Source organism: Cupressus sempervirens, chromosome 1, assembly GCF_028749045.1.
Source record: "Cupressus sempervirens isolate cs-2001-9-10 chromosome 1, ASM2874904v1, whole genome shotgun sequence".
NCBI classification, from domain to species: Eukaryota; Viridiplantae; Streptophyta; class Pinopsida; order Cupressales; family Cupressaceae; genus Cupressus; species Cupressus sempervirens.
The window spans coordinates 75,082,953-75,155,041 of NC_143118.1; the positions used below are offsets into that span (position 1 = coordinate 75,082,953).

Sequence of the window (72,089 nt, forward strand, 5' to 3'; positions counted from 1 at the left end):
CAAGATTTCATCTTTGGACCACAAACTAGACATGGAAATTTTCCCTTTGTTTGAAGGGCTACAAGATAATGATATAATTGGATTATTAAATATGTTGATTTTTATAATTAGAATTATCGTGCGCAACTTGAATTCACTATAACATACCACAAAAATGTGTTAGCCCTGGGGCATCATGTATTGTCCATGCAAGTATTGCATAGAATTGAAATTATCTTTGTCCTATTGGTCTAGACATGTCATACATAGTGACACCATTCCATAACTCCACCAACTCGTCAATAAGAGACTCAATATATACATTCATATCCTTAACTTGATATTTACCTACTTGAATGAATAGTAACATTACATAATTATTGTGACCGTTTTACTACAAGATTTGTAAGTACATGTAAATTAATAACTATCAAATGATAAGATACCTAGAACAATCATTTCCAACATAATGTGCTCCCTCTTTATTGACATCCACAGAGGAATGTTATTGTTGATAACAAAAATAGGCCACATTGAGTAAATAGATCTCATCTCTCCAAATGGATTGACACTGTCTGCTGCCAATGAACGCTTGAGATTACAAGGTTCTTCTTTGAAGTGTTGCCACTTTTCCTCTATGTGCATAAATGTTGAACCATCCATAGGGATTTGAATACTATCATCTCGACTTCTATTGCATGCATGATAATCCATAAATTGAGCCAAGATATTACACCTGAATAATTGTCGCATCCATGGAATAATGGGGATGTAACGAAGAACCTTTTGAGGTACCTTTTTTGTTATTCGATCTATTTGATATCTACTCGTATGAAATATAGGGAATTGTGTTTCAAATTCATGTTCTTTATAATAGATAATATGATCATTGGGACAAGCATGTATTGCTTCATACTCCATTCCAATATCTTTCATAACAACATATAATTCTCGATATGAGCAAGGTAGAATATTTGATGGTGGTAACAGAAACTTGCCTATCAATCTATAGCAAAATATATAAGTTGTTAATATAAACAATATTAGTGGTACATTATTCACCCTTTGTTAACTATAAAGACATATATGACATACCTTAACATACGTGACATTGTTATGTTGGATAAACCATTCATAACCTTCAAGTTCAACAACAACAATACAGTAGAGAGAAGAGTTGTTTGGGAGTCTTTGTATAGGGGCTCGTATGCCTTCTCAAGTATAGGTACATCGAGGCTATCATCATCACCATGATCAAATACGCTTGGACTAAATGTGTCATGGATCAATGTATTTATATCATCATCTTCAATTGTGTTTTCTGGCGCATGCTTTTCATCTTCCATGGGATCATTATCTTCACCTTGGATATTCACACCTCCATGTTCCTCCACTTTGAAATCCATATTCTTTAGATTGTTGTGGTTCATATCATGTACTTCCCTGGGGAGATCAACCTATATAAAATTGATTAACATTAATAAACCATGATCATCAACTAATCATCAAGTGATTTCATATGTATATAAATTGTTAGAATGATATAATGAACAACTTACCAGTGAATGATAGTCATGCCCCCCTTCAATGTGACCATTCTCCCTACAATGTCTCTTTACTGTTTTGATTAGCAGTCTTCTATGGTTTAAGCCCTTACAAATTTTGCAAGGACAATAACATTTTCCATCACCTTTTCTTTTCAAGTTAGACCAAAATCTATCGATTGTCTCCCTATTTGTTTCTTTAGTTATATTATCTAACATGATCATTCTTCGTAGGAAGCAAAAATCGGGCTATGAAAACTTTGGTCTACAACTTTCACAAACTAAGAAAATTTGTTGAAAGTACACAAATATTCTTAGACCTAGCTAAATACTTTAATATTTTAAAAATAATTTCTTTGACTTTATTCCTAAGACATTTAACCCAATCACCTTTTATAACATTCAGTCAATTGCTCTAGGCAAATTTGTGGATAAGATTATTTATAAAACTTTGACCAACCACCTGAAGGTCTTATTTCAAGAGACCTTACAACATTAAGCCACTAAAAGAAATTTCAAAATATATAAGCTAAAAGTCTAGTTAAAATATACATTAGATTTAAAAATATACAATTTTCATACCCGAGCGCATGGCTATAACTCGTGCAACGGCCTTCTTGCTTAGTTTTAGAAGCTCTCCAGCAATCAAATTATAAAAGCTACAAGGCCTAACAACAATTTCAAAACATATAAACTATAAGGCAAGACATATTACATGACATGGCAAAAGGAACAAAATTTACAAGCTTTAGCAAGACATATTAAATGACATCATAGTGCTAGAGAGATCACAATTATATGAGTCAAACATAGTCATGAAAAAATACATAAATTAGTTATTATATGCAATTAAAAGATATATAGTTAGATAGGGACATCTATAGGGCATATTGAAGAAATGAAATGGTCATCCATAGGGCATATTGAAGAAATGAAATAGTTAGATAGGGACAGCTAGAATTTGTCTTGCCATTTGAAGAAATGATAGAAAATTTAAATCAAACGTCCAGAAACTTGGATCAAAATTATTAGCAAGCATCTATAGTTCATATTTAAGATGCACCAATGCCAGAACAAAGTTCTCAGCAGGCTCGAGGAGTTAACATCACCGATGCTCAACTAGATAATGATTCACAATAGACATTAACAACTACTGCTTGAGATGTAATTGTTGAAGATAAAAACAAGGCTGATGTAGGAAGCACATCTACTGAAGTGGTTTGTCATCGATGTACTCTAGTTGATGAAAAACAAAGTTGCAATTTATCCCAAAGATGGATTTGGTCAATGAGTTTTGGGTATAGCTAGTTAAGTTATGTGCACTTAGATTAGTATTCATGGATGTGTTCAAGTGCTACATTTGTGTTCACTCAAGTTAGTATGAATATTCAAATGAGTTGTAGTTGATTCAGTGAAGATTGGTTGCAGGCCAACTACCAGGAAACAACTTACTAGTATTTTAGTTGTATCTATTAAGTGAGATTGAATGATGTTAAGCAGGCCTAGATCGTGGTTGAAGACATGCTCATGATGCTATGTTCGTGATAGCAGATGTTGGAGATCATTCCATGGTAGTCGTTGAAATGTAAAGTGTGATATGTTCACTAGCAACCGATTTTGTAATTGAGATTTATTTTAGAAGTTGTAGAGTGTATTGTAATGTGTGAAACCATGTTGTAATATCATATTGAGGTCCTATATTACTCAATGTATATTGGAAAGTCCCAAGGTTGACTCAATTGGGTTTTATGACAAGGTATAAGGGAAAGGTTCTTTCCTTGGTTGTAATAGTATTATGTGTAATTGTGTTGTGATTGTGTAAATTGATGATAAGAATGTGAATTTGATTAGAGAAGATAAGTAGATGATGTTGAGATTATGTTTAACTTCATAAGAATTGTAATGGCAATAAAGTTGTATTGATCAATTCACTATTGGGGTATCTTATTGTAGAGATATGTTTTGTAAAACAGTTATGAAGTAGCTTGGATAGTGAATTCAATTGTCTTCCTCTTAGTGCCTAATAGGGTTGAAACAAATCCTAACAAGTTTGAAATCTTCTAACAAGGATTCAAAGTCTCTTATTAGGGACTCATTTGTATTGATTGTATGTAACTTGCTCCTAACAGGTCATATCCTCTTACAAAGAACTTTTATATTAGAACATCATCTTGTGGGTGCCATCCCCACCAAGGTTTTCCCTCTGATCAAGGGTTTCCCTAGTTAATAAATCTTTATCATTGTTATGTGTTTATCATCTTAAAATTGCTTCAATTATTGGTATTGGAATTGGACTTAATAAGATTTGATAAGAAATCCTAGCTAGTAGAAAAGTCTTCCATAGTGCCAGATTTTGTGCACAAATGGGATTTTTAGTTTTTTATTATTGCATAAAAATTTCTTAGTCCATGAATGTAGTTGTGGATAGTATTTCACAATGTTTAATAATAGACATTAGAAATTACTTTCTAACATTTAACAAAATGTCGAGAGTTTGAACACTAAAGGTAGAGCTTAAAATTCAAATGAAATGATACAAGTAGGACTCTGAAATTTGTATGGCTATGATGACAATGAAGAGAAGGTAAAATTATGTTCTTACAGAACTTATGCACCAAATCAGAGGATTTTGAAACTTTCTCAATGTTATTACCAATCTAAGCAAGGAATGTTTCCCTAAAATGTGTCTCATACTTTCAGTGGTAAAAGCATTGCTCATCTGCAATGTTACCTTTCCTTCAATTTTTACTATATTAAAAGTATTCTACTACTTTTATTTTACATGTGATTGGGAAGAAAGATCTCTACAATTATTCACTATTACATGCAAACAAGAAAAACTGTCGTGTAGTAAAAACTTTCTACATGTTTTCTAATCTCTGCGAACAAATGGCTGACAAAAATATACAACATTTTATCCCTTCACTTTGTGCTGAAAGGAAAATAAAAATTTGATAAAAATTGAATCATATGAGGAAGTCACGCATAAACATTGATGGAGTCGTTTCAAGTTGCTTGCCAATGTTGTATGGTCCAGTAAGATACTTTCTAAAACAACTGGAAAATTTAGAACATACAAACTACTTGCATGTCCCTATATGATGCAGCTTATTTTTCTAAATCAAAACCATTACATCTTCATAGCAAGTGGAACATTGCTTTATCCTGGGTAAGAGAAGCAAAAGGTATGTATCTACTAGGTCAGAAAGGATGCTAAACCCGATCTAATTTCTTCTTTTGCCTACTTGTCAAGTGGATCTTCTCCAATATAGAGGTCAAACAAAGACTGACATAATAGCTTGCTCTGAATGCTACCAATCTCTTTATCATCAACTATATGGGACTAATCAAAGAAAATTAGGTTCTGCAATTCCAAATATTGTGTATAATCTATACAAAATGTACATGAAAATAATTACATATAAAAATTGAAGAGATCAAATGCTATCCGTCTAGAATTGATATGTCTGAGAATATTCCATGTAGTATTTGTCTTCCAAAATTTTATATTTTCGTATTCATAATTTACTAAGATCAAACATATTATTTCCAAGATATTAGAGGAAAAGGCCAATTCAAAATTCTCTTAAAGAAAATGCAAAACAGTATGAGTAGTTGCAATAAAATAAAAAAATATAACATGTCATGAATAGTCAAATGAAAATAACTTTTGCTTGGATAGATTTAGAATCTTAATGAGCTGAGAACTAAATTCCATTCAAGGACTCAAATGAATCATATTTTGAAAACAAGGGTAAATCGAAAAGTGATGCTGCTTATATAATTATAGAACCTTCCTTCCGCATTTTAAGATATAACCTTGTCGATAGAAGCTTAAATGTAAAATAAGTACATAAAAAGATGGACAACTTTATCTTTATTTCCTATCCTGTAAGTTGTTTCCACAGCATGCATCACTATGTTCTTGCTCAATGTTAATTTTCTTGCTAAGAAAGATAACCACAATAATGCGTTGAAGAAGTACATCTATCACTTACCCTTTTGCCATAGGATATGACCAGGGAGCCTAGATATATCTATTTTTGTGCCATGGGGTAGCTTGTAATCATCTTTAAATTGAGAAGTGAATTTGCACTCAAATTATGTATTATATTAGGATATAAAACTCAATCGAATCTACAAAACAGGAAACTAAATCATGAAAGATCAAAGAACACAAGCTCTAAAACCTAGTAGATCGAGCTCAAACATCAATAGGGGTTAAGAAAGCTGAAATAATATATGACTTCTCATAAGACTTGTCTATGATTCTTATGAAATAAGAAATAAAATGAGATATATCTGGTGTGGATGCTTCATCCAAATTAAACAAGCAATGAATGTGTGAATCTTTGAAGAAAACATATTACAATCTCTACATGTCAAAAACCTACTTTTGTTTTGGACCCATTCACCTGCACCCTCAAATCAACACTCATATAGACATTAATCCATAGAAAAAATTGATACATTGCCCTTTAGGTGTGGAGTGACTGGACTATTTATACATAAGCTGAGAAAGTTTACTTTTACCTATAGTAATGTTGGGTTATTTTTCAGGAAGGAATAGGCAACATGGCATAAAACTTTTCTCACTTAATATGTGCACCAATAAGCTGCATGGTATGAAATTCTTCATACATTTCTATACTCGAATAAGTTATGTGGCTTTAAACTCTTCTCACATTGATTCCTTGCATGGCACAAAAATTTGCCAGATTCCATCTGATTCGCAAAAGCCCTTAAAACTGCCAATGTCTAGAGATTTCAAGCATGGATTTCATTGATCATGAAATAATAATAATTATTGAAGAAAAAATGATTCCAAGAGTAATGGTTTTTTTTTTTTTTCACCTTGCCATCATCCTCATCCGAATGTTGCCTTGGCCCTTTCACCACAGAGATCCTTGTGTCAATTTCAAATGAGCAATGTTTTTGGTTTTTTTTTTCTCTTATATCCCGTTAGCATGATAATTGTGATATTTTTGAGTTATAATTGAAAAAAAAGGCCAGAAACACATAACATTTGCTGCCATCGCAAATTTTTGTCGCAATTCCACTCCAAATGTATTGGTGTTAGTGTCACAATTGTGACGTCATCGGGCTAAAATTGAAAAAAAAAAAAAAAAAGCCAAAAGCACATTACATTTTTTTTCTGTCACAAATTGACCCCTAATGTATTAGTGGATGCACCTATGAACTAAGACACACTGCGAATTTTGGCATCAAGCAAGATTGTTATGTTGAATAAAAACAAAATGTGATCTCTCAAAAATGAGATAGATTATTTTAAGCCTCAACATTACTGTCATGTAGCATTCAACATTTCATCAATAGCCCCCACAAGCTCTGAGTTATGACCCTTGGAAGATCAACCTTGACATGTACTTAGAGCACCTTGGAGACTCTTCTGTACAAGGTGGCTGTGAATGATGGAGGCTCTCCATGGCTGGAACAAGGGTGTCAATAGGTTTCACCTACCCATCTAGAGCTAATGGCATGGACAATTTGTTGCCAAGATCAATAGTTTCAAAGTTACGCTATGATGCACCGATGAACTGAGGCACACTACGAGTTTTGGCATCAAGTGAGATTGTTCTGCTAAATCCAAACAGAATGTGATCTCTCAAAAATGAGATAGGCTATTTTAAGCCTCGACATGAGTTTCCTATAGCATTTTAAATTTCATTAATAACCCCCATGAGCTTTGATTTACGACCCTCAAAAGATCGACCTCGACAAGCACTTAGAGCACCTTGGAGACTTTTGGTATGGGGTGGCTATGAATGATGGAGGCTCTTTGTGGTCAGAAAAAGGGTGTCAATAGGGTTTAGCTGCCCATCTAAAGCTAATGGTGTTGATGATTCGATGCCACGATCAGCAATTTCCAAGTTATGTTGTGATGCACCTATGAACTGAGGCACACTGCAAGTTTTGGCATCGAGGCAAATCGTTGTGCCAAATCCAAATGGAATTTGATCTCTCAAAAATGAGATAGATTATTTTAGGCCTCGGCATGACCATCCTATAACATTTTATGTTTCATCGATGGCCCCCAGGAGCTTCGAGTTACAACCCTCGAAAGATCGACCTTGACACACACCTAGTCCACCTTGGAGACTCTTTAGTACGGGGTGGTCACGGACTATGGATGCTCTTCATGGCTAGAATAAGGGTGTCACTAGGGTTCACCCACCCATTCAGAGGTAATGGCACTAATGATTTGATGCCAAGGTCAGCAATTTAAAAGTTATGATGTGATGCACCTATGAACTAAGGCACACTGCAAGTTTTGGCATTGAGCGAGATCATTGTGCTAAATCCAAATGGAATGTGATCTCTTGAAAATGAGATAGGTTATTTTAGGCCTCAACATGTCCATCTTGTTGCATTTGATGTTTCATTGATAGCCCCCATGAGCTCTGAGTTACAACCCTCAGAATATTGACCTCGACACGCACTTAGAGCACACTGGAGACTCTTTGATACAGGATGGCCGTGAATGATGGAGGCTCTTTGTGGCCAAAAAAAGGGTATCACTAAAATTCACCTGCCCATCCAAAGCTAATGGCACTGATGATTCGATGCCAAGATCATTGATTTCAATGTTACGGTGTGATGCACCTATGAACTGATGCACACTGCGAGTTTTGGCATCGAGTGAGATTGTTGTGTCGAATCCAAATAGAATGTGATCTCTCAAAAATGAGATAGGTTATTTTAGGCATTGGCATGAATTTTTTGTATCATTCAAAGTTTCATTGATAGCCCCCATGAGTTCTAAGTTAAGACCCTCGAAAGATCAACCTCGACATTCACTTAGAGCACCTTGGAGATTCTTTGGTATGGTGTGGTTACAGATGATAGAGGCTCTTCATGGCTAGAAAAATGGTTTTACTAGGGTTAGTATTAAGTAAAAATATATATTTTTACCTCTCTCAATTTTTTGGCATTGGGCATAGTGAAAGTTTGGTGTTAGTATGTATCAAAATCATCATTTTTTAAGTCCCTCCACATAAATTGCATTAAGTAAAATCATCTTTGTTTCTTACATTAAATCAACAAGTTTACATTTATAATATCTCAAGTGTTTCATCATTATTACATCAATACACAACTACCAAAAATTGTAGTGTCAAAAATAGTAGTGTTAATAAAAGTAGTGTCAAAAATTGTACTATCAAAAATAGGATAGATTTTTCTTCATTTTGGTCCTTATTTATTTTTGTTATCTTCATAAAATGGCTACTCTTCATGATGTAACTATATTCCAATATCATTAAAAATATTAGTAACTTATTGTATTAAACAAGATAATCATCGATTTGCCAAATCATTATGAACAAAATAACATAAGAAGTAAATATACCTAGTCGAGTGTTCCAATAGGGTCCTCTCTTTGTTTTAGGGCCTCCAATATGGATTTATGATCAGCATTAGTAATAGTAAAAATTTCTTTTACTTTTGGTCTTCCTTGATGCTTCAACAACTTTACTTTTTTTCCTAAATAAGATGCGAATATTTGAGAATTTTTTTGTGCTTTTGATAGTCTTTAGTGGGAATTCCATTCCTTCTAAGCATGTCTATCTGCAACCATGTTCCAATGACAACCACTAAACTAGTAGGAAATGTGAATCCATCATCATCTATGATCGATTTTCCAAGCTTTTGTTTACCTCTTACATAATGTGCTAACCAATTATCTAATTTCTCATCATTCCCTTGTCTTGCAACCAATGCAAAGACATGTCCTGGCTGAAGAAGATCTCATAGATGGTTATGCTCAAGTGAACTTTATATGTACTCATTTATGATAGAGGGTATGATAGGAAATGGAGTAAGATAATGTGGAGCCCATGTGTCAACCCACTCACTCGATTCACAATGATCCCAATCACACTAAAAAATACTAGGACAAAAACAAGCTAGTTGTCGTGTCCAAATGGTCCATGTACTAGAATCAAAGCTCTAGATGAATGCATTTTGTATGAATCACTCACTATAGTACAATCAAATATATCATCTATGGACCCTTCTTCAACCAACCAAAAGAACATGTGTACTACTAAATCAAGAGTCCTTGTGATAATGTTGAACTACACCAATCAATAATGCTACGAGCATCAAGAAGCTCTACTCTTGAAATCTTTAGTTTCTCTTTAACTAGAGCTCTCTTCACACATGCCCCTGCTCCATCATGTTCCTCTTTCCCATGGCCGGACTCAAAAAAACTCCAAATATGACACACCCCCCTCTCTACGTACATCTTACACAACCAATAAAACATGTGAGCATTCTTGAATTGACTTTTACAATTATTTGACCAAATGATATATCTATCCATAGCAATTGCATGCTCCTATAAGGAATAAAAATAATTCTCAAAACAATGTTGCACAAAATCATGAGAGTGAGATCTATCATCACTCATATAAAAATGGTACTCTCTAATAATCTTCTAATTATCTTCCACACTATCAGGGGCATGTCTATATGTTATGTCGACAAAATTTGCAATCTAAATGGAGTTGTAATACTGAGATTGTGTCTCATTTTGAGGTTGCAATGTGTAGTTCTTAGCAAAGTCAACAACTAATATAATAGTGCCAATGGGAAAAATCTCCTTATACATTCTAAATTGTCGATCCAACCACTAAGACCTATGACTATGTCTTGCATACTTGTAGAAAAGATTTGTCTTGAAATCTGAAATAAAACTAGCCACACTTATTTCTTTTGCAACCAATTCACATCTAGAGCCCTTACCCCCACTCTTCAATGTCTATTTCACTGTTTCATATACCAATTTTTTTTACTATTGTCTTCCGAAGATATTGTTCGCACCCCTCATGGAAACATGTGTCAAACTTGGATAAGCCACCACATTCTGCACACTTCTCATTAAAGAAAGCATTTCTATAAAGAAACAACCATCAACTCTACGACATAAAAAATAATCTAGCAAGTCTCTTGATGATTTTGGAAGACCACTAGCACCATAATTCTCCAACATTTCTTTACTATGCAAAGTAGAGAGGATGGAGCATAATAGTTCATGGTGCATAGAAAAATCAACATGATATTTGCAACATGTATTTTGAATTTTAAGTGGCACACACAATAAAATGGCATAAAAGATTCAAAAGCTCTTTGTGATATATGAAATATTGGATGACTCTCTCTAAATTGTTTGAACAACATAGTTTACCTTATCTCCAAATAATCTTTAGGATGTGGCATGCAGTCTCTGATGCCAATTCTCAACTTTAACACGTCTTTAGCATTGGGTGATACTCTTGAGCTAGAGTGCCAAAATTGTATAATTTCTTCCTTCACATCATCGGATAGCTTCTTATCAAAATGTGGAAGTCTTCCACCAAAATCCCATGTTTCATTTTGAAGAGGATCGTCAATTCTCTTTTGTCTACTAAGTGCTCTTCTCAAAGTAGTATAATTTAGGTTCAAGTCAATACAAGTTTGTCTCGTACTTCTACCCTTTCTCAAATGATGACTTACTAAAGAGGTTGTAATAACCCTTCAAGTAGCTCTCTTATCCTTCTCCCTGCTATTTTTTCAAATGCTATTGAGAGCACAGAAAAGATTCTTCACAATAATGGAATTTCTTTCCAATTTTTTATTGACACAAATCTTTAATAAGTGTATAAAAAGTTGACATTGCTCCCTCACTGTCTTGTTGTCAAAAAACATCTTATATAGTCTTGAAGCCCATAACCAAATGGTTCTTTCTAATATTTTTCCTTCCAAATTGTTAATAATCATTTCATCAATTTCAATTATCCATTTTGGTGTTCTAGTACCTTCATGTCAATTATAATTAGGAGATATGCAATGTTCATGTGCATTGTCATTCTTGACATGGTCAATCATGCAATTTACATTATGACTTGGTAGCATTTCATTCTCCAAATTTTCATTCTCTAAATTTTCAATCTTGACATTATCATTATCAATTGGTACATTTTCATTCCCCAACTACACATATTCATTATCTGACTCTATGATTTTACTTTCGATCAATACATCATCAACTTGACTCACATTTAACATACCTTGTCTCTTCCTTCAGTGATTTAGCTTGTCCCTTTCCCTATATGTTGCAATGTCTTCATTCAATACCTTCCTTTTGCATTTAGCCTTTTGACAACTATTGCTCCCAATTCAAAAAATAATATTAGACACCTAATCATATATTATAGAATCTTTTTCAATTGTATAGGCCCCAAAAAATTAGTTTTCTCCAAATTTGTGAAAATGGCCTACAAAAAACGTGATTGTCATATTTCGGGTGACAAGGAATATATTGGGAAAAACATGCTAGTATTTAGGTACCCGATCTCATATTAGGTATCCGAACCCAAATTAGATACCCGATATGAGATTGGATACCTGAAATGGATGCCCAAATTTTGTAGGGAAGTGGCCAAATTTTTTGGGCAATTTGAACAAATTTGATTATTATATATGATTATTATATTATATTACTATGATTTTTCCTATTACTATTAAATATAATATAGTAATATATATTATTATTGTTATTATTATTATGATTATTATGACCTATAAATATAATATGTATATTAATAGATATATGATTATTATATTATATTATTATGATTTTTACTATTATTATTAAATATAATATAGTAATTTCATGACAATATATGTCCCTAGGGGCCCTATTGATGTAGGAGCATCCTAGGTTGCCTTGTTATCCTACAGTTGATGCTGAGTTACTTCCTTCATGTGCCAAGTGTTTCTTCATGTGCCGAGCATTCCTTCATGTGCTGAGTTTTTCTTCATGTGCCGATTTTTTCTTCATGTGCCAAGTGTTCTTCATGTGTCAAGCATTCCTTCATGTGCCGAGTGATGCTGAGTGCTAGTTGATGCCAAGTGCCAGTTTCCTAGTGGGTGCCAAGTTATCCAGTGGGTGTTGAGTTGTCTATGTTTGGTTCTTAGTGGGAGTCGACTTGCATATTCAATTTTGATCGCAAATTTAATGATAGGATCTTGTGTCGACCTTTCTATTATGTAATGCTCTAGAATGTTCTGTAAGCCATTTTGGCAAGTATAAATAGAGTGTTTAGGCTTAGAGTTAAAGAGATGGGGGAAGAAGATTAGAGAGGGAAAAACTAAAAGTGCAAATTTGCAGTTGGATCTTTGAATGTGAATGTATTTTTTAATTGACCATAACCCACAAGGCCTTACAGGTGGGTGTATATGGTGAATATTTGATGATTTAATAAAAGATATCATGTTTTGTCTCCTTGGTGTTGTGTTTGTGTTGTGTTAACTCTTACAAGGTAGTTTGGATAGCTAGGTGTGCCTTTGGCCCTAGTTATTCACCCTTTTTGCCTATGTCAGTTGGTATCAGAGCTTGAGGTTCATCTTGAGGAGATTGGATCATGTGGAACCTTGATTTGGATTTGGTTGGAGGGTGGCAGATATGTGGATTTGACCTATAAGTTGCAGAGGGTTACGATCTTATAGGAACTTGATTTGTAAAGATGTTTCATGGTAGAGGAAATAATGTTGATAATGCTATATTGGATCAGTTGAGACAAATTGCAGCCCTATTAGATGTTGTGGAGACAGCCTAGAGGAGAGGATGGTAACACTCTTGATAATAGAAAGGTGAAGATTGCAGTCACTAGGTTGAAAGGTCATGCATCACTATGGTGGGAGCACTTGCAAACTGATAGACAAAGGAGACGAAAGGAGAAGATCAGAACTTGGCCAAAGATGGTGAACAAGGTAAAGAAAAAATTCCTTCCTACTGATTACCAAGTTAGCTTGTTGAGAAAGATGCAAAATTTGAAACAAAAGGACATGACTGTAAAAGAATATACTGAGGAATTCTATAGATTAGACATCAGATCTAGACATGTGGATGATGATGTTGAGAAAATTGTAAGGCACATTAATGGATTGAGATCTAGAATACAAGATGAAATAAGTTTTGTGAAGCTAGAAAGTGTACAAGAAGCATATCAATATGCCTTGAAAGCTGAGGAGATCTTGACAAAGAAGCATGAACAAAGACAGAGAGGTAGAGGTGGTAGATTCCACAGAGGCAGAGGTAGATCTTATGGAGAAAGTGGTAGATCTGATAGTTCTATGCAGTATAAAGGCAAATATGAATGGAAGAATGATGACAAAGACAAGACTAAATGGAAAAGTGGTAATTCTTACTGAGGAGGCACTAATTCTTACCGAGGAAGAGGTAATTCTTATTCTAGAGGTGGATTTCATGGTAATTGTTTTAGATGTGGTAAAGAGGGACATAGATCATTTGAATGTAGATCCTCTGAAAGTAGACAAGGTAACAAAAATGCTATGATTCAAGAAGATGATGAAGGTTCACCAAGTGGACCTGAGGTTGGAGAAAATTTGATGGTGAGAAGAACCTTATGTAATAAGGGAAGTGATGAGGAACCTATTTTAAGGAGAAGTCTTTTCAAGACAAGATGTAAGATGGCTGGAAAATGTTGCAATGTGATCATTGATCGTGGAAGTTCTACAAATCTAGCATCAGAAGAGTTGGTTACCAAGCTGCAGTCAGAGAGGCTGAAACATCCCAAACCTTATCATTTTTCATGGATAAAAAATGAGCATAAGATATTGGTAAGTGAGCAATGCCTTGTGAAATTCAAGATTGAACATTATGTTGATGAAGTTTTGTTTGATATTATGCCCATGGATTGTTGTCATATTTTTGTTGGGTAGACCTTGGCAATATGATAGATATGTTGTACATGATGGAAGATTGAATCAATATAATCTTTGGGTAAATGGAAAGAAACAAACATTGTTTCCTTTGATCGAAAGTCCAGATGAGGTTAATTGTACTACAATAAAAATTTGCATAGTTACTGGGAAACAATTTGAAAAGGAAGTGAAGAAGAATTAGGTTTTTTTTGCTATAATTCCAAGAAAACTAAGTTTTTTCAATAGAGATCGAGTGCAAGAAAATAATGTTAACCAAGTACTAGTCAATGGTGACTAAGTGACAGCAGAAACCAATGGAAGCCGAGTACCAGGAGAAATTGAAAAGTTGCTAAATTAGTATAAAGGCATTATTGCTGAAGATATTCCTGATGGTTTACCTCCAGTAAGAAGTATAAGTCATTGTATGGATCTAATTCCTAGAGCTATTTTGCCAAACAAAGCACAATATAGATTGACACCTATAGAGAATGAAGAACTTAACAGACAAGTGCATGAATTGTTACAAAAAGGTTTGATCAAAGAAAGCTTGAGTCCATGTGTTGTACCTATTGTATTAGCACCTAAAAAGAATGGAGAATGGAGAATGTGTACTGATTCTAGAGCCATTAACAAGATAACAGTGAAATATAGGTTTCTTATGCTGAGGATGGATGACATAATGGATTGTTTGAGTGGAGCAAAGTATTTTACCAAGATTGATTTGAAGAGTGGCCATCATCAGATCAGAATCAGAGAAGGTGATGAATGGAAGACTGCTTTCAAGAAAAAAGATGGTTCGTATGAATAGTTGGTTATGCCTTTTGGTTTGACTAATGCACCTATACTTTGATGAGGTTGATGAATGAAGTTCTAAAAAGATTCTTGGGTAAATTTGTGATTGTTTATTTGGATGATATTCTGATATTCAGCAAAACTAAGGAAGAACATCTTGAGCATATTAGACAAGTATTGCAGAGGTTGAAAGAGGAAAAGTTGTTGATTAATCTGAAAAAGTGTTCTTTTATGCAAGAGGAGATTGTGTATTTGGGATTTGTGATTTTAGCTGATGGATTGAGGATAGATCTTGAGAAGGTTAAAGCAATTTTAGAATGGCCTACACCTGAGAATGCGAGCAAGGTAAGATCATTTCATGGTTTGGCTAGTTTTGACAAAAAGTTTATAAAGAATTTTAGTGTTTTTTGTAATGCTATGACTGAAACAATGAGGGGAGATAAAAAGGAATTCAAGTGGATACATGGAGCTGATAAGAGCTTGGAGACTTTGAAACAAAAGGTTGTTGAATTACCTGTATCGGCTTTACCTGATTTCAGCAAAGTATTTCAAGTTGAATGTGATGCAAGTTGTAATGCAATAGGAGTTGTATTAAGTCAAGAAGGTAAGCCTGTTGCTTTCTCTAGTGAAAATTTGAATGATGCTAAAAGGAAGTATTCTGTGTATGATCAAGAGTTTTATGCCATTGTTCAAGCATTGAAGAAATGGAGACATTATTTGATGCCTAAGGAGTTTGTGTTGTATACTGATCATAAAGCTTTACAATACTTGGGAAGTCAACATAAATTGAATCAAAGACATATGAAGTGGGTTGAGTATTTGCAAAGTTTTACATTTGTGATCAAGCACAAGAGTGGAGTTACTAAAAAAGTTGTTGATGCATTGAGTAAAAGACGTTCTTTGTTGAGTGAAATGAAGGTTGAAGTTCTTGGTTTTGATGAGATGAAAGAGTTATATGATGCTAATGCTAATTTTTTTGAGGCATGGAGAGAGTGCAAAGCACCAAATCTAATAGATCACATAAGTAAGTATGATGAGTATTTCATTCAAGAAGGTATGTTGTTCAAAGGCATTAAGTTGTGTATTCCTATAAGTTCTATGAGGTTGAATCTAATTAAGGAAAAGCATACTGGTGGATTAGCTAGACATTTTGGAATTGATAAGACATTGAGTTTGCTAAAAGAGAAATATTATTGGCCGCAAATGTATAAGGATGTTCAAAAATTTGTAAAGAGTTGTGGAGATTTTCAAGTTGCAAAAGGAGTGAGTTAAAATACTGGTTTGTATACACCTATTACTATTCCTGAGAAACCTTGGACTAACATTAGTATGGATTTTGTTCTTGGATTGCCTAAAACAGTTAAGGGGTATGACTCTATATTTGTTGTAGTGGATAGATTTTCTAAGATGGCTCATTTTATACCATGTAAGAAGACATTAGATGCTAAGCATGTTGCTGAAGTTTTCTTTAAAGAGATTGTGAGATTTCATGGACTACCAAGAAGCATTATTTCAGACAGAGATAGTAAGTTTATTGTTTATTTTTGGAAGACTTCGTGGAAGATGGGTAATGAATTGAAGTTCAATTATACATTCCATCCACAAATAGATGGACAAATAGAGGTTGTGAATAGAAGCTTGGGTAATTTATTGAGATGTTTAGTTGGGAATAAGTTGAGTAATTGGAAGATGGTATTGGCACCAGCTAAATTTGCATATAACAATTTTGTGAATAGGAGTACAGGGAAGACACCTTTTGAGATTGTTACCGGAATGCATCTTAGAGGTATATCAGATTTGAGAGATGTTGCTGGTGAAGAAAAAAAAGGTGCTACAGGAGAAGAATTTGTTGATTTTATGGAGTCCTTGCATAAGGAAGTGAAGTTGAGGTTGGAACAAAGCAATCAGAAGTATAAGGAGAATGTTGATCAGTCTAGAAGACACAATGATTTTCAAGTTGGTGATGAGGTGATGGTTCATTTGAAGAAAGGAAGATTTCCAGTTGGAACATATAGCAAGCTGAAGATGAATAAACTTGAACCTTGTAAGATCCTAAAGAAGTTTGATGGTGCTAATGCTTATGAAGTTGAGTTACCTAATGACATGGATATATCTCCTATATTCAATATTGCTAATTTGTATAAGTATCATGAGTCAGATGATGAAGTTGTTGTACCTGATGATTATCCTAAGAAATAGATTGAGGAAGTTGAACAGATATTGGATCAAAGAGTTGGCAAGAGTACAAGAGGAAAACATTACATAAATATTTGGTGAAGTGGAAGAAGAGACCTATTGAAGATGCTTCATGGATTTCTCAGTTTGAGTTGGATTCAACTCAAGTTGGGACATCTCAATGATTCGGGAGATTCATTTATTTCATTCTCATTTTTTTGATGCAAGAGCATCGTGGGTTGCCTTGTTATCCTGCTCATTTTATTCATCCTACAGTTGGTGCCAAGTTACTTCCTTCATGTGCCGAGTGTTTCTTCATGTGCCGAGTGTTTCTTCATGTGCCGAGCATTCCTTCATGTACCGAGTCTTTCGTCATGTGTCGAGTGTTCTTCATGTGCCGAGAATTCCTTCATGTTCCAAGTTGCCAGTTTCTAGTGGATGCCAAGTGATGTCGAGTGCCAGTTTCCAGTTGATGCCGAGTGCCAGTTTCCTAGTGGGTGTCGAGTTGTCTATTTTTGGTTCTTAGTGGGAGCCAACCTACATATTCAATTTTGATCATGAATTTAATGATAGGATCTTGTGTCGACCTTTCTATTATGTAATGTTCTAGAATGTTCTATAAGCCATTTTGACAAGTATAAATAGAGTGTTTAGGCTTAGAGTTAAAGAAATGAGGGAAGAAAATTAGAGAGGGCAGAACTAAAAGTGCAAATTTACAGTTGGATCTTTGAATGTGAATGTATTTTGTAATTGGCCATAACCTAGAAGGCCTTATAGCTGCGCATGTATGGTGAATATTTGATGATTTAATAAAAAATATCTTGTTCTCTCTCGTTGGTGTTGTGTTTGTGTTGTGTTTTTCACTGTGTTAACTCTTGCAGGGTGGTTTAGATAGTTGGGTGTGCCTTTGGCCCTAGTTATTCGCCCTTTTTGCCTGCATCACCTATGACCCCTAAGGATTGATTTGGTTGGTTCAAATGTATACCTATGACCCCTTTCGACACATTTCTTGACAAAGTATGTCCGTAGGGGCCCATTTGGTTGGTTCAAATGCATTGAAAGGGGTCATAGGTTTCGATGCATCTCATAACAACATATGTTGCTAGGGGCCCTAGAGCCCCTAGGGACCGATTTGGTTGGTTTGAAAGTGTCACCCCTTTTGACCCATTTCATGACAACATATGTCCCTAGGGTCCCTAGGACTCCTACAGACTAATTTGGTTGGTTTGAATGCATCAAAATTCGATGCATTTCATGACAACATATGTCCCTAGGAGCCCTAGGACCCTTAGGGAACCATTTGGTTGTTTTCAATGTGTTGAAAGGGGTCATAGGTTAGGGGTCATACATTAACCTATGACCCCTTTCAATGCATTTCATGACAATATTATATTTAATAATAATAACATAATACTATATATTTTAATATAATAATAATAATAATCATATAATATTACTATATTATATTTAGTTATAAGAATAATTATATATATTACTATATATAATAATAATATAATATTACTATGTATAATAATCATAATCATAATCATATATAATAATAGTAGTTAATAATAATAATAATTATAATCATACGTAATAATAATAATGCCCACACTTTCCAAATTATATATATTACTATATATAATAATAATATAATATTACTATATATAATAATAATATAATATTACTATGTATAATAATCATAATCATAATCATAATCATAATCATATATAATAATAGTAGTTAATAATAATAATAATCATAATCATATGTAATAATAATAATGCCCACACTTCTCAAATTTTCATTTCCCTCTAATGTTGGTTGTTTCCCTCCAAAATTTCCAATATGGGTGGTTTCCCTCTAAAATTTCAAAATTCAAAAATTTGGAGTCTTAGGTACCTGATTAGGCTTGGTATTTACCAAACCTATTTGGTCAACTCAAAAAATGTGATTGAGAAAGGTTTCACTGACATTCAGAGTTTGAGTAGCCATTTGACAATATTATTTTCATCAAAATTCAATGAAACAAAAAGGGTTTTTTTATAACACTCTCAAGATTCTATTGATATAATCGCAATCAAATTCTGAGTTTGATAAGTATTTATTAGTTAATTTTTAGTGAAGATGATTGTAAAGTGTTGATTGACATACTGATTGAAAAATAGCTACAACTTTCAAATGGTATAACATTTTTGAAATCCAAAAGTTGGGTCACATTCTATGCTTCACCTAGTATAAGGGAGAGAAAAAAAATTGATAAAGTTTTCAATTAGTTTAGGTGGTCAAACACAGGAGTTTTTTTATTCTGGAAAAGTTATAGTAGAAAAATCATATTTATTTATTTATTTGGAATAAAAACACCCAAAAATATGCATCACATTTGGGCATGAGTCTACTTTTTATGTCTATAATTATATTAAAAAATATCATCATTTGATTTTGATTAAGGTGGTCAGACATACACCTACTTTTTATTTTTGCCCTAAAATTTTCATATTCCTACATTAAAATCCAAACTTTTGACCGATCAAATATTTTTTTCTCTAGAGAAGGCATAGTAGTTTAGACACTACATTCAATTTCCTATAGATTATTTTGTTACAAATTTTTGATATAAAGTGTAGAACCACTTTAAAATTATGTGTCAAGTTGACATAACCTTGATTTTTTGGTTTTTCATTGCCACTTAAGGCCATAGTTTGGTTGACCATGATCCTGCACATACCCTTTAAGTTTGTGTTTATTTATTATATTCGTAATATAAAATTCACTTATCTCCCCAATGATATAGCTATCAATTTTTTATAGTCATGTAGATTTTAAATTTATAAATTAAAAAGTTATATATATAATTCTAATTTGTGCTCTATATGTAAATTTCCTAAAATTGGCATGCATATTCTTTTTTACTACTCTATTGCCAAGGAATGTAATGTTCTTGTCCAAGTGGGAGGTTGGTGTACCAAATTTTTTGGCATGTTTGTGAATGGTGGATGGAAAGAGGAGTACGGAGGAAGGTAGTATGATAGATGGAGGGAGGAGTGTGGAGGGAGGTAGTAAAAAAAATGGAGGGAGGAGTATGATGGATGGAGGTAAGAGTATAGAGGGAGGTAGTACAGAAAATGGAGGGAGGAGTACAATGGATGGAGGTAAGAGTACAGAGGGAGGTAGTACTATTGGAAATATAAGAGGAATAACTGAGAGGGGAGGGGTGTATTAATTACCACTAAAAAAGTCCAAGATCCCTCGAGATGTCAATATGACACTTGGTTAACACTAAGAATTACCATTGGTGAATTTGGACCTATTTTTTGATGCTTTTCCATTAAAATTGCGACTCAAAAATGCTGAAACCTACTGTCGCTAAACTAGAGTCAAAATTTTGATGGCCAAGATAAATGTTGATATATCGATAACAAAAACTATCAAAAATTATTGCCATCATTGTCCCATGGTTGCCCTAGACAACTAGCTTGGAATGTCAAACTATCGATGCCAATGAGAGATGGTTCAACAGTTAGTCCACATCATCAATGGTAGGAGGCGTCAAACTATCGATGACCTGGAGATATGTTTCGATGGATTTGTCATACTCTCAATGATAGGATTCATAAAACTATAAATAACCTATAGAGATATTTTGATAGGTTGCTTATATTATCGATGGTAGTAATTGTTGAAATAGTGATAGTAGTTAGAGTTTTAATACAAAAAATGAAGTAACAAGTAGAATTCTATAAAATAATTGATATTCAAATAATTATTGTAAAATAGTATATTTTGGACATCATTGATTAAGCATGGATTATATCTACAGAATATTAGAAAGCTAGTACATAGCGAGATATATAATAAATGCCTCCAATAATAGAATAGGGTGGTGCTACACCACTAAAATTGCAAGTATAGAATAGGGAGGATCTTCCACCTTTAAAACTATGCACAAACTACCTTCAACCTCTAACCTCTAAAATTAAAGTGAAATCAAATTCAATCCATGATAATGAAAATGACATCCATCTCCTTATAAAGGTCTCCCAGAAGCATCTATAAATTTGCAAGTACATTTCAACAATATCAATTAATTGAATTGTCATCAGCTCCAGGATCTCAAACCAATTATGCGCAGATTGAGTGAAATGGAATTCAACCTTTGTTCTGTCACACTATTGATAAAAATCTATTGTGCCACTCTGATATAAACATTTTCCTATCTGTAATCTTCAGGATCCCAAACATGCCAGACTTAAAATTCATTGATGTAATCATTCCTAGTTGTCATCTACGAAGGATAGACTTCGTACTCAAGTGATGATAATGATTATTCCATCAATTTATTTTTAGTAATGCCTACACTTCTAGGTTTGTGATACCTTTTATTTGACTCCAAAATATTACCAATACACTCCAGAACATTTGTAGTTGTGTCCTTCAACACAATCACATAATTATGAAAATCCACTTCAAGATTGGCTTAGTTGTCATCCTATTTCAAATCTTTGATTTAGTCTTGTTCCCTAACCTCAAATATTTATCTTTCATCAACTTTGTTTGAATCATCAATCATTTCTCCATCTTCAATCCTTTGATGTTTGTATGACTTCATCTTGTAGCCACTTATCAATCTCCCACCTTGGACTATTATTGAAGAGTATATTGTGCTAAGATGATAGATACTACATTTTAAACTCTATATAATTCTTCAAAGATATTTCTTTCTCCCATTCACCAATCAACCAATCTTTCTTGAAGTGCTTCAACACTCAACCAAGGTGGGTGTTTGCAGTTCTCGATGCTTGACCATGGGAGTGAAAGTTGTTGTCAACTGCCTCGTGCCCACCAAGAGGCTGGGTGTTTCCTTCTCTTATTCATAGAGCCTTTCTTGACTTCTTCTTATCTCTCTCAATGAACTAACCAAATCATCACTAGATGCCATGATCCAAACTCAACACCCAATAGGTTGGCAAGATCACTAGCTCTGATACCACTATAATATTCCCATCCAAGTGGGAGGTTGGCATATTGATGTATGATGGATGGAGGGAAGAGTATGAAAGATGGAGGGAGGAGTATAGAGGGAGGTAGTATGATGGATGGAGGGAGGAGTACAGAGAGAGGCAGTACGACAAATGGAGTGAAGAGTATGAAGGGAGGTCGTACAACAAATGGAGGGAGGAGTATGGATGGAATAAGTACAAAAGATGGAGGAAGGAGTACAGAGGGAGTAGTACAAAAAATGGATGGAGGAGTATGGAGGGAGGTAGTATGGTGGATGGAGGGAGGAGCATGAAGGGGGGTAGTATGACAGATGGAGGGAGGAGTACAGTGGGAGGTAGTACAAAAAATGGAGGAAGGAGTACAAAGGGAGGTAGTACAGTGGATGGAGTATGGAGGGAGGTAGTACAGTGGATGGAGGTAGGAGTATGGAGGGGGTGTGTTGCTAGGTTTACAAAGAGAGAACAATAATATTATGCATATAACATATAGATATGAAATGCCTAATAAATAAATGGAATTCCAAATGCAAGTAGCATTTGCAAATCACAACACTTATGGTTGCATAGGCATTTAGACAAGATTGACCAAATATAGAGTAATTGCCACTTATAAACAATTAGCAAATCTAGCACATAGTGAGATATCTGAGAAATACCTCTAATGGTAGAATGAAGCGACATCAAACCACCAAAACTACAAGTGAAGAATAGGGAGGTTCTTCCACCTCTTAAACTGTGCACAAATTACCTTCAACCTCTAGTCTTTGGAAATACAAAACAAAATCAAATCTAAGCCATGATCATGACAATGCCATCCATCTCCTTATAAAGGTCTCCAAGAAGAATGTAGAATTTTGCAAGTACATGCCAACAATATCAAATATTTCATTAATTGTTTTCATTTTGGTCCCATATTTATTAATTAATTAGAGGTCTTTATTATTTAATTTAACTTTAGGGACCAATTAATTAATTGATTATTACATTAAAATTTGGGACATCACAGAGATTCGGTTAATGTTTGGTTTCTCTATTCATGGTCAAGTGAAAATTATGGAAATAATCTCTAGTTAAATTCAAGGGCTTAAGTAGGATGCTCATATCTTTTGGTTTATTCTTTTTTCTAACTTTCTTTGGTATATATGGAAGATTAGGAATGAAGATAGGTTTGAAGACCTAGTAAGGGCCCTTACTAAGTCTTTTCAACAACTCACCTTTTTTAACATAATTGTGCAGGGTTTCATTAATATGAGCTTGGTTATAAACAAGCTCCTAAGGTTTCTAAGAGATGGACATGATACTAAGTTCATCTATGAGATGAAAGAGGGCAATGAGTGGAGACAAAACATAACATGTCTTCCTTTGATGAGGCCCTCAATATGCTGATCATTGAGATCAAAGATAATAGTGAATCTTTCTTTGACCAGGTAGAGATGCTTGCTCATTTTCAGAATCATAAGAATATTGGTTGGACGGAAGGCCTGTGTGGGTGGATGACATGGGTTGAAGCACAGATGATATCTTGCATTGATGTGTTCTCTTTTGGCACCTTTTGACTTTTATGGTTTATTTTAGATGTTGTGATGGACATATTGTATTGTGTAGTTGTACATATTCAATTACTCTTGCTTTATTTTTTATGTTGTTCTAAGTCGGTGACAACTTCTTTGTTATGAGGCATGGTCTCCTTGTGCTCTTTCTTTACTCTCGATTTCTAATATATATAAAAAATTTAATTATTTTGAACATCTAGTTATTCTATTCATTATATATATATAATCTAATTAAATTATAAAGACAATAACAAATGTGATGTATTATAAAATAAGATTTTAAAAATCTATAAATAACAAAAACTTAGAATTTTGAAATTTTTTTAATAAAATTGCAAAGTTTCAAAACAATATAATTAATTAAGATACATAACTAAAATAAATAATCTTAAATAATAATTAATAAAATGATTAAAATTTAGTAATAATAAAATAGTAAAAAGAAAAATAGTTTTAAAATATAAAGTTTATTTTCTTCAACAACTTATATAAATTGATTTACATTTGAAATTTTATTTAGTTAAAAATATTTAATAAATTTTAATTGAATTGATATAAAATAATTTTTTTATTGTTTAATTTTAAATCAATTAATTAGATTTTTGAACATTTAAATTTTAATATTATAATAGATATATTCACACAGTGAGAGTGGCAAATTAAATGGTGTTTTAAAAGTTGTCCAAATACTAGAAATTTTTAACTAAATGGTGAAAACAAAATTGAAAAAAGAGGTTAAGAATAATTGGAATAGGTTAAGAGAAAGGAAGCCATTCATGTATATATAACTACAGTTAACTTCTGTTAAATTGTATTACTTCTTGACCTTTGCAACTTAGCTCTCCTTAAGTCTCCATGCACAAATCCCCATAGCTTTTTTTTTGCATTTTTTATGGTTACTATTGTGAAGGAGTGGAATGCTCTGAAATGGGGATTTCTACATTGTTTTTGTAATTTTTATCTTTTTTATAAGACTATGAAAATCAACAAAAACTAGATAAATGTGAAACAATTCTCAACATGAAAGCATCCACCAAAACATTCAAGTTCCTGTTGCAATATTGGATTGATAAGATCCTTTCCTATAGTAGTTTCCTTTCTTGTAGTTTTATGCGTATAGCACACAACTATATGTGTACTTGTATAGTTTTATATGAATATAAGAATGGAAAATATTCTTCTTGATTTATGATTTTCAAGTTGGTATTAGATCTTTGAAGCTTGAATAATTTGTATCCCTTCATTGTACCATGGCCAATTTAGATTTGGAAGTATTTGAGAGAAAATTTGCTCCCATTATTATTCAATCTAAAGGTTCATTGTTCAAGACAGGGATTACACTCAATGAAACAAACCATGATTTGTGGTCTCAAATCATGAAGATGCATATTGTTGAGAAGGAGAAACTCTCTTCCCATTCATGGTAACTGACAGCCACCTACCAAGAAGGACGATGCATATGAGAAGTGGTATGCAGATAATCAAAAGGTCAAAAGATGGCTATTGATATCTATGTCCCCAGAAATTATGAAGCGATACATTTGCTTACTGTTAGATTGTGGTGACTGATCAGGAAAGTACTGTACATACTTCATAAATAGTGGGGTTCGGGGCATCGCCCTGAAAATTTTTTTTTTTTTGGGAAGTAGCCGACATGGTAGCCGACATATTATGGCCGACATATGGCCGACATGTTATAACCCTAAAGCGGTTTAATACTTGTATAAAAAGGGCTTAGGGTTGGGTATTTTTCATGTGTGGTGATACGAAATTGGTTCTTGCGGCGGTATTGAGCTGTAAGGGATTATAGATTGTAATCAGGTTGTAATCACTGGATTGTAATAAGATCAGACTTGCATTATAGAAAAATAATACTTAGGAACTTGTTTACCGTCCACCAAGAAAGAAACTAGTTGGATGTTGGTGGGTTTATACTGTTAAGTACAAAGTAGATGGTACAATTGAATGCTTTAAGGTGATATTGGTAGCAAAAGCATACACCCAAACTTATGGGATCGATTATATAAAGAAATTTGCAACTGTAGCTAAAATCAATACAATACGAGTCTTGTTGTCTCTAGCTGTGAACTTGGGTTGGCTATTACAATAGTTTGATGAGAAGAATGCCTTTCTACATGGAGAGTTGTTTGAGACACGGAACTCCCACCCAGCTACATGATACCAAAAATACGTAGTTTGAAAGCATGCATATTAAAGAAGTCACTATATGGGTTGAAACAATCTCTGAGGGCATGGTTCAAAAGATTCACAAAGTTAGTGAAAGTCTCTAGTTACTGTCAGAGCAATTCAAACCATACTTTATTCATAAAGAATCAGGAAGGCAAGATCACTGCACTCATTGTGTATGTGGATGACATGATAGTTATAGGAAATGATCCCGAAGAAAGGAGGGCTCTATAGTATTACTTGTTTAGAGAATTTGAAATGAAAGACCTTAGTCCCTTGAAATATTTCCTTGGGATCGAAGTGTCTTGATCTGATAAAGGGATCTTTCTATCTCAAAGAAAGTATGCCTTAGACTTGTTATGGGAAACCAGTATGTTAGCATGTCAACCTATTGATACACCAGTGGAAGAAAGATTGAAGTTATGTATTGAGTCTAATCAGGTACCAATTGATAAAGGAAGATACTAGAGACTCATGGAAGATTGATGTACTTAGCACACACAAGGCCAAACCTTGCCTATGCATTAAGTATTGTTAGTCAATTTATGCATAATCCTGGAGAGCAACATATGAATGCAGTTATACACATTTTGAGGTATCTAAAGTCTACTCCTGGAAAAGCAATTTTATTCACTAAAAATGAGGATTATCAAAGTGTGGATGCATATACTAATGCTAACTGGGCTAGAGCAGTAGATGATAGGTGTTCTACTTTAGGTTATTTCACCTTTGTAAGAGGTAATCTCATTACATGGAGAAGCAAAAAACATAATGTTGTTGCACGATCAAGTGTAGAACAGAATTTAGAGGTATGGCACTTGGAGTATATGAACTGTTGTGGCTAAGACTTCTGCTAGGAGATTTGGGTTATCTGCTTAGGCGGCCAATTGAATTATATTGTTACAATAAAGAAACATGTGATATTGCTCATAATCTAGTTTAATATGATCATACAAAGCATGTAGAGGTATACAAATTCTTTATTAAGGAGAAGTTGGATGACAAGATTGTGGAGTTGCCTAAGATTCGATTAGAAGATCAGCTGGGCGATATTCTTACCAAAGCAATTTCAAGTTGAGTGTTCTCAAAGTTTTTGGGCAAGTTGGGCATGTGGGATATCTATGCACCAACTTGAGGGGGAGTGTTGCAATATTGGATTGTTTCTAATATTGGATTGATTCTTTCCTAAATTGGTTCTTTCCTTACTTGTAGGTTTATGCATATAGCACACAACTATATATGTACCTGTACAGTTTTATATGAATACAAGAATGGAAAATATTCTTCTTGATTTCTGATTTTCAAATTAGTCAGCAAAAACCAAGGCTAGGAAACCTGATCAGAGAAATTTGTTTTAAAAAAAACAAGGTGAACCAAATCAACTATGTCAAATCTTCTAAAAATCAATGAAAAGATAAGATTTTTATAGCTAATGCAAAACCACAACACAACAATCAATTTGGGGAACTCAATCAGATAACAATCAATTTGGAAAAATACCCAATCAAACAATCAGAGTGGCCATAGATTGGATCCTATGATGGTACAAGTGTGGAGGCCCTTCAACAGAGACCCATCTCTCTCTGTTCTCCCTTTTTCTATTAATGGAGGTTGGTACATGTAAAATATTGCATTGTTGGTGCCCGATTGAAGCCTGCTCAAGAAAATCCCATCATCCCCAAATACGGCTGCATCAACTCTTTCAAGAGGCTCAGGAAGATCATCAACAATCTTTCACAACTTCTGTGTAGACTTGAATTCTTCCACAACATCCCACCGAAAGCAATGTAAATGCTCGAATGCAACAACAATGGGCTTAGCACAATCTTTAACAAAGTAGACGTTGGGAAAAGTGTGAAGGCAAAGAGAAAGACAAATACACATAAATAACACTGATTTTATTGCCTTACTGCCTTGCCCAAATGCATTACATAAGGCCTCTATTTATAGAGGGTATGAGAACTCTCTACACACAACATATTTTACACATGTTAAACTACATTAAATATAATATTACATATATTAAAAAACGTGGGTGGCTGGAACGGCAGAGTGTCAGCTATGTAATTTAATGACTGGACGGTGCTGGACGACAGAGTTGTGTCTGCTGGAACGGTAGAGTGGCTGGTTGGACGACTGCTTTTAATGACAAAAGTTACTACTGCCAACACTCCCCCTTAATTTTTTTCATTAACAAATTTTGCATCAATAATACCCAACTTCTCTCGTAAATATTCAAAGTTATTCTTTGGTAATGGCTCAGTGAATATATCTTCCAATTGATCTTCAGATTTGCAGAACTCAAGGTAGATTTCTCCATTGTTGACCAATTCTCTGATGAAGTGGTACCTTGTATCAATATGTTTTCTCCTCTTATGAAATACATGATTTTTAGATAATGCTATTGCTGATTTATTATCACAAAGAATTGGTGTTGGTTCCTCTTGATGATGGTGAAGATCGAACAAAATTCGACGCATCCATATTGCTTGACATATTGTGGAAGTGGCAGCTACATATTCTGCTTCAGCTGATGAGATTGTCACTGTAGGTTGCTTCTTTGATGCCCATGATATAGCTCCTGATACAAGGTGAAAGATATATCCAGAAGTGCTCTTCCTGTCATCAATGCTACCTACAAAATCATTGTCAGTATAACCAATCAAACCAAAATTGTTAGTTTTGGAATATAGAATTCCATATCCCATTGTTCCTGCAATATATCTCAATATCCTTTTTCCAACTTGCCAATGAGAATTTTGTGGTGATTCCATGAACCTTGAGATTAAACTGACACTATACATGATGTCTGGCCTTGTAGCTGTCATATACATTAAACTTCCAACAAGTCTTTTAAACATAGTTGGATCCACATTTGAGCCCTTTTCTTCCTTGCTAAGTTTTGTTCCTGTTGCAACTGGAGTTGACACTGGATTGCAATTCATCATTTTAAATCTCTTTAAAACATCCTTTATATACTTGGATTGACAAATGAAGATACCTTTGTCACATTGAATAACTTCAATACCTAAGAAATATCTCATCAACCCCAAATCTATCATTTCAAATTCTTTCATCATTTCTGACTTGAACATGTCTACTGATAGATTTCTAGTGAATATTAAGTCATCAACATACAAGCATACAATAAAAATCTGACTTTCCTTATTAGTCTTAACATATAATGTGGGCTCATTGTTACTTCTATTGAATTGATTACTTATCATGTATGAATCAATCCTCTTATACACAGCCCTAGGAGCTTGTTTCAAACCATAAAGTGCCTTGTTTAGTTTATATACCTTGTTTTCATGCCCACTAACCTCATAACTATGTGGTTGTTTAATATATACCTCTTCATCAAGAAAAACATTCAAAAAAGCTGATTTTACATCCATTTGATACACTTTCCAATCATTTTGTGTTGATATTGCTAAAATAGTTAGAACTGTGTCAAGTCTACCAACTGGAGCAAATGTTTCATTATAATCAACTCCATATTTTGTGAAAAACCTTTAGCAACTAGTCTTGCCTTGTGCTTAACAATTTCACCTTTTTCATCAAATTTAGTTTTGTAAACCCATTTGACTCCTATACATTCTTTTCCTTTAGGTAAATCCATTAATTTCCATGTGTTATTTCTTTCAATAGAGTCAATTTCTTCATCCATTGCCTTGATCCATTTATCTTTTTTAATTGCTTCATCAAAATACAATGGATCACAAGAAAATAAAGAAAAATTTGAGTAAATATCTACATTCTCTTCTTCTTGATCATATATTTCTTTTAAGCTTCTTGTCTTCTTACCTTTGTAACCTAGTGTTGAGGATGTTGAATCAGATTTATCACTTACATTTGAACTTGGAGGTGAGGCACCTTGCACAAAGTTCCTTGGTGGAGTATTGGGTGTTGATTGAGTCCCTTGTTCCTTTAATTCATCATCACTTTGTAATATTGGTGCTTCTCTTGTGACTTGTTTGTTATCATTTTCATGCCATGAATCTTCTTCTTCAAATTTAACATCCCTGCTAATGATCAATTTCTTTGAAACGGGATTATACAATCTATAAGCCTTTGATTCTTCACTATAGCCAATAAAGATGCATTTTTCACTTTTATCATCCAATTTCTTTCTCAATTCAGATGGAACTAATGAATAAGCAACACAGCCAAAAACTCTAAAATGAGATATTGTATGTTTCTTACCATTCCATGCTTCTTGTGGAATTGTGTTCTTAACACTCTTTGTAGGACTCCTATTCAAAATGTATACAACACATGCTACTGCTTCTTCCCAAAACTCATTGGATAGATTTTTGGCCTTCAACATACTCCTTGCCATTTCCATTATGGTTCTATTCTTCCTTTCTGCTACACCATTTTTTTGTGGTGTGTACCTTGTGGTAAACTGCTTCTTAATTCCATGAAATCTGCAAAATTCTAGAAAATCATTAGAATTGAATTCACCACCTCTATCAGATCGCAATACCTTGATGTAGTGACCACTTTTTTTTTCAACCAAATTTTTGAAATCCTTGAACTTTTCAAAAGCTTCACTTTTTTGTTTGAGAAAGTATATCCAAATCTTCCTACTAAAATAATCAATAAATGTTAGGAAATATATACTTCCTCCTAAAGATGGAGTTTGCATAGGTCCACATATATCAGTGTGAACTAATTCCAATGATGTTCTTGCTCTATATGAACCTCCTACTGGGAAGCTTTCTCTATGTTGTTTTGCCAAAATACAACTTTCACATGAACTTGGTGGTTTCAATATTTGAGGCAATCCTTTCACCATATTCTTCTTTTGTAATAAGCTTAAATCATCAAAATGAAGATGACCATACCTCAAATGCCATAGCCACGACTGATCTGAGTATACTGTCTTGAAACTAACTTCTTTTCCTCCTTGAATGCAATGAATCTGAAGGGGGAACATTCGATTTTGTGTCATGTTGACCCTTGCAATTAACCTGCCACTAGGATTTCTATCCAAGATTGTGCAAACATCATTATCAAAAGAAACTTTGTAACCCTTTTGTACTAGTTGACCAACACTCATGAGATTGTGTTTTAATCCAGGCACAAAATACACATCAGGAATATATCTTTTTCCTCCATTTTTTGTCAAGAAATTTATAACACCTTTTCCCATTACAGAGACTTTACTATCATTTCCTAGCTTTACTTCAAATTTTACAGAATCATCCAAGCTAGCAAACAAATCTTTATTTCCAGTCATATGGTTACTACATCCACTATCTAGGAACCATATATCACTAGAGCTTTCTTGAGCAACATTACAAGTTATAAATAAACTTCCTGAATTGTTATCAGATACATCTAAGTAATTAGCACCATTCTTTTAAATATCCTCTTGTTTCTTTCTACATTCACTTGCAATATGACCAAATCTCTTACAATAATGACACTGAATTCGAGATTTATCAAACCTTAATGATGGCTGTTGGAATGAACTTCTGCCACGTCCTCTATTAGAATTCTGAATGGATTGATTTGTTCTCTCTTCTTGATTTGGAATTCCACGTCCATCTATGCTTCTACCTCTTCCTCTTCCTCTGTAGTTTAATCTTCCTCTTCCTCTACCAAAAGATACTTGCGATCTAAATGCATTCTCCAAAGAAGAATTGTTATTTCTGTTCATTATTGATTCATGAGATAAAAGTGAGCCCATCAATTCATCAATAGATAGTATTGTCAAATCTTTAGATTCTTCAATGGCATCAAATTTTCTAGGCAAACAACGAAGTATCTTTTCAACAAATTTTTGATCTGTCAAATCATCACCATATGATCTAATTTGATTAACCACATTCATTACTTGATTTAGAAATTGATCTACTGAGTCTGAATCTTTCATACACAAATTTTCAAAATCACACCTTAAAGTTTGCAATTTAGTAATCCTAACTTTTGATGTCCTTGATATGCTGTTTCTAAAATATCCCATGCAATTTTAGACTTTTTAGCAGCACAAACTTTAGGAAAAATTGATTCATCTAAAAATTTTTGAATTAGAAACAACGCTTTAGCATCTTTTTTTTTGTTATCTTGTAATTTATCCTTTTCATCTTGTGTTAATGTAGACTCATCTTGTGGTTCAATAAAACCCTTTTCAATAAGATCCCATATGCCTTGAGAACAAAATAGTGTCTTCATTTTTATAGCCCAAAATTCATAATTTTTACCAAAAAATATTGGAATTTGTGGTTGAGCTATACTACTTCCTGAAGCCATATTAATACACAGTTACAACTGCACCTTACAATTTTAAACTTTGCTTTACAAAAAAAAACCCACCAAACAAGTCTAAGCCGATGACATATAGCTTAAACAAACAACATTATAATGCTTATTTTCCCCTTTTAACAATTTTTTTTTTTTTTTAACATTAGACTTCACTCCATGAAATCAGCTCATACCTTCTTCAAACATTAAACTGGGATCTTTTCTTCTCTCAATCTTGGAAGCCACTAGTCTCCAACTTTAGAAGCTGATAATTATCTGCAATCAAGAAAACATTAGAAGCTTCATTCACTGCTACAGAAGTTATACACATCAACACATAATTCTTTTCTTCCTAAGCCCAGCTCTTCAAGCTCTGATACCAGATTGAAGGCAAAGAGAAAGACAAATACACAGAAATAACACTGATTTTATTGCCTTACTGCCTTGCCCAAATGCATTACATAAGGCCTCTATTTATAGAGGGTATGAGAACTCTCTACACACAACATATTTTACACTGTTGATATTGTGAAGGCCAACAGTCATCTTTGTTCCCTCCAATATCAAGTCTCTTGGTTTCCAAAGATTCTTCATTTGTAATATTATTGGAGCCCATTTATATGCTGCTCCTGCTCATTTTGTAAACAACTTTTTCTTATTAATTTAATACTCTGCAGTCTGGACGTAGCCACTAATTGTGGTGAACCAGGATAAATCTGGTGTTGTGTATTTCTTTTTACTGCGACATTTAATTTCTTTGTTTAAATCCTTTCAATTGGTATCAGAGCACGAGGTGTGCAGATTCGAAAGTGTTGAATTTTTTGGAAAGATGGAAGATTTGAAAATAGAGAAATTTACAGGCAAGAATTATAGCCTATGGAAAGTGCAGATGTGTTCCTTGTTGGTTAAGCAAGACTTGGCTCTCGCAATCGAAAGAAAGTCTAAGAAACCATCTACAATGACTGATGAAGATTGGAAAAAGATGGATGACAAGGCTATGGCATCCATTTTTCTCTCACTAGCGAAAAATGTCTTGTTCAATGTCTCAAATGAGACGTCAACGAAAGATGTTTGGGACAAACTTCAGAATATGTATCAAACGGCATCGGCTGCAAACAAAATCTTCATTATGAAGAAACTCTACAAACTGAAAATGAAGGAAGGGATTGCAATGTCAAACCATATAAATGATTTGAACACCCTATTATGTCAAGAAAGCTCGGTTGGTATGACTCAAGATGACAAATCCAAAGCAATCATCTTGTTATGTTCTTTACCTGACAGTTGGGATCCCGTAGTTACAGCTGTAAGTACTTCAAGTTCTACGAAGTCAAAGCTGGCCTATGATGAAGTTGTTGCCACTTTATTAAGTGAAGAAATGAGGAGTAACAAAGACTCCGCATCCGGTGATGCTCTCACTATGGTCAGCACTGAGAGAAGAGGAAGAAGCCATCATAGAGGAAATAATAATTACAATCAGCGCAGATCAAAGTCACCCAATCGTTCAAGGTCAAGAGGTAGGAATGGTGAATGTTGGTTTTGTGGTAAGCCTGGCCACACAAAGAGAAATTTTTGGGCTTACAAGAAAGCACAAGAAAATGTGAGAAACATGGAAGCAAATACAGCCTATGAGAAAGATGAAAGTGCTTTAGTTCTTTCTACAAGTGACACAAAATCAAATTCTTGGGTGATAGATTTCGGAGCTTCTTTCCATGCTACTTCATGAACAGATTATTTCACAAACTACCATGGTGGTCAATTTGGAGAGGTATTTCTTGGAGACAACAAATCCTGCGAAATAGTTGGCAAAGGTGATATTTTGTTACCGCTGGAAGATGGAGGGAAATGGTTGTTAAAAGATGTTCGCCATGTTCCCAAATTAAAGCGAAATCTGATTTCGGTTAGTCAGCTCTTTGCCCAAGGATATTATCCATTCTTATATCCGAATACTTGGAAAGTTACCAAGGGTTCAAGAATAATTGCCAAGGGAAACAAAGTTGGAAATCTTTATCTCCTTGAGAAGCCTACTAAAATAGGGGCTGCTATGACAATCATGGGCAGCGATGCAGCACTTTGGCATCAAAGATTAGGCCACATGAGCAAAAAGGGCCTTGAGATAATGGTCAAAAGGGATCAACTACCGGGTCTCCAATCAACAAACTTGCAATTTTGTGAACATTGTCTTTACAGAAAACAAAAGCGGGTCAGCTTCTTGAAAGATGGACATGATCTCAAGGAGAAACCATTGGAACTTGTACACTCGGATGTCTTTGGTCCGGTTGAGGTAAGCTCTTTAGGAGGTTCAAAATTTTTTGTTACATTCCTTGATGACTGTACTAGGAAAGTATGGATATATATGATGGCAAATAAATCTGAAGTCTTTTCTAAGTTTAAAGTTTTCAAAGCTCTTGTTGAAAACCAAAGGGGCCATAAGATCAAATGTTTAAAAATGGATAATGGAAGTGAGTTTTGTTTGCTGGAGTTCGACAATTATTGTGCAGATAATGGTATTCGTAGGGTGAAAGTTGTGCCCTACACCCCTCAAGAAAATGGGGCAGCGGAAAGACTCAATAGGACAATAATGGAGAAAGCTCGGTGTATGCTTTCTAATGCAGGATTGTGAAAAGAATTCTGGGCTGAGGAATGTAATACAGCCGTATATCTCATTAATCTAAGTCCTTCTTCAAGGTTGAACTTTGGAATTCCAGAAGAGGAATGGCAAGGTAGAAGACTCTCTTATTCTCATCTTAAAGTTTTTGGTTGTCAGGATTTTGCACATGTGCCCAAAGAAAAAAGAAGCAAGCTGGATCCTAAATCTGAGCCTTGCATATTCGTTGGCGATGGAGAGGATCAGTTTGGCTTCAAGCTTTGGAGCTTAACTGATAAGAAGATTATTAGAAGTAGAGACGTTGTCTTCAATGAGAAAACCTTTCCAGCATTAAATTCTCAGGAAATGTCTGAAAAAGAATTTGTGCCAATCGCTGCACAAAGGAATGTTGGATTGAATCCACAAACAGTTTCTAACACTATTTCATATAGTCCCACCTCTGTACTATTTCCAAATTTTTCATCTTCTTCCACTCCTGGGAACACAGGACATGATGATAGTTCTACACAAGAGTTTTTTGATATCTCTTCTCATGACAGGAATTTGTCTCTCCATCACGATCAAGCTTGTGAAAGTTTTTCAAACCAAAGTACAAGGGATCCTCTTACTACAATGGGCTATCAGTCAAAGGACTATAATTCTCATCCACCGATGCAGGGTGGGCAAATAGAACTGCAGGACATCAATCTGGAGGATGAGAGTAATTCGTAGGCTGTGCCAATTGATATCCATGGCAATCCCGTCTATATACAAAGTACTCACAGTAAACGTATGTCACTATATCCATTTGAGCATGGTGGAAACTCAAGCCACAATCTTGGCAATACACATGGGCCACGTGGGAAATTTCAGAGTGTAGGTCCAACTAATCCGTAGCCTACACATAATCCGCAAGGGGAAAATGAAAACCAGGTTCAAACGCACGTAACAGAGGTGAATGTACAGGGTGCAGAACTCCATCCGCAATGTGTTAGAGCTGTTTCACAGGGTCTACAAATTGATTTGCAGGACGTTAATGTGCAGGGTAATCATGGTGGGAGCACGGACCAGCATCTTGGTAATTCACGGGAATAGCTTCATGCAGAGGAGACAGTTTCACGACAGTTTCATGGCAGTCAAAGGCCCTTTCACCATGTAGGTAATATGGCAGGTAGAGGTAACATGTCTCCAAATCAACATAGTTTACATACCAGTTTTGAGGCACCCAATACAAATATATCACAGGGAGAAGGCACACTTCATAATAATTTGTTCTCAAGTAGCAGAGAGGGCATTCAACATTTAAACCAGTGAACTAGTGCAACCGGTTCTCCATTTGAATTGGTTTAACCAGAGAATAGAGAACACCAAATGAGAAGATCCACTAGAGAACGGAGAATGCCGGCTAAATTCTCTGATTATGAATTATTGTACGCTGAAGAAGCAGAGCCTTCAATTCTAGTTTCAGAATTTTCAGAACCATCTACATTCAAAGCAGCTCTCAATGATGTCAACAGTGATAAATGGCAAACAACAATGCGTGAAGAAATGGATTCTTTACTCAAGAATCGAACCTAGGATTTGGTCTCTCTTCCACCTAATCGAAGACCACTTAGGAACAAGTGGATATATCATGTGAAAGATGAAGCGGAAGGCAATAAACGCTTCAAAGCCAGATTGGTGGTAAAGGGATTTGATCAAAAACAAGGGATAGATTTCAATGAAATCTTCTCACCAGTTGTCAAAATGACAACTATCTGAACTGTTCTTGGATTAGCAACTGCATGGGATCTTGAATTAGAACAACTTGATGTGAAAACCGCTTTCCTACATGGTGATGTAGAAGAAGAACTATACATGGAGCAGCCACAAGGGTTCGTAAAGAAGGGACATGAACACCTTTATTGCAAATTAAATCGGAGCTTGTATGGCCTGAAACAAGCCCCAAGACAATGGTATGTAAAATTTGATCGCTTCATGGCTGAGCATAATTTCACAAGATGTGAATCAGACCCATGTGTCTACTTCAAGAAACTTCCAAGTGGAGAGTTTGTCATCCTTCTTCTTTATGTCGATGACATGTTAGTAGCTAGCACAAACAAAAGAATCGTTAATGAGTTGAAGCAAAAATTGGCAAGCCAATTTGCAATGAAAGACTTAGGGGTGGCCAAAAGGATTCTTGGCATGACAATCACAAGGGATAGGAAAAAGAGGGAAATCACTTTGTCTCAAAAACAATACATTGACACAGTTGTTGATAGATTTGGCATGGCTGAATCAAAAGTAACTCCTATTCCTCTTACTGGTCACTTTCGATTAAGTTCTGAATTATGTCCTCAAACACAAGAAGAAAAAGAATTTATGGAGAAAATTCCATACAAATCAGCCATTGGTAGTATTATGTATGCTATGGTTTCTACTTGCCCCAACATTGCTCATGCGGTGGGAGTTGTGAGCAGGTTCATGAGCAATCCTGGAAAAGCTCATTGGGAAGCCCTCAAATGGATACTAAGATATCTAAAAGGCACTTCCGATTATGTTTTATGTTTTGGTGGAAATAAAATTCAGCTACAAGGTTACACTGATTCTGATCTTGCTGGAGACTTGGATAAACGAAGGTCTACCACTTGTTACACCTTCACATTTGCTGGAGCTGCGATCAGCTGGGCATCGTGGTTGCAACATTCCATTGCTCTTTCTTCAGCTGAAGCTGAATACTTAGCTCTTTCCGAGGGTGCAAGGGAAATGATTTGGCTTCAGCGATTACTTGGTGACTTGAAAGTTTGTCAAAATGAATATAATCTATTTTGTGACAGCCGTAGTGCGATCTTCATGGCACACAATCAGTCATCCCAACGTCGCTCCAAGCATGTTAATGCACATGCTCACTTTGTTCGTCATGCAGTCGAAGAGGGCAAGCTGAATATTGTCAAGATTGACACCAAAATCAATTCGGCTGATATATTCACGAAGGTTGTTGCCAAAGAGAAGTTCGAATGTGCTAGAACTTCTCTTGGGCTTGTGAAGAAAAGATAGATCATTTTTTGAGCAGGGTATTGGGTGATCAGTTGCAGCATTGGTTGTCCTTCAGGTGGGAGTTTGTTGATATTGTGAAGGCCAACAGTCATCTTTGTTCCCTCCAATATCGAGTCTCTTGATTTCTAAAGACTCTTCATTTGTAATATTATTGGAGCCCATTTATATGCTGCCCCTGCTCATTTTGTAAACAACTTTTTCTTATTAATTCAATACTCTGCAGTCTGGACGTAGCCACTAATTGTGGTGAACCAGGATAAATCTGGTGTTGTGTATTTCTTCTTATTGCGACATTTAATTTCTTTGTTTAAATCCTTTCATACACATGTTAAACTACATTAAATATAATATTACATATATTAAAAAACGTGGGTGGCTGGCATCTGCACACAGATTAAACGAAAATATCTTTGCTAATTTGAACTCTTAATGCACGTTTTCAATTTTGTTTGCTGACCACATATACCAGGCCGAGTGATGTTTTCTAACGGCAGAGTGTCTGCTATGTAATTTAATGACTGAATGGTGCTGGACGGCAGAGTTGTGTCTGCTGGAACGGCAGAGTGGCTGGCTGGACGGCTGCTTTTAATGACAAAAGTTACTACCGCCAACAAAGTGGACCAAGCTACTCTTTCTAGATCGAACCGTTGAAGCTCCTGATGATACGTTCTCATGACAAACATCATGTTTTCCATAAAAACAAAGTAACATAACCAGTCCTTCTGAAGCATGTTGGGAAGAAGCTTCCACTCATCTCTCTCCATATTGTAAACTGCAGCCTGGCTTGTGATTGCACCGTTTACTCTTCCTCCTGCAACGTAAATGAGTCCTTCATGAGAAGATGCACAACATCCGAAGTCTTCCTCCTGCAACATATCTACGCCTCTCCACCATTTACAAGACAAAAACTCAAAGATCGAAATGGCCTTGTAATTGCTCGTATAAATAGCTCTTTTGCCTTTCAAACCTGCTGTGTAGCGCTGATATGACACTAATAAAACTAGTTTTTGTTTAACACAGATACATTTGGAGAATGAGTAGGATTCAAATTGGGAAGGGACGAGAGGGAGTGTTTTCCATGATTTGTTAATGAAGTCGTATATAGTTACGTGAGGACGCGGTACATTTTGAAGCAAACATATAAACTCCTCAGACTCACCATGCCTCTTTCTGTCCTCATAAAACTTGGGATTTTCTACACCGGACTTCCAATTTTTACAAACTTTCTTCACAATCTTGTGAGATTTGTAAGACATTTTCATTAATATCTTTCTCACTAAATCCTCTGGAATTATCTCAAAATATTCCATTACCAACCGATTCTGCTGTTAAACTCTGGTCAAAATAAATTCCGCCTCATTTTCAAACAATTTGTTTATATATTGAATTATAATATGGGTGACTTTATATATAGGAATGCTTCTATATATAGACACTTAATTATACTAAATCCTCTGGAATTATCTCAAAATATTCCATTACCAACCGATTCTGCTGTTAAACTCTGGTCAAAATAAATTCCGCCTCATTTTCAAACAATTTGTTTATATATTGAATTATAATATGGGTGACTTTATATATAGGAATGCTTCTATATATAGACACTTAATTTTACATGATTTCTTGAACAAGTAGTTTTTACAAAATAGTTGTAAATATAGAATATTTAAAAACATAGATAATAATAAATGTTATTATTATTATTATGAAATAGTATGGTTGTTTCAATTTAGCCAAGGTATAATTTAGAATTTTGATCACTAAATTAATTTTGAAATATAACATGTTCTAAATATTTAACTAAAATCTTTTTATTTAAGTAAAAGGGCTAAATACAGTAAAAAGTTATTTTAACATTGATTTATTAATTATTTCAAATTATATATATATATATATATATATATATATATATATATATATATATATATATATATATATATATATATATATATATATATATATATAATTCATAAATAAGAAATTTTGCATTCTAAAATAATTGAAAGAATATAAAAGTATAAAATTAAATAATGAATAGAATTAAAATTTATTTTAATTATTTTCTTGTACCACTTGTATGAATTCATTAACTTTTATTTATTTATAATCATTAAAAGAAATTTTTAAGATTAAGTAATTTAGTTGAATGTTTGAATTTAAAATTACTTATTTTTAAATTGATTTAATAACATATTCTAATAAATCTATTTTATTATAATGATGAATATATTTAGATTATTAGTTTAGACATATCAATCACGTAAATAAGAACAATGAAGGGTAAGCAAACAAAAGACTCAATCGCAACCACTTTCAATTGTATTTCTTAATAAATTTAATAATAATATTCAGTTTTTTTTCAAAAGCTTATTTTTTATTTCTAAATTTTAATGCTCTCTTAAAATAGCTAAACAAGATATATCAATTTATATTTTTCTTATTATAAAAAAAATACACTTAAAGAACTAAGTTAAATAACAAGAGCTCTGTGCACAGAGCTTGAGTCCCTCGCTATGCAATTTGTGAAACTTTTTACTTTATCATATTTTTAATAATTTAATTTTATATATTATAAATATATGAGTTCAAAAATTAAGAATTATAATATTTGTCATTAATTAAATGTTAACATTCTATTTTTTTTAAAATTATGCACAATTTTTTAAAAAACTTATCTATTTAACTTTTTTTGAACAAATTCATAATTTAAAATTTAAATTTAGAAAATCTATGTCAAACGAGGAAAGATAGTATAATTAGTAAGAAAAAAAACAAGTACATTTAAAATGAAATAACAAATGTCTTTATTTGGTTTGTAAACAAAACTAATGATTTCAAAATATAATTTATGAAGATCATACAACTGAATACAGGAGCCTTCTTAACACTGCTCACCCATTTGTCTTCTGTAAAGTCAGAGAAAAGAAAGAATGTATGAATTTAGAACTGTTGCCCGACTATAGAATTTGTTTCAATTTTATGAGCCATAGTTAATATTTAAAACTTGCCCGATTTTATACCTTAAATTGACCATTCTATCTTTGAATTTTGCGAGTCTTTAAGCCTCCATGTCTCTTGCTCATTAGTGGTTCCGCACAGCACTTGAGATCATTGAAATCCAACTTCTGAGCCTCCAGATATAAAAGGTTAATGATTGCCGCCTAAACACGTATTTCTTAACCTTTAACTTCTTAAAAGGTTAATGTTAACCACCAAAAACGTGTTTTTCTTAACTTCCAAATAAAAGGTTAATGTTAACCACTAAAAATACATTATTCTTAACCTCTCCTATAGGTTAATGATAGCCATTAAAAACACGTTTTTATTAACCTTTGTAAGGCAGTTATTAACTTGTTCAAAATTCTTCCATGAGAAGTAAGATATATACATGAGAGCTATTGGTAATCACAATGAAAATGTATCGAACAAAGTACTTGATATCCACCATGTGCAGTGCGAGATGTTTTAATTTGAATTAACAATGTGCCATGAGGTACAGGCTACAAATATTGTTAAAGACGCAATAACAGTGCGCCATCCCATTCAATGCATTGTCAACTCACGATTCAGCTTTATTGGAATTAGTCTAAACCTGCGGTTATCATTTCCTCTGCAGTGGGGGGGTGTCTCAAAGTCTGGTAACTCGGATGACATAAAGCCACCAATATATATGATGAGCAAACAGTGATATGATGCCAAAGTTTTGAATGCATTCCGCCCTCCTCCCAAGTTGAGCCGCACGACCTTCAGCAAATGAGACATTATAATCCATATTGTTAATATCAATCCCCTTGGTAGTTGATGGGTTTGATCCCGCACGTAGATGAGGCTGTGAGTGATGTTAAAATGGGGTAGATGACAGTATGGGAACTCTGGTGGAGCTTGGGAAACATGAAATGAATGATAACTCAGGATTAGATTACGACTTTTGAGATGGTGAGCAACCAGTGTGATGATTAAAATTGAGTTTCACTAACTTTGCTAATACACAGGCATTGTATCGGCTGCAAACCCAAGGCATTACGTATTGACCCAGCCTGTAATGTTTTTGATTTTCTAAAGTCATTTAGAATGTAATTTGTTGACACCACCGAACATAAATGGACAATTATCTAGCTCGGTAGTGGTGAAGACAAATACCGATCCATGGACATGTAATGAAGAATGCAAGCACCTCCTAAGATCGCCCCTGATTTGTTTGATGTAATGCCAAGGTGAATAGGCCTGCAAGCTCTTACCAGCCTCATGCTATGCATCTAAATTGCTGCAGATACATTTAATCAGCGGCACATAAATGAGAGGCACGATATTGGCAAAGTCACAATTTTTGCAAGGAATGAATCCGAGCTCTGTTTTAATCATTGGATGACCACAGGTTGCGTGCTTGTGCATTCAATAAAAGGAAGACATTCCCTATTGAGAGGATGTGTTTTCCAAAGGTTTGATCAATCGCCAAATCTCAGCCTTGAGGGTGCCGATAGAGAAGGTCTCTTAAGAGTTTAGGTGATAAGAACCTTCAATCAAAGGGAATTATGATAGTTCATTGTCAGGTTCATGGCCAAGTTGGATACGAGCACCCTACTCCTTGAGAAAATTATTGCTGATCCAAGTGACAACCAAATACGTATCTGGAGTAAAAGTGTTGGTTGGAAGATGATAAACATCAAAAAAGGGATCACTGAGTTCGAGAAGTTAATAACTTCTTTGGAGCAACTGAAAACAAAAAGTACAGATGAATTAATCTCTACTATCACAGGTGGGATGCCATTAAGTGATCTTCAGCATGTTGATTGTTAGTTTCTCCTTGATTCCTTCAGTGTTCAGATTCATTCAGAAATAGAGAACCATGTATCAGATGCTGAAACTATGATGAAGCTTAGCTTGGTTGCAATCACGCTGGGAGATTGTAACATTTCAGCCTATCGACAGGAGTCAGAAGAAATCCAAGATAGATACCTCACAGCCAAACTCAGGATGGAAAATGTGTTCATTCTGAACTATGAATCAATGATGCTCATCTGAGATGCTTACAGGGCTTTTCGAGATAGATCAATTGTGTCCGGATAGATAGGGCTAATAGCTAGAAGAATTAGTGATTGTATATGCAAACGTTTCTAGGAACTCTAGCTAAAGTTTTGTTTTTACGAGTTTCCTTGTATAAGTTAATTTTCTTGAGGTTAATTAACCTTCCAAAATTTCGTATTTCGGAGGTGGTTATTAACCTCAAAGAGGTAGTTATTAACCTCTATGTCTATATAAGGACACCTTTTGGCTTTGTAAAGGGACTTTTTTTTTTTTGGGTTGGAAAAATAAGGGAACACTATGTTGAAATTTTGATCTAGGGATAAATTTTGGAAAGTATGTACACTTTTTATCTCTGAATTGAAAAATCTCTACCGCTTTCTTGGTGCAAGGAAATGAAATGAGATGTTCTTTGGGTTTCTTATTTTAAAATCCAAATTGTTATACGCTGTAGTAGACATTCTCATGGTGCTATATGAGTGTTTACGAAAGATTATGAATGTGCTTAATAATACTGGTTACTCTCAAGCGTAGCTCTTGAGCACCTCTATTATTGATTTTGTTTATTGAAGAAGGTTGTGAAGGCGTGTGGTGCATTCGTCCTAAATGACTTTCTCTTGAAATTTGAAGTTTTAGATTTCTTTAATTGAAAAACCCCTTTAAAAATTATATCTTACGAGGGAGCTGCCACTCCAAACGCAGAGGAAGGCCGGATATCAAGGGCCTATCCAACTGTTGTGAACGGTTTTCCACACACTCCGTTGGGCAATTCTACTATGACAAATCTGTTTACCAACAGATTTTTGGTGACTCTACTGGGGAGACTGAACAGAAAGATTGACAGTCGCCTATGATGAAGTACAATGGTGCTTCCACATGAGAACATTTTTCCTGTTCTCCAACTGAACCTTGGCTTTCAAGACACCCAGGAAGATATCATCTCAGTCTTGAACACTCTAGCCTGGAGGTGTAGACAAAGTGTATAGGAATATCATCAAGTTAATCGAGTTGTTGAAGAAGAAGAGGAGTTCAGAGAAATCTTGCGAAGAGCCCCTATTGGTCAGAACGTTGTAGTTATCGAAAGAATAGTGGTCATTCCAAGAAGAAACAGACAAAATCTTGGTCATATTCAAGGGCAAATAAATAATAACAACTAAACTGGCTGATAAACCATACACTCGGGTTGATAGACAAAAGGGTTTGGTAGACGAAGACTTTGAAGCCCTTCAAAAGTTAGATTTTAAGACAATTACTCCTAAGAAGAAGAAAAAGGTCAAGTCTGTTAGTAGGTCTTCTTCTCCAACTAGGGCTACTGTTTCTCCTATAGCCTTTCAAGCTTTGCTTTTGCCAAGTACTATTGTACCTTTAGCTATAAATTTGCAGCCCTTGAATATCATTCTTCCGACCATGGCACATCAAGCACCGCAGCCACCAGTCCCATGGGGAGCTGCTATCGGCCCTCTAGATTTAGGGAATTAACTACATGATATGCCCGTTGGTTCTCAAAAAATTCTTCCCAAGTTTTCTGGTGATGGAAAAGTCACTACTGATCAGCATATAAGTGCATTCTTTATAGCAAGCGGTGTTCTTGCAATCCAATATGAAGATGTTTCTGTTCGTCTTTTCGTTGAAACACTCATTGAAGCCGCAGCTGAATGGTTTGGACAGCTACTAGCTAGATCAATTACTTCGTGGGTAACTTTGATTCAGGCTTTTGAGAGGAGATTTAAGACTACTGAAGATGAACATTTGCTCCTTTCCCAGTTGACTTCAATGAAGAAGGAAATTCATGAACCCATGCAAGAATTCATTGCTCATTTTAATTAGACGGTGAATCGGATTCCTGTTAACAAAAGACCCACTGAAGAAAATCAAATGACTTTCTTCATCAGTGCTCAACCTTCTGATGTAAGCTTTCAAATATGAAGGACACGACCCGTTAATTTAGCGGCTGCGCAAACCTTGGCTATCGAGGTGGAAGATGACTTGCTTAGTTCAGGAAAATGGAGTCGTGATCTACAAAAGGGAAAAGGTCAACAAGCCCCTGTCACTACCACTGATCCTTTATATCAGAAATTGGCTAATGATCTGTTACAAATCAAAAAGCAGTTGCCCTCTAATCCTTCACCTTTGTATCATGATATTCCAAGGAGGAATTATCTGCCATATCAACAAAATAGACCAACTAAGTGGCTACCCCAATCGACACCAAGATTAGCCATCGAACATCCCTCATCATCTGGTAAACAAGCTGCTATGTGTGATTTTCACCCAACAACAGATCATGATGGCGCAAACTGTCCTGAGATGGCTAGATTCATGCAAATGCATTTGACTGCGGAGAAGATAGAAGAATATGTGGCTCCTGAAGATGTAACAGAACCCACTGTTGGAACCTCTTCCATAAATTTCCTGGAGTATGAATCTGATGATGAGCAAACTGAAGATATTAATAATCATTCTTGCAATGTGGCTACACCAAGTTGGAGACAGAGATTGGAAGAAAAATGGAGTAAACAAGCAAAAGAAAAAGCCTCTGATGAGACTGCTAAGAGGATTCTATCTCGTAAGCATACTCCAGAGGAGCCTTCTCAAGCGAAGGAGACAGATAAGGGTAAAACACCTCTCACCATGGAAGACCCTTTTGATTTTATTGATCATTGCAAGAAGACAAAGTACAAATTTCTCAATTGGATTACCTAAAAGCCAACCCTCATCAATTAGAAAGATTGATCCAATGTGTTGGCAAAGAGAAACGTTCACCTAAAATCACTATCAACCATGAATCAGGAGTTTCTCTAGGAGTGGAAGATAATTTGAAAGGGCCCATGACTGAGGAAGAATCTTTTGTTGCAGCGTCTTTGTCAGACAAACCTGAGCCTTTCTATGTTTCTCTTTATATAGCTGGATGCAAGTTAAGTAATTGCATCATTGATTCTGGTGCATCTGATAATGTCATGCCTTCAAAGGTAGCACATGCCTTGGGTCTCTCTCTGAATAAACCTTCTGGAAAAGTGTATTCTATGGAGGCAAAACAAGTCCCACTAGTTGGCCAGTTGAAAGATGCTCAAGTAGCACTTGCAGCACATCCTGAGAAGAAGTTAAAACTGAACATCCTGGTTGCTGATATTCTTGCCAGTTATGGGATGTTTTTGAGCAGAATTTTTTGCAAAGATCTTGGTGGTGAAATCAAAATGGACATGTCTCATGCCCTTATCCCTATTGGAAATAAGAAGGTTAAGCTTGATCCTGAACCCAAAGCTAAATATACAGTGTTGAAATCAGACAATCCTAGAGCTGAAATATTATATGTTGATACTGGGCATGGAACATACATGATGATGTCCAATGAAGGAGATGTGACTGAGCCTCTCATGCCTGATATAACCAATGAATTATGGTCAATGGAGTTTGACGGAAGTTCTTCTTCTTCCGGTTCAGGTGCTAGGATAGTGTTGATATAACCACAAGGAGAGAAATTTCCCAAAGCTTACAAGTTGGCTTTTGAGACCACAAATAATACCACGGAATATGAAGCTCTCCTACTTGGTCTCGAGTATGCAAGAGAAAAAGGAATCAAACAACTCAAGGTATCAGGAGATGCAAAATTAGTTGTCAACCAGGTACGTAGGCAATATCAAACAAAGAATCTGAAATTGAAGATGTATAGGAATAGAGTGTAGGATGAGATCGAGCATTTCGATGCTTTTTCCTTATTTGCTATTCCTCGTGAACAAAATTCTAAAGCAGATTGTCTTGAAATCTCTCTGTCTCTACTTATCCCTCATCCTGAGTTCAACAGAGATGTTTATACAGTAGAGATGATTCATAGACACAATGTGCCTGATAATGATCGACACTGGCAAGTTTTTGATGATGATGGGCAAATAATTGCATTTCTCGAGGGGAGGCCTCCATTTTCAGATCTGAAATTTGAAGGATCACGTAACCATAATGGAAAACAAGAAGATGATCCGGAGGTTATTCAATTGGAAGGTAATGTTATCCCAAGAGGATTAGTCACCCTAGAGAGTCTTTTTGATAAAGAAGACAAAAGGAAAGAGAAAGTCGAGGACACTAAACCTTCTAATCGTTCGAGTTATGAGAAAGTAAATATTGGTTCTCAGGAAAATCCAAAGATGGTCCTAATAGGGAAAGATTTGACTTTAGAAGAAAAAGAAGCATTCATGAAATTATTGAGAGCCTACCAAGACGTTTTTGCTTGGGGTTATGAAGATCTAAAGGAATTCATGAATGGGAAATTTAAACATCAGATTCCGTTGAAACCTGGTTCAACTCCCTTTCGGCAAAAGCAGAGACAATTCAATCCCAAGATGGCTGACGCTATTTTCAATGAGGTTGATAAGATGCTTAAAGCAAAGATTATCTATCCCATTCACCACTCAACATGGGTAGCTAATATTGTTCCTGTTAGGAAGAAGAATGGTGAGATAAGAATATGTGTTGACTTCCGCAATTTGAATCAGGCGTCACTTAAGGATAATTATGGACTCCCTATCATGGATCATATTTTGCAGTTGGTATCTGGGTCAGAACTCATGTCAATACTAGATGGCTTCTCTGGTTATAACTAGATCAGTGTCGCACTTGAAGATCAACATAAAACCGCTTTTACCACTCCATGGGGTACGTTTGCCTACAATCATATGCCTTTTGGTTTGATAAATGCTGGGGCTACCTTCCAAAGGGCCATGGATCATTCATTCGAGGATTTCAAGAATAAGATCATTGTGATGTATCTTGATGATCTTACAGCATTTTCAAAGTAGAGAAGAGATCATGTGCATCATCTAGAAACCATCTTACATCAATGTCGAACTCAAGGCATCTCACTGAATTCGAAGAAGTCTATATTTGGGGTAACAGAAGGTAAACTATCGGGGCATATTGTCTCCAAAGAGGGTATTCGAATAGATCCTGAATGGGTGAAAGCTATCCAACAGTTGTCACTTCCCATGAGTAAACCAGGAGTTAGATCTTTCTTTGGGCAGATAAACTTTATAAGGAGGTTCATACCAGACTTCTCTGAAATAAAAAATTCAATAGTGAATATGATGAAAGGGAATACAAATTTTAAGTGGACAAAAGAAGGTAAGGCTTCTTTTGAACAAATCAAGGCTGAGATTGCAAATGCCCCCACCCTTTCTTATCCAGATTTCTCTAAGGATTTCCATGTGTATTGTTATGCATCCGAGAACACTTTATCTACTATACTTACCCAACTTGACGAAGACAATACCGAGGTGCCAATAGCATTCATGAGTATACCTCTTTAAAAACATGAATTGAAATACTCTTTGATCGAGAAAAATGCTTATGCTCTAGTTAGAGCAGTGAAACAATTCAAGTTTTACATTTTGAACTCTCACTCCAAGGTGTTTATTCCTGATTCAGCAGTGAAGACTATTCTGACACAACAGGAAATTGGCGTGAACAAAAGGGCCTCCTGGATAGCTAAAGTACAAGAATATGATCTCAATATCAAACCTACAAAGTTCGTCAGGGGAAAAGGTTTGTGTAAGGAAATTGCAGAAGGATCTTCTAAAGGTGAAGAAGAGACGGAGGAAGAAATGCCTTTAGTTTTATTCATTAGTAATGTTGATGACTAGTTTTCAAATATTGCCTATTTTCTGACATATGGGGAATGTCCTGCTCATTTATCACCTAAAGAGAAGAGGGCCTTAATACTGAAACCTGAAAAATACATTCTTTGGAATGGCGCCTTATACAAGAAAGGGATAGATGGTACTTTTCTGAGATGTGTTGATTCTGAACGAAGAAAGGAATTGCTTCAATTATTTCATAATGAAGCATGTGGAGGTCATTACTCCGCATCAGTAACAGCTTACAAAATTTTGAGAAAATTTTTTTACTGGCCCAGGATATTCAAAGATGCAGAAGAATGGGTGAAGAAGTGTGATTCTTGTCAATACTTCAAAGGAAAAGTTTAATTAGCAGCATTTCCATTGAAGCCAATGGTAATTGAAGAACCCTTTCAACAATGGGGTTTAGATTTCATAGGTCCCATTCATCCCTCATCCATTGCTGGACACACTCACATCTTGATGGCAACTGACTATTTTACCAAGTGGGTGGAAGCGATCCCAGTCAAACAAACAACTTCTAAAGTGGTGTGCAATTTTATCAAACAAAACATTCTAGTTAGGTTTGGTGTCCCGAATAAAATTGTTACTGACAATGCTACCAACTTCTCTTCCCAAGAGATATCATCTTTTTCCTATCAATACGGGATTATTCTCTCTCATTCCTCTGATTATTTTGCACAAGGAAATGGTCAGGCAGAGTCAAGCAATAAAAATATTATGACCATTGTGCGAAAACTAATAGATGTTAATCAAAGATCCTGGCACAAGCACCTGTATGATGCACTGTGGGCGGATCGTACTACTAAAAAGAGAGCAACAGGATTTTCTCCCTTCGAGATTCTATATGGAACTGAGCCAACTCTTCCTCTTCCTTTGGAGCTATCCACCTTAAAATTACAGAGTGCCATTGAAAATCTTGAATTCAAAGATGCTCTTGAGAAACGAATGTTGTATTTGACAAAGTTGGAAGAAGAAAGAGAGATGGTTATTGATAGAATTCAGGAACATCAATCCCATGTCAAGAAGTCATTTGATAAAAAGGCTAAGCAGAGGATGTTTCAAGAAGGCAATCTTGTCTTGCTTTGGGATAAGTGCAGAGAGCCAAAGGGATTACATGGAAAATTTGACTCCTTATGGAGAGGCCCTTTCCAGATCAAAGAGGTATACAGAAAGAACTCTTATATTTTGTCATACTTGAGTGGTACCCAATTGCCCTTACCTTATAATAGGCAACACCTAAAACATTATCATTAGTAGAAGGTGTTCGTACACCTTTTTGTATATAGGTTGTCACATTTTTAGTGTGCTCCTGTTAGTTGGTGTTGTTTTTGTCTTTCTTTCTGTTGTCTTGTTTTTGGTATTTGTTCCCTCTTTTATAAATTGGTCCCTCAAATGACTCTATTTTATAGCCCAATGGATAAGGCACTACTTTATTCATTCTGGATTTGAGCATCGTCCTTGTCAGTCCTTGTCCCCAGTTAGAGCCAGCTGTTGCCCGACTATAGAATTTGTTTCAATTTTACGAGCCATAGTTAATATTTAAAACTTGCCCGGTTTTATACCTTAAATTGACCATTCTATCTTTGAATTTTGTGATTCTTTAGGCCTCCATGTCTCCTGCTCATTAGTGGTTCCACACAGCACTTGAGATCATTGAAATCCAACTTTTGAGCCTCCAGATATAAAAGGTTAATGATTGCCGCCTAAACATGTATTTCTTAACCTTTAACTTCTTAAAATGTTAATGTTAACCACCAAAACCGTGTTTTTCTTAACTTCCAAATAAAAGGTTAATGTTAACCACTAAAAATACATTTTTCTTAACCTCTCCTATAGGTTAATGATAGCCATTAAAAACATGTTTTTATTAACCTTTGTAAGGCAGTTATTAACTTGTTCAAAATTCTTCCATGAGAAGTAAGATATATACATGAGAGCTATTGGTAATCACAATGAAAATGTATCGAACAAAGTACTTGATATCCACCATGTGCAGTGTGAGATGTTTTAATTTGAATTAACAATGTGCCATGAGGTACAGGCTACAAATATTGTTAAAGATGCAATAACAATGCGCCACCCCATTCAATGCATTGTCAACTCACGATTCAGCTTTATTGGAATTAGTCTAAACCTGCGGTTATCATTTCCTCTGCAGTGGGGGGGTGTCTCAAAGTCTGGTAACTCGGATGACATAAAGCCACCAATATATATGATGAGCAAACAGTGATATGATGCCAAAGTTTTGAATGCATTCCGCCCTCCTCCCAAGTTGAGCCGCACGACCTTCAGCAAATGAGACATTATAATGCATATTTTTAATATCAATCCCCTTGGTAGTTGATGGGTTTGATCCCACACGTAGTTGAGGCTGTGAGTGATGTTAAAATGGGGTAGATGATAGTATGGGAACTCTGGTGGAGCTTGGGAAACCCGAAATGAATGATAACTCAGGATTAGATTACGGCTTTTGAGATGGTGAGCAACCAGTGTGATGATTAAAATTGAGTTTCACTGCCTTTGCTAATACACAGGCACTGTATCGGCCACAAACCCAAGGCATTACGTATTGAACCAGCCTGTAATGTTTTTGATTTTCTAAAGTCATTTAGAATGTAATTTGTTGACACCACCGAAGATAAATGGATAATTATCTAGCTCGGTATTGGTGAAGACAAATACCGATCCATGGACATGTAATGAAGAATGCAAGCACCTCCTAAGATCGCCCCTGATTTGTTTGATGTAATGCCAAGGTGAATAGGCCTACGAGCTCTTACCAGCCTCATGCTATGCATCTAAATTGCTGCAGATACATTTAATCAGCGGCACATAAATGAGAGGCACGATATTGGCAAAGTCACAATTTTTGCAAGGAATGAATCCGAGCTCTGTTTTAATCATTGGATGACCATAGGTTGCGTGCTTGTGCATTCAATAAAAGGAAGACATTCCCTATTGAGAGGACGTGTTTTCCAAAGGTTTGATCAATTGCCAAATCTCAGCCTTGAGGGTGCCGATAGAGAAGGTCTCTTAAGAGTTTAGGTGATAAGAACCTTCAATCAAAGGGAATTATGATAGTTCATTGTCAGGTTCATGGCCAAGTTGGATACGAGCACCCTACTCCTTGAGAAAATTATTGCTGATCCAATTGACAACCAAATACGTATCTGGAGTAAAAGTGTTGGTTGGAAGATGATAAACATCAACAAAGGGATCACTGAGTTCGAGAAGTTAATAACTTCTTTGGAGCAACTGAAAACAAAAAGTATAGATGAATTAATCTCTACTATCATAGGTGGGATGCCAGTAAGTGATCTTCAGCATGTTGATTGTTAGTTTCTCCTTGATTCCTTCAGTGTTCAGATTCATTCAGAAATAGAGAACCATGTATCAGATGCTGAAACTATGATGAAGCTTAGCCTGGTTGCAATCACGTTGGGAGATTGTAACATTTCAGCCTATCGACAGGAGTCAGAAGAAATCCAAGATAGATACCTCACAGCCAAACTCAGGATGGAAAACGTGTTCATTCCGAACTATGAATCAATGATGCTCATCCGAGATGCTTACAGGGCTTTTCGAGATAGATCAATTGTGTTCGGATAGATAGGGCTAATAGCTAGAAGAATTAGTGATTGTATATGCAAACGTTTCTAGGAACTCTAGCTAAAGTTTTGTTTTTACGAGTTTCCTTGTATAAGTTAATTTTCTTGAGGTTAATTAACCTTCCAAAATTTCGTATTTCGGAGGTGGTTATTAACCTCAAAGAGGTAGTTATTAACCTCTATGTCTATATAAGGACACCTTTTGGCTTTGTAAAGGGACTTTTTTTTTTTTGGGTTGGAAAAATAAGGGAACACTATGTTGAAATTTTGATCTAGGGATAAATTTTGGAAAGTATGTACACTTTTTATCTCTGAATTGAAAAATCTCTACCGCTTTCTTGGTGCAAGGAAATGAAATGAGATGTTCTTTGGGTTTCTTATTTTAAAATCCAAATTGTTATACGCTGTAGTAGACATTCTCATGGTGCTATATGAGTGTTTACGAAAGATTATGAATGTGCTTAATAATACTGGTTACTCTCAAGCGTAGCTCTTGAGCACCTCTGTTATTGATTTTGTTTATCAAAGAAGGTTGTGAAGGCATGTGGTGCATTCGTCCTGAATGAATTTCTCTTGAAATTTGAAGTTTTAGATTTCTTTAATTGAAAAACCCCTTTAAAAATTATATCTTACGAGGGAGTTGCCCCTCCAAACACAGAGGAAGGTCGGATATCAAGGGCCTATCCAACTGTTGTGAACGGTTTGCCACACACTCCGTTGGGCAATTCTACTGTGACAAATGTATTTACCAACAAGAACAACTATCGTTCGGTTCACTCAAAGCTTCAGCTTGCAGTTCTTGCTAATATTAATATTCGCATTGGCGTTCAAACTATTAAAAAAGAATACAATTGAAATATTAATTTCTAATAAAATAAAATAAAAATAGATCTAATTCTCATGTGTTGGCTAGTTTTACCAACTAAATGAAAAAATACACTTTTGAACAAATTAAATGATTATAAAAGCATTTCATCAAAAGTTGAAAAATAAGCAATTTTTACAATAAGATTTATCTACGTGTCTTGAGTGCATCATAAGCATACCATGCATTATGATTTCTTCCTGTCACATGTTTGCATGTTAAATGGTAGAGGATACGTGTTTTGCAGAGGCTTTGTCTTTAAATAAAATGGGACAACCAACATGTATGAAGATTATTTTTTCAAAAAGAAATCAAATTTTATTACCAATTTTAGGAGTGTAAAAGATTGTGAGTTGGTTTTAGAATTAAATTTTTGTCAACTCATTTTTGAATATTTTGCTAATTTTTGTAAGTAGAATATTTTTTAAATTTAGAAAGCTTGAATTACGGTCATTTACAGAAAGCCCTAATTGAATTTTTAGTTGTAAAAATTGAATCAACATGAGGTGGTTATTTTTCAAATTTTTATTTTGATTGTAACTACTTATGAGCCAATGTTGTTAGAATTGTACCCTGGATTTGTCGAGATTCGAAGTCCCTATTCTTACCTAGGGTATTTGGATAGATCAATCCACAAATGTTAAATGTTTAGAGGGTGTTTGGAGAATAGGACTTAAAGTGAGGAAGGGGAAAATGGGATTGTAATAGGGTATGAGATTTACAGATGCCTAAGAATTGCATTTGAAATCAAACAAGGAAAGAAAATGAGAATCAATGCTCTCCAATGGTAGCAGTGGGCAACTAGTACTTGCAGTGAAGAGAGGTCCTCTAACATCAATCTGTACCAGTCAATCTAGGGGATTGTTGGTAAAAGAAACCATTAGTTTCACAGTTCTTATACTATTTTTCTTCTTAATTAGTGTAGGAAATTTGTATTTTGGAAAATAAGTGATGATGGAAGGTTGTATCTGTTACAGCAGAAGCTACTTTGTTGAATCTCACACATATGGATAGAATTGTCAAAGTTCTTTTCTTTTTGTGTCTCAGGAAAAAACTTCAACAAACAAGTTTTCTTTTGTGACGTACTGTAAAAATGAAGGACATTTCCTGAGAATTGGTAGTTAAATGTATTTTTGTGCATAGGTTGAGTCCACAGAGAAAGTTAATGGGGAATAAATTTTTAGTCTAGTTATAGAGGATTTTTTGAGAGTTTTAGTTCCATTGATGGCTTTAATAGGGAGATATCTTAAATAGATTTTGAAAAGGCATTAGCACCCTGCCTTATGCAAGGTAGGGACTAATAAACATATTCAACACAAAAACATTTGATGAGTCTTTTGGATGATCTTAATCAAACTGACAAGATCAATGTTTTAGAGAGTGTTACCCAAACATTTTACATGAAGTTTTAGTTATATTAATTAATCACAGAGAGAGAGAGATTAGTCATAAAGAAAAACTAAACTTTCTCTCTCCCTGTACTTTTCTCTCTCCACGTACTAAAAATTTTAGGTAGAAGTATGGGGTTTGAGTTAGAGTCTCATTCTCCTTTTCACAATCCTCTCTCTCCATGTACTTTTCTCTCTCCACGTACTCCAACGTTTAGAGAGAAGTACAGGTTTTGGCTTTCTCTCTCTCTCTCTTCAAATTTTTCTCTCTCCATGTACTTTTCTCTCTCCACATACTCAAACCTTTTAGAGAGAAGTACATGGTTTGAGTTTGGGTTTGAGTTTTCATACTCAATTTTTCTCTCTCCATGTACTAGCCATACTCTCTCTTCCCATACTCCAACTTTTTGACCTAATCCTAACCCAAACAATTCTAACCCAAACTCCAACCTTAAAACAACTGCTGGCTAGAAATGAAGTTCACAAATGTTTGGAGTAGTAGCGGGTGTGCTAATTCTTGACGACATAGGAGTTCAATTTGCAAATATAAAAAGGGTTCTTTAGTAGTTCAAGTATTTTGTAGAGTACCAAAAGAAGGTGGCACAGTTTGTTAGAAGTGATGAAGCGGGCAGACTTATTGACGAGGGTCTTGTTTCCATTCACTCCCAATTTCTTTGAGATCCATGCAGTATACATTATTAAGGAGATGGCATGAATTGGGAGCAAGTAAGGCACTAATGACATCAACAGGGCCATTTGGGGGTGCTCCTGCAGTTGGGTTTGTCACTGAAGAAAAATAGTGAAGATATAGCAAAGGAAACGACAAGAGACTAAGAAGGATTGAGAGTTACTATCAAACTTACTGTCTAAACCATTAGGCAAGTTAACACATATACCAAATGCAAGAATACAGACCCTACATGCTGAGTGTTTGACCAAACGGTTGAATGGGATGTCATATCATGGATTACTATGATCACAAGCATGTGTTGGCCTAAGTGGAGATGGTCTATGGCTTAGCAATAGGATTCATTTTAAATGGTTGCAGTGACAAAGGAATCCTCCCTCGAATGGTGGAAGCAAGTACATGGTCACCTTGTAAAGAGAAGATTCGAGTTGGAAGTGACGGTGGCTAACAAATTGGTGGAAAGTATGCAGATTCAAAATGCGCATGTAAACTGTATGATGAAATGCCTACCAGAAATGTGGTAGCCTAGATATAACCCATGTGCTCTTCTTGACAAAGTTCCTCATAACGACGTTGTCTAATGAAATACAATGATTATAGGAAATGAAGGAGGGGTGTGTAGACTGTCTATGTGACCAAAGATTGCATGAGTGATGGGGTACATAATCAGTTTGACAAGCTTCTCCTTGTTCTCTAACCTACAACATTTATCTCAATGGTAGATACGACCACAAACAAGGCACATGAAATGCTTGACAAAATGCTTCAAGAAAGTAAGAGCATGGTGGAAATGAATATCATATGGTGATTGTAATATACTATGCCCAGTCCCAAGAATGTTGACTTGATGGCATCAAAGGTACCGAGGCCTATGTGTGCCTATGTAGTTTTAAAGATGGGGAATCTTTCAAATAAAATAGAAGAATTTGATGAGTTGGAATGATTTGTAGACTAGAAGGGAAGGCCTGCACAAAAGTCTACCCATGGTAGGAAACACTCCACTGCCTTATTTATGCAATGACAATACTAGACAACTTAGCCTTTTTGGGGACAATCATGAACATTATTATGTACATATTGGGCATAATGGATGTTGAAACTATGGAAACAACCAGCACGGTGACTAATTTTGTGGGTACAACATTCCTATTGGTGCTTGTGGAAGGAGTGATATCTGATTGTTGGCTGAACAGATTCAAAATAGTTATTTTTGCAACTATTATACAAAGAGTTGAATATCTTGTAATGCTAATACAGTCCCACAAATCTTTATTTCCTCCACATTGGAACTGATCTGATCCGACTATGCCATGTGTGATAGTTAGCGAGGTGAAAAGTGGGATGTTATTGGTTGGGTTTTATCTGATTGCTATTGGAAATGGAGGGACCAAGGCCAGTATGCTACCTTTAGGAGTAGACCAGTTTGATGATAGAGACACAGTATGGGGATCACTTTTGGAGTTCTGAATTATAGCTTGTTAGGTGGATAAATCATAGTTGTCCTCGTGGTGGGGATGTTGCAACTGTTGCTGATGTTTGGACCTTGAGACCAGAGGTAATATTTACTGAGTACAATTGGAGAACTATATGACTAGGACAAAAACTCAAAGGCATCATGTAAGAAGCATATCTGGGGTAAATCAATGGTTGAAAGCATTTCCCTAACACTATCTAGAGGTAGTACCTTACATATTTTAGGTGGATCTAATTCACAATCACTTTTTCTATCAAGCAAGGGATTATTGATGAAAGAAGAGATGTTCAAGAATATAATCCAAAACAAAGTGAGAGGCAAACTCAACTCAATTGCTGACAGCACCTACAGATCAAAGGACAAGTTCAGGGAATATCAATGGTCATAGTTAAAAGTTAGAAGTATTTTTATCTAAAGTTGTCTTAGAATTTTATTTATGTATTTTGTAAAGAGGTCAACTTGAGAGTTAACTTGGGTTTTGGTTTTCCTAGCTGTAGTTAAACCTTAAGGGTTAGAGTTGGTTACTAACCATCTTCAAGTGGTCCAAACTCTATGAACCTAAAAAGTTGGTTGTTCTAGATTGGCTATAAATTCATGAATCTTAATTTAATAAGGGACTTTTTTGGACTTGGATACAGGGAACATTTATGGTCTGATAACAAAGCAATTTTTGGAAAGTGTGTACAATTGTTGTTTTTTAGTAATCAGTTATTTCTTTCTTTCTTGGTGCAAGAAATAAAAGGAAGTACATTTTGCATTCTCTCTCCAAGGAATCTAAATTGTTAAAGTGTTGATTCATCTATGATTAATTTCATGGTATGAGGTGAGTATTTGTGGATGGTTGAATTAGCATTGTGTTGGTGAAAGTTCTCAAGCATAGTCCTTGATAGCTCTCACTAATATTTACATCATTTTTATGAAAATGTTGAAGGCGTGTAGTGCATTCACTATCAATGGTTTTCCTTCCTATTCTCTAAGTTCTTCATCTTTATTGAAAAATCACATATTTTATCCTATGAGGGAGCTTCCCCTCTAAACAAAGAGGAAGGCTAGATATCAAAGGCTTATCCAACTATTGTGAATGATTTACCACACACTCTGTTGGGCATATTCTATTGTGACAAATCTGTTTACCAATAGAGAGCTAAGCCCCACTGACAATATCAATGACGACCATTAATACAATGTGCATGCAAGACTGTTTGAGAATTTGGTTTTTTTTAAAAGACAAGTAATGTCATGCTAGCTCGGTTTAGCAAAAGCATTCTGACAGATTACATTGGAAGAGTTGGACAATGAATGTGGGGATGGAAGGTGAAGATGTGTTGCACGCAATAATTTTGGGCGCCTTAGGATTCACCGAAAAGTATGTTGTGAGAGAATTTTTGAGCCATCTGGAGCAGCTGGATGGGCAAGGGCTAAGAAGAATCAACATCATGGGATGAAATCGAGAGAAATTGGGGGAAACCCTAAAATGGGTTGATCAAGGGGTATTGCCATTGTCAATTCCCATTATTTCAGTAGATGTTGAGCCATACCGTGTCTACGAAGAGCCCATCATGGCCACTTGTATTACTTGGATTACCTAGACATTATAAGCAAACCAAAGTTCATGGAAAGAAGTTTCCAGAAACCTTTTTCCTGTAATTATTGGTCTCAAAAAAATATTTTTACCCCTAGCATAATTGCCGCTAGCCAATGAAAATAAAAGAATTTTTGATTCAAAATTAATTTAAAAATAAAAAGTTTTTTTCAACCTTAGAAATTTATTAGCTTTCGTTGGAAAAAAAATATTGATAGTGACCACCACAAAAAAATTAGTACCCTACCTTATGCAAGGCAGGGACTAATAAAATTAATCACATGCATATCTTATCCCAAACCCTTTGATAACCTTAGAAAATATTTTAGATTAAATATCACCACATGTTACACTCTAGATTAAATATCACTGCATATTGCACAACTACTAAAACTAAGATATGATATGAAGTCCCCGTCGTTAACCAAATGTATTCTCTTGTGATTGTCACCCTAGAAACAATACATGAGAGAAATTTATTGAAAACTCATGGCATAGTGTCATATGCCTTTTGAACTAGATTATGAAAAAAAAATTAAATATTTTCTTTACCTACAAACCTTCTGTAGGAGAAGTCTTTGAACAAGAAAAAAAGAGGGGAAAATTAATATAGAGAGTTTTAGTATTAATAAAGATTACGAGGCTACTAAACTAATGAATTTACAAAACAAGAAGATTAATGAGAAGAGTATTCAAATAATGCATTTAGAGAAATTAAATATGAACAAAGGACAAGAAGAGATCACACAAACTTGTTAGAATGGGGTGAATTAATAACATTTATCATTTGGTTAAAGAATATGTATAGAAGAGAAATGAAAATGGATTTCAAAGGTCAAGGAAAATTCTTAAGAAAGAGGTTTTTGAACAAGAAAATAGGGGTAAATCTAAAATAATATAGAAGGTTTTCACATTAGCAAATATGGTGAGGCTACTAAACTAATATATTTACAAGACATATAATATTAAGAGATGACTACCAAAGTTCTCAAGATTAAAAAAAATTATATTTGAAGAATTGGAAAAATTCATTCAAGAGTGTATTGAGGAGACACAAATTAAGTTGATTGATGAAATTGTAGATAAAGTCTTATTAGAAGAATTACAATTGGAAAGCTCAATGGATATGAAAAGTGAACTAGTAGTTCCAAGAGATCAATCATGGAAGAATGAATTAAATATACTAGAAATAGCCCAAACTTAACCCAAGAGGGGAAGACCCCTTGGAAACTGTAGGAAAAAATGTGATGAAAGATAGCTATTGGACAATGCTTATCAATCACAAAAATTAGTTTTCTAAACATGACATGGAAAAAATATGTTAGATTTATGGAGAAAGAAAATGTCAAGGGCTCAAAATTATTACTGATGAAGAGAGGAAAAAGAGAATTATTAAAGAATTTTTAATAAAACTAATATGATTAATAGAATTTTAAATGAAGTTTCTCTCAAGGTGAATAAGGAAGGAAAAATGTACAACAATTAAAGAAAGAAAAAAGCTCACAACAAGTTGGTCAAAAGGAAGAATCTTCATAAACATGTAATATGGAGAGGGAAAGATATATAAGACAGAAAATATAAGGAGGAATAATTCCACTTCATATGAAATTTAAGAAAGAATCAACTAAACATTAAAAAATTATCTCCCAATATTGAGGTGGAGAGGGTAATAATACTTGTATCATCTTAAAATTCAATAATCCATCATTTACTACATTTTAGCTCCCTTCCTTTAATGACCTTATAGACCATGGATGGACCGGTACTCATTTAGCTATTTCTCTTATTCAATTTCCTTTTCCCAGTTTTGTTTAGTACAGTTTATGGGATCCCAAGGCCTCTCTTTCTTTGAGAGAACCAAAAGGATTAGGTTGACCTAAGTAAACTTATCCAGAATAAGGTCAACCAATCTAACATGTTCGCCAAGGATTTTGGGTCCCATGACCATTCTATGTTAGGGAGTTCATTTTTGAAATCGAGTGACCCCATTGGCTTGCTTTATTTTTTAGCCCAAAAGATAGTATAGAAGGAAGCCTATGCACCTCATGTTTATATCACAAGACATCAAGAAGAAAATCCAATCGCTCAAGCTAGCATATTTCCTAAGGAAATTCAAGAATTCAACAAACATTCAAGATCAAGGATCCTTTGTGTGCATTTTCTCTTCAAGATCTAGCATTTTGTCAACTATCAAGGGAGAATATATACATTTCAAGTCATTCATCACATTTCCATTGATGCACATTTGTATCCATGGCCCCATGATGTGGTTTTAGTAGATCCAAATGTTACATTTGTGGATATTTCCTACATCCTTTGTTGCAAATTCAACATCTACACCACACAAGCATTGCAAAATCCTTATTGACAAGAGTTTCCAATTTCCTCAAGTAAGGAGGATATTTAAATTTGTCTTCCTTCCTTTCTTGTTTTACATTTCAATTTCAAGGTTGATTCCTCAATCTAGGTCTTTGACAAGGCATGCCCTCATCAAACCAAAACAAACAACCAAGTTTTATTGTGTGTAGGAGTAGGATATCAAAATTGCAAGCACAAATTTGGAAACTAATCATTGAAACATTTCTTTAGAAGTTGGATCAACTTTTCTACTATATTGTAGGAACATGTTGATCTTCTCATAAAGCATTAGGACACTTTTCTATAGTTCAAAATCTTCCTAGAGGCCAGAGAAAAACATCATTTTTTGGGTTTTATGTTATGATCAGAAATTTGTAGTCAAAAGTTAAAATGCAATTTCAAATGCATAAATTTTGGACTAAAATAGAATATTACCTTATACATTTTGAGGTAAGTACGTTATCAATCATTTTAATTTTTGGTCTAGACCTATTTCTAGATATCTTAATTGGGTTGATTGCATATATTTAACACCTAGATTTTCCTTACACTTCTCATTTAATCAATTAGTTTAGTTTCACATTTTACATTTACATGTCTTTAATAAATTAGTATTGCATGAAAGAGGAATTTCTTGTGTACTTCCTTAATTTAATTTGGGTTTAGCATTAGCATCCCTTTATTCATTTGGGTTTTCCTAATCTAACTTGGATTATATTGAGAGTCAAGTGTTTGGAAGCCTCTCTTTGTATTGTGTATTGAATGTTATTGTGAAAGTTGAAGACTTATAACATATTGAGTGGTTTCATTTCCCCCCTAAACATTTTGGTCAACCTAATACATCTCCACTTTTTTATTTTGGAGTTAGATCTCTTAGACTCCCTTATTTGGTATCAATTTCACCAAAACATTTTGGTAAACCCAAATTGTGCTCCTTTCTTTTTGTATGGATTTAGATTTCTTATTTGTCCATCTAGATCTACTTTATATGCTCTTATGTACATGTGTGGAATTTAAATCTCCTTTTTCATTTGCATTATTTTCATATATTGCATCCTACATTCTTTTATTCCATTTCTTTCATATTTATTGTATTTCCTTTAAATGGGATGGTTTTTTGCATTTTTAAGCTCTCTTCATGATCTTCAAGACATTCCATTTAATGCATATGATGAAAATTTAGTTTATTTCTGTAGTGCCTACCACTAGTTTGCATTTTGTTATTATTGCTAAACTATTTTAGACTAGTCTTATGCTTATGATTAGTGGCATTGTTTTGAGATTATCAAATATTGTATCATATTCAGTAGATATTATGATGAGATTACTTGGCACTCTATACTTCATGTATGCATGATGATTATTATAGTGTTTTCAGTTACTGATGATGATTAGTTAGATCGATTATCATATGTGTTTTCTTATGGATACTTACCCCATAAGTTACATGTGTATGGTGTGTGTGTGTGTGTGTATGTTTTCTTTATGTATGATGTTTCTGATGTGGTTAAGGAAGGGAGTCATAGTCACCTGCTAGTTGGGATCTACACGATGCACCACTTCTTGTCATTACCTATCTAGTTTAGAATATTATATTTGTACATGCAAGGATTTTACATAGATTGCAGGTATTGGGAATCGACTTCCCTGAATCACTAGGATGAGCGTACCTTATCACATTATCTAAATGGAAAGAGAGGGAAGATAAATTGTCAAGTCCAAATCGTAAACCTTTAAGCCATTTGTCCTAGAAAGTTAGGACAAGTATCTGAGTTGATTACCTTCTGAATGTGTCGAATTATGTGAATTTGTGATTCTAACCCTTTAGTATGATCTTGTATGTGTTTTTCTATGATGGATTTTTGTATTTTTCTTTATGAGTCTTTGGTGATTTTTTTATTAATTAAGTTTAATTAAAAGATTAAATTAGCAATTTAATTTAATGGAAAATTATTATGATATTTTAAATATTTAATTATGTTTAAATAATTTAGAGAATTAATTATATAAAAAGAATTAAACTTAAAGATAAAATTTATAAGCTTAAATTAAGAATGCGATAATATTTATTTAAATTAATAATAGTATATTTAGAGTTCATTTTTAAAATAAATGCTAAATACTATTATTATTTAAGTTAATAAATATTTTATCAATTAAATGTTTGAAATACATTAAGAAGTGAGAAAGATATTAATTTATTAAAAGTTCTAAGATTACATGATGTGTGCATGAGATTAAAATTTAATAAATTAATTTAAAAGAGGGGTCAAGTGAAATTAAATAAAGTTATTTTATAATTTATAAACATGCATGGAAAAGTTAAAGAAAAGTGAATAAAGAGTTAAAGCATGGTGAGCAGAGAGTTTTCTTGAGTGATCGCACAATTAGTGCCTTGATTTTAGGAGAGAACTCCATATCAAAATTTGAGGGTTCATTTTGGAAGAAGAAAGAATTTTGGAAGAGAGAAGGTTTTGAGAGGAGAAATTTCTCTCACAATCTTTTTGGGCATAGCGATTAGCATCAAAGTCTAGGTAGATTCTTGTGATTATTCGCATAGTTTATTTCTGTCTTCTTCGTGTCTGCAAATGGTTTTCTAGATGATTCTCTATGACAAGTGTTTCAATATGGTGAAATTCTAGCATGCATGTTGATTCCTCTGTATACGAAAGATTAATATATCAAATAATTCTCCTTCGATAGATTCAAAAGTGAAAATTAAATAGGGAAGGGTTTTGTATTGAAATCAAAAATTTAAATAGAAAAAAATTTGACCGGTTGGCCATATTTTCCCTATCAAAGATTTGCTAGGATTGTTTTAACGAAAAAAAGTTATAAAATTTTAATTGGGAGGAGTTATTGATTGAATTAAATTTTATATAATTTTAAACATAATAGAATTTTTAAAAAAATAAAAATAAAATAAAATACAATTTAAAAAATAAAATTATTAATATATAAAATGAGAGGCAGGGTCGTGACACCCCCACCTCCCCCCTACCTTACCCCACAGCAGTGATCATGGGTTATCGGCTAGCTTTTTATGGCTGCACCGTAGGCCTACTACTGTGAGCAATAGGTATGCCTACTTCCATGGCAGTCGGGCTGTCACAACATCCGAAGGTCAACGGGCCTTTAAATAAATGCTTTTAAAATGATTATAAATAAAAAATTTAATAATTTTTTAATCTAATTTAATTTAGTTTAATTTAATTTATTTTTATAATTAGTATATTAAAAATATATAATATTTAATTTATTAAATTATGTTTGTTTAATATTTTATTTTAAATAATTCATTTAAAAAATTAAGATTATTAACTATTTACATTTTTAATAATTATTTTATTTGTATTAATTAATCTAATCAAATTTTATTTTATTTATTTATTTAATATTGAAAGATTATTTAATAGAAATGAAGATTTATTTAATTATTAATCATCCTAATTTTTAATAAGACTAAAAAATATTTTAAATTAATGGATTTATTTTAATAATTTAAATAAATAAATAATTATCCTTGATTATTTTTAGAAAATTGATTAAAAATATAATGGGGGTAATTTTATATTTTATTTGAAGAGATGAATGAGTTAACATGCAGGGTAAACTGAGAATCTTTTACTTGAAACGTACTTTGAAATGAAAACTAAAACCTTACATTTAACTCATCATTATGCTTTTTCAAAATCAAACCAAACTATGAAACCTATACTTTGTTATCTGTATGTTGTCTATGTTTTGGGGTTTCAAAGTTTTTCCTAGCTTGACCAGTCTAATGATGTTACCAGAGATTTGAGAGTTCTATGAGTGTGATGTTATGGTGATTTTATCTTGATCTTTTTAAACTCAACTTTGGTAATGTGTTGGTATACTCTATGATATGTTTGTATTTATTGTTTGTTATTGCTTTCTAGTGTTCTTGTGTGAAGCTGAGGTGATTGTTATGAAATACTTAACCATTTTGAGTCTTCGATCAATATTTTTGGGATGCTTTCCAGTTGCTCATAGAGAACTGATGTGTTATTCTGAATTATCTTTGATGCTTTCCAGTCACTTGTATATGACTGAGGTGATTTTATATGATTCTTTGATTTATGCTTTTATGATCCTAGGGTAAGTAATTTGTATGTTAAGTTGGGAAGTGGCTTGCAATGGGGGTCAAGGCCCAAAGTGGCTACCAGGGTAACTAATCATAAGTAGTTTAATAAGTGATACCATTTCATTAAATGTGTTAAAATAAATTAATAAGATATTGGTACCACAAAAAGTCACGAAGGCACCAAAGGATTAAAAGACTAGTCAGGTAACCTTAGAGTTGACTCATTAGTATGCCTTGTCAGTACGAAAGGATACTAGTGCCACATAGGGTCACTAGGGCAACAAAGGATTAAAAGACTCGCCGAGTAACCCTAGCATTGATTCATGTGATGACACTTGCCCACTAGCAGTATAGATTTCCTATGTGTCTATGTTTGCCTTTGGGTCTAGATGTCGATGTATTTTGGAACCTTTGAGTTAGATTACTTTTAGGATTTCTTGGACTTAGAGATTACTTTTGACATTTGAGACTATCTCCTTAGCGTAGTGGGAGTGGACCATTTAGGTTCCATGCGGTCGGGTGGTAGTGTTTTTAACTCTTACCAATGAGATTTGTCCATTGCTATCATGGCTAGAGTTTCCATGTCTATATTTCCTTTCATTCTATTTTTGTGTATTGTGATGGATGGTTGTATCTTTATGATGGATAGTTATATCTTTATGATGGATGGTTTTATTTATTGGATTATACTTTGTATCATGGACCTGAAAGAGATGATGTAATTCTAATTTTATAAATGTATATTCTTTTAGCCTTTCATACCCTATGACATGTACAATGGATGATTGAGCATTTCAAATTTTATTGCCAAGTGGCATTTGGAACAAATGTATATTATTTAAATGGACTTTGGACTTTTCAATTATTCTTTCATGTGGATGTAGTATTTTTTAGACTTACTATTAATTAAATTTAAATGTGACTCAACATCTTGAGATCTTTAGGGAATGTAACCTGTTATGTGTGCTTATAGATGATTGTATGCAATTGCTTCCACTACTTTATATTTGATGTGTATGTTATTCTTTTTTTTTCAAAACAAAAATTTTTTGGCAAACTTAGTGAAATTTTAGGTTAATTCCTTTTGATCCCTTGGTGGGGCATTATATCTAGTATCAGAGCTCGAGTTCTACATTGGGAGCTTTGGGTATATTGGATTGCCACTAGTTGTTAACTACCTGAACAAAAATGAAAACTTTAAACTGTTATGTATATCTATTTCAAACTGAAACTTGAACTAGTTGAACTGAAATAGAACTTAGACTTTAGTTGTATACTTTCAAACTTGAACATTTAGACTTCAAAATTGAATTATACTCAAACCTAAAAATAGGCAAAACTGAAAATCAAACTCATACTATTTTCAAAATATGTGTCTTTTATCTATGCTTTATAGTAGCATGTTTTATGGTTGTTATAGCATCTTGTATCTTAGATATTATTGTAGGATGGCATCGGGGATGAGATCTTCTGTTAGAGGCCATAGCCTAGGCTATGGTAGAGGTTGTGTACAAGGTAGAGACATCAATGTTCATGAATCTATCCACAAAAGCCCTATTTAGGGAGGGACTAGGGATGGGCATGTTAATGATTATCAGGAAGAGAACCATGGTGAGCAGTAGGCCAACTTTGAGGAGGTTGACCTGAGACAAATGATGAAAACCATCATTGATCACCTACCTCTTGTTCATGATCGGGATGGAGCACATCAAGCAGGACATGAGCATAGACCTAGGTCTAGGAGCCCTTGGAGGGATCGACAAAGATCCATTGTATCTACTCAAATGAAGCACCTTCAGAGATCCAAGGTCAAGCACTTTAACGGGCATGGTTCAAGTTATGCAGCAAGGCAATGACTTATTTCTCTTGATAGGGTTTTTTGCCATTTAGGACTTTGATAGTAATGTCAAAGCAAGGTTTGCTATTACCAACCTGGAAAACTTTGGAGCCACTTGGTGGACTATCGAAGAGAAGAAGTTGGGCATAGACATGAACAGTGTCACATGGGAGTTATTCTTGGAAAACTTCTGTGAGCAATTCCTACTAGAGGATTGGAAGCAGCATAGAGCAGATGAAATCCATAACCTGAGACAGTTCACTATGAACAATGATCAATTACTTGGCTCAAACACAAGTTGAGTGTTGCAAAGAGAAACAACAATGTTCTAGAAAATGCGTAAACAAAGTTAATGATTTCTCCTTTATTTTGTGAAAAAATACTAACATGCACATTAGAATGTGTCAACGGATACAAGATAAAAACACAATAGATTTGAGATTGACAAGAATACTTGCTTGCTTACAATTAACTGAATCAAACTAATATAAATCTAGAGAATGAACTACAAACTATAGAAGAAAAAAATATCTAAATACTTAAAACAAACTTACAACAATGTATGGCTACATATAATAAGCATGGAGCAATCACTTATCATACATGACAAAATATTACTTTCACAAAACTCAGAAAGGCAATCCCACATGTTGCTACTACACACTAACTCTTTCTACTTCTATTGAATTCATCTCATTTCTTCAAAATGTCTAGGATCTATCTTATCGAATGAAAGAACAATCCCTCCTTTTGTTATTTTCCTTCTCACAAATATTCCCCCTTATTTTCAAAATTTGAACTCACCTAATTGTATTTAATGTTATCTCTATTGGAGTTGCAAACCGTCAAACTTGGTAGAGGGTATGCAAAAGGCTCACGGGACAATTGGAAAAACATTAATTATTCTAACATATACATCTTATTTCATCATTGATATTGACCTTTTGAGTGTGTGCAATCAAGTCTCTTAGAATATGCAAATGACTCTATGTTTCTTGCACATGTTCCTAATAATTGAACCCTTTGTTGGAATGTGAATGTATTTGAATAGTACACAAAACATAGAAATGTTTCCACATCCCACTTGTGTCTCAATTTGTATTCATATATAATACTTACCAACTTTAGTTCCTTTGCACAAATCACATCATTGGCAATGGTCCTCTCTAGATCATATTTCAATGCAACTATTTGGAAAATTTAGTAAAACTTTAGGTTAATTCTTTTTTATCCCTTGGTGGGGTGTTATATCTGGTATCAGAGCCTGAGTTATTGGGAGCTCTGGTTATATTGTATTGCCACTAGTTGTTAACTACCTGAACAAAAATGAAAACTTTAAACTGTTATGTATATCTATATCAAATTGAAAATTGAACTAGTTGAACTAAAATAGAACTTAGACTTTAGTTGTATACTTTCAGACTTGAACATTTAGACTTCAAAACTGAATTATACTCAAACCTAAAATTAGGTAAAACTAAAAATCAAACTCATACTATTTTCAAAACATGTGTCTTTTATCTATGCTTTATAGTAGCATGTTTTATGGTTGTTATAGCATCTTGTATCTTGGATATTATTGTAGGATGGCATCGGGGATGAGATCTTCCGTTAGAGGCCATAGCCTAGGCTATGATAGAGTTTGTGAACAAGGTAGAGACATCAATATTCATGAATCTATCCACAAAGGCCCTATTCAGGAATGGACTAGGGATGGGCATGTTAGTGATTATCAAGAAGAGAACCATGGTGAGTGGTAGGCCAACTTTGAGGAGGTTGACTTGATACAAATGATGAAAACCATCATTGATCACCTACCTCTAGTTCATGATCAGGATGGAGCACATCAAGTAGGACATGAGTGTAGACCTAGTTCTAGGAACCCTTGGAGGGATCAACAAAGATCCATTGTATCTACTCAAATGAAGGACCTTCAGAGATCCAAGGTCAAGCACTTTAATGAGCATGGTTCAGGTTATGTAGCCGAGCAGTGGCTTATTGCTCTTGACAAGGTCTTTTCCATTAAGGACTTTGATAGTAATGTCAAAGCAAGTTTTGCTATTACCAAGTTGGAAAACTTTGGAGCCACTTGGTGGACTATTGAAGAGAAGAAGTTGGGCATAGACATGAACAGTGTCACATGGGAGTTATTCTTGGAAAAATTCTGTGAGCAACTCCTACCAGAGGAATGGAAGCAGCATAGAGTAGATGAGTTCCATAACCTAAGACAGTTCACTATGAACAATGATCAATTACTTGGCTCAAACACAAGCTGAGTGTTGCAAAGAGAAACAAAAATGTTCTAGAAAATGCATAAAAAAAGTTAATGGTTTCTCCTTTATTTTGTGAAAAAATACTAACATGCACATCAGAATGTGTCAATGGATACAAGATCAAAACACAATATATTTGAGATTGACAAGCATGCTTGCTTGCTTACAATTAACTAAATCAAACTTATACAAATCTAGAGAATGAACTACAAACTCTAGAAGAACAAAATATCTAAATACTTAAAACAAACTTACAACAATGTATGGTTGCATACAATAAGCATGGAGCAATCACTTATCATACATGACAAAATATTACTTTCACAAAACTCAGAAAGGCAGTCCCACATGTTGCTACTACACACTAACTTTTTCTACTTTTGTTGAACTCTTCTCTTTTCTTCAGAATGTCTAGGATTTGTCTTATGGAATGAAAGAACATTCCCTCCTTTTTTCATTTTCCTTCTCATAGATTTTCCCCCTCATTTTCAAAATTTGAACTCACTTACATGTATTAAATGTTATGTCTGTTGGAGTTGTAAACCGTCAAACTTGGTAGTGGGTACACAAAAGGTTCATGGGACAACTAGAAAAACATTAAATATTCTAACATATAAATCTTATTTCATCATTGACATTGACATTTTGAGTGTGTGCAATCAAGTCTCTTAGAATATGCAAATGACTTATGTTTTCTAGTCATGTTCCTAATAACTAATCCCTTTGTTGGAATGTGAATGTATTTGAATAGTCCACAAACCATAGAAATGCTTCCACATCCCACTTGTCTTTCAATTTGTATTCATATATAATACTTACCAACTTTAGTTCCTTTGCACAAATCACATCATTGGCAATGATCCTCTCTAGATCATATTTCAATGCAACTATTTGTCAAGCAATAGGTGATTTGTCATCTTCTATGTACTCTACATTTATCTACAATCATTGTGTCAAATATTTGACATGAAATTCCATGTACAAGTTTTCTAGGGCTCCTCTTATGTGTTCATTGCCAAAGGAACATTTTCGAAGATAGATATTCATCTCCAATTAGATGATTTTGAGTTATTTCTTTGGATTTCTCAGAGAGTTTACAACTACCAAATGCATCTTCATAACACTCGCGCAGACATCTATATGACTATTGGTTATATAATGGCTCCCATGAGTTTTTATGAAGCTTTTTCCAACTATGCATATTGATTCATGCTTGAGATTGAAAGTTGTCTTCATATTGTCCCTTGATAGCCATGCATAATCTATTCAAAGTGTTAGTTCTACTTTTGATCTCTCTATACATGATTTGCAAAGCCTCTGTCAAGAACATATTTTTAGATTATATATTCTAACTTTATTTGAAAGTTGGAGTTTGGGCTCAAAAGTCTAAGTTGGGATTTTGACAAAACCTTGGGTTGGAATTTAAATCTCAACTCAAACCATAAATCTAACTCTACCATAATTAGAATCTAACCCTAACCCTAACCTTAACCCTAGCTCAAACCCTTACCCTAACTTTGTCCCTAACCATATATCTACGTATGACTATAACATTTTACATTACAATATCCCAAAAATAAAATATATACCACTAACCACTAACCCTAACCACTAACTCCAACTCTCCAACCTTAGAGTTTCTAGAAGGTTATGGTTTTGGGAGAGAGACTAAGCAGTTGTTACTTTGATTCTATTTTCCCATTTAACTTAAAGTTTTGAAATATTGGTTCATTAAATACCAAGGCAACACTCTTTTAATATTTTAGTTGATAGGCTATTTGTGGGAACTTTGGTCCCAGAAATTTAATTTTTGATGAAAAAGTTGACTAATTGGCCAGTAAACTGCAAATCCTTCACACTAATTATTTACCAGCCAAGCTTCTTTTTTTATCTTACTCGACTTTTAGCTCTTGTTTTTATAGTTATTAGCTATTATGTCCACTTTTAACTATTGTTTTTCTTTTTCTATATATCAGTTGGGATCTCCACACTAATTCATATGTTGTGATTTTTATTCATTTTTTTTTTAATTGATTTAGATTTTAGTTTTTAATTTATTTTAATTTATTTTTATATTTGTTTATTTTTTCTTTAAATATATTTTTTAGTTTCTATAATTTATTTAGTCAATAGAATATTTGTTAGATATATTATTTTTTTGTATTTCTCTTATTAATTTTTCATAATCAATTTTTTGATGAGGTTTTTTAAATGATTATTTTTTCATATTTAATAAATTTAATTTAAATAAATAATATTTATTAATCTATTTAAAAGATTTTAGTAAATATTATGTTATTTTAATTGAAAATTATTAATAATTTAATTTGTTCACGGAAGATTATATTTTAAATATCCACTTTTAACTATTGTTTTTCTTTTCTTATTTATTTTTTAAAATAATTACTTGTGATCTCCACATTTTAGCTTATGTTGTATCTTGATTTATTTAACTTTTGATTTTTTAAATTGATCTAAGTTCTAGTTTTTAAATTATTTTATTTTTTTCTTTAAATATTATTTTTCAAATTTCTTAGCTAATAGGCTATTTTTGGGAACTTTGTTCTCGAAAATTAAAATTTTGACAAAAAATTTGTAAGAGTTTGGCCAAAAAATTGAAAATCCTTCCTGTTAATCATTTACTAGCTAGTTTTTATGTCCCTCCACTTTTAACTCTTATTTTAATATTTATTAGTTGCTATCTCCACTTTTAACTATTGTCTTCCTTTTTCAATTTATCAGTTGTGATCTCGCTCATGTTGTGATCTATTCAGTTAACTTTTGATTTTTAAAATTGATTTAGATTTTAGTTTTCTAAATTATTTTAATTTATTTTTTTATATTAGTTTAATTTTTTCTTTAAATATTATTTTTTAGTTTGTATAACTTATTTAGTCAATAGAATATTTTTTAGACTTTTTTTTTGTATTTCTCTTATTAACTTTTTCATAATTGAGTTTTTGATGATTTTTTTTCATATTTGATAAATTTAATTTAAATAAATAATATTTATTAATCTATTTAAAAGATTTTAGGAAATATTATGTTATTTAAATTAAAGATTATTAATAATCTAATTTGTTCACATAAGATCATAATTTAAATATCTACTTTTAACTATTGTTTTTCTTTTCTTATTTATTTAAAAAATTATTATTATTTATCTCCATATTAGATTATGTTGTGATCTCTATTTATTAAACTTTTTATTTTTTAAATTGATTTAGGTTATAGTTTTGAAATTACTTTAAATTATTTTAAATTATTAGTTTAATTTTTTCTTTAAATATTATTTTTTCAATTTCTATAATTCATTTAGTCAATAGAATATTTGTTAGTGATGTCACTATTTTTCATATTATTATTTTTTGGTTCTCTTATTACATTGTTTTAATAAATATTTTTGTTGAATTTTTTTTTAAATGATT

General features: G+C 34.1%; 1 protein-coding gene across 1 annotated transcript; it reads right to left on the minus strand.

Moving 5' to 3' along the window:
* Positions 1 to 38,247: 38,247 nt before the first annotated feature.
* Positions 38,248 to 39,144, minus strand: LOC149576256 (F-box/kelch-repeat protein At1g80440-like). Its single transcript, XM_089794132.1, has one exon. The coding sequence runs from the start codon at positions 39,142 to 39,144 to the stop codon at positions 38,248 to 38,250; it is 897 nt and encodes a 298-aa protein (XP_089650258.1).
* Positions 39,145 to 72,089: the final 32,945 nt, after the last annotated feature.

Excerpts from the sequence above, each read along its gene's own strand:
- LOC149576256 (XM_089794132.1), bottom strand. The coding sequence starts at position 39,144 with ATGGAATATTTTGAGATAATTCCAGAGGATTTAGTGAGAAAGATATTA.